Source organism: Malus sylvestris, chromosome 9 (genome assembly GCF_916048215.2).
Source record: "Malus sylvestris chromosome 9, drMalSylv7.2, whole genome shotgun sequence".
NCBI lineage: Eukaryota > Viridiplantae > Streptophyta > Magnoliopsida > Rosales > Rosaceae > Malus > Malus sylvestris.
This window is the reverse complement of record NC_062268.1, coordinates 16,842,288-16,903,332: the sequence shown is the minus strand read 5'-3', so window position 1 is coordinate 16,903,332 and position 61,045 is coordinate 16,842,288. Positions and strand designations below refer to the sequence as shown.

General features: G+C 34.9%; 4 protein-coding genes across 7 annotated transcripts; all 4 read right to left on the bottom strand.

The window, feature by feature from the left end:
* Window positions 1-16,068: 16,068 nt before the first annotated feature.
* LOC126583040 (protein indeterminate-domain 7) lies at window positions 16,069-19,424 on the bottom strand. Of its 2 annotated transcripts, XM_050247341.1 has the most exons (4): window positions 19,110-19,424; window positions 18,343-18,514; window positions 17,836-18,232; window positions 16,069-17,333 (listed from the first exon to the last, which is right to left on the bottom strand). In XM_050247341.1, exons 2-4 carry the CDS (start codon window positions 18,494-18,496, stop codon window positions 16,322-16,324), a joined length of 1,563 nt encoding a protein of 520 aa, XP_050103298.1. In that variant the 5' UTR covers window positions 18,497-18,514; window positions 19,110-19,424; the 3' UTR covers window positions 16,069-16,321. The 2 variants fall into 2 exon arrangements, with proteins under 2 accessions (XP_050103298.1, XP_050103297.1); XM_050247340.1 differs by having other exon boundaries at window positions 18,343-19,424.
* Window positions 19,425-35,953: 16,529 nt separating this feature from the next.
* LOC126583420 (putative hydrolase C777.06c) lies at window positions 35,954-40,191 on the bottom strand. The gene is made up of 12 exons (XM_050247767.1): window positions 39,929-40,191; window positions 39,255-39,376; window positions 39,012-39,124; window positions 38,218-38,259; window positions 37,620-37,675; window positions 37,376-37,452; window positions 37,120-37,239; window positions 36,843-36,919; window positions 36,658-36,721; window positions 36,483-36,533; window positions 36,362-36,410; window positions 35,954-36,242 (listed from the first exon to the last, which is right to left on the bottom strand). Exons 1-12 carry the CDS (start codon window positions 40,080-40,082, stop codon window positions 36,118-36,120), a joined length of 1,050 nt encoding a protein of 349 aa, XP_050103724.1. The 5' UTR covers window positions 40,083-40,191; the 3' UTR covers window positions 35,954-36,117.
* Window positions 40,192-41,449: 1,258 nt separating this feature from the next.
* On the bottom strand, window positions 41,450-43,772 carry LOC126634274 (uncharacterized). Its single transcript, XM_050304779.1, has 4 exons — window positions 43,155-43,772; window positions 42,938-43,068; window positions 42,795-42,870; window positions 41,450-42,711 (listed from the first exon to the last, which is right to left on the bottom strand). The coding sequence occupies exons 1-4, from the start codon at window positions 43,720-43,722 to the stop codon at window positions 41,552-41,554; spliced, it is 1,935 nt and encodes a 644-aa protein (XP_050160736.1). The 5' UTR covers window positions 43,723-43,772; the 3' UTR covers window positions 41,450-41,551.
* A 16-nt stretch (window positions 43,773-43,788) lies between these two features.
* Window positions 43,789-47,007, bottom strand: LOC126634275 (uncharacterized). 3 transcript variants are annotated; one of them, XM_050304781.1, is made up of 3 exons: window positions 46,891-47,007; window positions 46,314-46,363; window positions 43,789-44,798 (listed from the first exon to the last, which is right to left on the bottom strand). In XM_050304781.1, the coding sequence occupies exon 3, from the start codon at window positions 44,785-44,787 to the stop codon at window positions 43,789-43,791; it is 999 nt and encodes a 332-aa protein (XP_050160738.1). In that variant the 5' UTR covers window positions 44,788-44,798; window positions 46,314-46,363; window positions 46,891-47,007. The 3 variants fall into 3 exon arrangements, with proteins under 3 accessions (XP_050160738.1, XP_050160739.1, XP_050160737.1); XM_050304782.1 differs by having other exon boundaries at window positions 46,314-46,354; XM_050304780.1 differs by lacking the exon at window positions 46,314-46,363.
* Window positions 47,008-61,045: the final 14,038 nt, after the last annotated feature.

Genomic DNA, 61,045 nt, shown 5'->3' with positions numbered 1-61,045 from the left:
TGTGTGAAAAGTAAAATGGAGTGTGTGGATATCACATCTCTATTTTATATCATGAAATATGCCATTTAATTATATGGGTTCGATTTGTATTTCAAGTTGATCCATCCTACACCTTAGCCTTAAAATGACCACTATAAAATAGAGGTCATAAGGCAAAGGTTGGAGCATTTTATTCCGTCTCATTAGTTCAAAACCATCGCACTAATCTCTATCTACATGTGAAGAAACTCTTGGAGGAAACTCCACAAAAGCACTTAATTTGTGTCTTCTTATTCGTGGGATTTCTGAAGACACTTGTAATCTTGAGACAACAATCCAAATTCGAAGAATTCCACTAAATATAATCCTATCTTATCTTGAGTCATATTTATAGGCATGAATTTCCAACGTTGGAGAATAATGACATTTCAAGCTTTCCACTTTATATGTCTCTACATTTGGATGAAGGTGTTCAATCCTATATCCTTAAAAAGCTCCTAAGTTGTGGGTTTGATGATGATAATGTTTGCGATGTACTGATGGTGGACAATAGCAACTTTTCACTTTTTGTCTTCCAACAGCAACACATTTTAACTACAGACTAATGTAATTCAAAAATAAGTGGGAGGTCGAAATTTTGACTTTAGTGAATGATAAATTAGACATCAATTTATTATGTTGACTCATTAGGTGACTTACCCAAATTCTTCACCTTCTGATGGCTAGTTTAGGATTGATGTGTTTTTTCTAAGCTGCTCATATTGTCTTGTGAGATTAAACAGTTGTAAAAAAAAGTAGGTAAGTGTTTTGTAAACTATAATGCTAAAAGTGCTTTTAGTAAAATATTAAAAGATGGCATAAGGATTATCAATAAGAAAGTTTTATTAATTGGTACTGTTCACCCGCCTCCTATAAAAATAAAAATAATTAAAAATATTCACTTTTTTGATAAGCATGGGTAGAGCTGCTTCTGCTTTCTGCTGCTTTACATCTATGATTTTGAAAAAAAAATACATTTTTTTTTTCATTTACCAAACATAAGTTTAGCCCTAACTTTTTTTTAAATCCGGTTTTAAAAAAATTTAAGCAACCCCAAACCAGCCTTAAGTCTTGTCTTACTGAGACATATAGTTAGGGATGGCAATAGGGTTGGGAATGCCACCTCCATTGTCAAGCCCCGATCCCTAGATATGTTCAGAATCGACACGTGATGTCACCAAGTACCTGTACGTATCTCTTGTCTCGCCCTCTAAGACATGACCAAAACACAATCAATTCCACCAAGCAGTAACTTTTCTTTTATTTCATGGTTGCATCTAACCTTTCTATTAAACTGCTTACGTACCTAAGATGAGATCAAGTTATTCGTAGTTCACCCTTCATTCTCAAGGCATTAACGACAAGAACATAGAGTTTCAGAATCACACAAGGGAACCAATTGAACAGTCTCGCTAGAATTTAGTCTACATAACAAAATCATATGTGAAAATAGATTGTCATTCACCTATATCACAATATCTTCCTATACAATCTACAATCAACAATTAATCGATGCAATCAATCAAAGAGGCACAATATTAACTTTTAACTACGTTAATCAATCCAACAAAATCACATATCATTTCACGAAATTTAGTAAATGAATTCTCCATAATTCTCTAACTAGATTCCAAGCAATAACATGTAACAGTTTGACTCGGTTTTTTAAACAAATCTTCAAACCCGCCCCATACCCGTTTATTGTCCTCCATAACCGCTTTATTACGGTTGAGTATCCATGGATACCCAAACCTATGGGGATTTTTGTCATCCCTACTATAATTGACTCATTTGCTACAATACTACGGTTTAGTGGTATTCTTTATAAGTAAGAGACCTTATGTCCTCCTTTTGTGAATAAGAGTTTGATACTAAATTATTATGGCCTGGTTTAGCATAAATTCCCGCCATGGTTGACCCATCTATTTTAACCCAAATGAGTTGGGCCACGCTAAAAGCATGGGCCGAAAAGAATTAAAGATCATGGGCTAAGCCTGTTTCTTATGACTTGTAAATGATCACCTCTTTACACAGGTTTTGGGATCAGTCGGCATTTGTTCTTCCAATTTTGGGGCTCAGTTCACATCAAATATAAACCCTTGCATGTTGCTTCAGGCTTTATGCTGGAGCTAGAAAAACTGGAGAAACTATACGAGTAATGTGAGAGAAAATGCATAATTATATTATATTAGTGTGTCATCTGTTGTGAGAGTGATGTATACAATTAACATTCAATGAAATAAATTTATTAAGTGATGTGACATGTATACATCACTTATCGTATCAGATGGTACACGAATGTGCTACGGAAATGCGAGTCTCCTAGTATTTTCTAGAAATTATTGAGCTTCTAGTTAAAGGCCACTCCTTCTGGCTTCTGCCCCTCCAAAGGAAGCAAGACAACACCCCAACCCCAACCAAAGGCATTGGAATTCTACCAATGCTTGGGCTTGAATAGGCTTTGGCCCATCTTTTGTCCATCCATTTTTCTGCACCAACTGTAAGCATTCATATACTCAATTATTCGTTTGAATGATATTTCATTCGAGGACGTCCATAAGAAATCAAATTTCAGTACTTATGCTATTACTAAATTGCGTGGTCAGTTAGATTTTGCTCATATATGGATGCAATGTTTTCCAAATTTAGACCTACTCTTCACGTGATCTTTCTGAAGGAGGATCCCCCTCGCGATTTTGTGTTGTAATTTAGTTTGTTCTTATTTATTTATTTAATAACAAAAGCATTAGTCTGCAGATAGTGATGATATGGAAAGTATAGCAATCTAACAAAAACTTCGAATTAAAAAACCCTAGCCACTAGAGAGAAAAAAGCCAAAGAAAAAACTTACCGCCGCGGACTCTAGCTTTTGGTTTTGGGATCGGTTGTGATCCTTCTTGATCACTTCCTTCTCTTTCTTTTACTCGTTTTAGTAGTGGTCACTCTCTCACTTTGTCGATGAGAGCTTTTGTAACGGTTATGACTTATTGCTCAAGTCAAGATCTTGATTTTGTGGTTTATGCACTTGGCAAATGATTATGTGGAGGAAGCTTGACATTTGTTGGAGGTCCCTCATAGCAAGGGGGTTTTGTCAACGATTGCAAGATCATTAAAGGGTGGTGCGGTCTTTTCCTCTTGGGGTCATTGCAGTGGTTTGAGGGATTCACAATCATGGTTTTTTGTCGTTGTAAAGTCCTCATGTAATGGTATGGTGTTTACCTTGTGTATCTTGACAGTTTTAGGTCCAGCTCGTAGGGTTTAGGCCTTGTGAGCTTATCTTTCTTGTTGGTGGTGTGGGTCTCCCATGGTTGAGAAATCGTACCTCTGAAGAGTTTATTTTGTATTGTGACGGTTTTTTTTTTGTTTTTTGGTTGTGGTTTCGTTGTTTGTTTGCCTAGCAAAGGACTATGAAGGAATCTTCGTAATGTCTCATAACAGGGTTTATTTGCCGAAGCACGTTGTCTTTTGCAAGTTCATTAGAGAGTGATGCAATTAAGGTTTTTACCTCATGGTTATTATCTTTCCGTTTGGTTAGATGTATGTGGGCTAAGTTTTATTTATCTTTCTATTGCGTTTGTAATTATGAAATTGTATTCCTAATCAATGATGTTCCCCGTTTGATTTGATTATGAAATTTTTATTACCTTAAAAAAATTAATGATATGAGAAAAGTGGCTCCTTCGACTTCAGTATTATCACAGCTCAAAATACATAAACATAGGTAGCCAATTGATTATATCATTACAACTCTAGGAAGACAATGAAAAGAAATATGTGAGAAATTACCAGCTATGGTGACGTAGGTAATATGGCGGGATGAATTAAAGATCATTGAAAGACGCAAATCGAGCATCAAGAATAAAGCTTTGCATATTTGGGTTGTTCGGTTTGGGGCCATGACCCGTAGTTTTAAAGAGAACAGTGACGCGCATCAAACACAATGTACATGTGGTGTATATGTTTTTCAACCAACTCTTCATTTACAGTATTTTATTAAGGTTTTAAGTTTTAAGGATATTTTCAGAATTTTGTTAATTACAATTTGGTGAAGAGGCTTTATAAATAGAACTCCTAAAACTCATAGAACATATGTTTAGGTATTGAGTTTGTTATCTTATTAATTATCATTTAGTAAAACTTTGAGGAGCGATTCTCATACCGTTGAATATCCTTCTTTGTCAGCTTCGTCATATGGGATTTTCACATCAATAATATATGCTTCATTACCAAGATAGCTAACCATTTTTGCACTTCAATATAAGGGTGTGCTATCCACACACTCCATTTTACTTCTCGCACACCTTTGATAATTTTTGTCGGTTGATATTCTTTAATTCATCTAACCCGATGACCGAAAATTAAAAAGGTGTTTGAGAAGTAAAATGAGGTGTGTCATGTGTGGATATCACACCCCTTCAATATATCACCACTTGAGGGTTATTTTAAACCTCCACAAAAATAAAGAAATTAATAGATGTAGGTTAAATAACGAAAAGAAGATATGATGTTCTTTTCTCCTTGTAGATAGTTAGGGTTTAGATTTTTTCTTCAACCTACTGAGTTCTGAGTAAATTCTTCATGCACTAACATTTCTTTTAATATAAATTACGGTAGAATGTCGATTGTATTAAAAAAAAAAAGTTTAACTAAGCATTCATTGTATTGTCATTTATATTTTCAATAGACCTGTAGTTATTGCTAAATAAGTAAAAGAGAAATATCCATCATTACATGTGCAACAAATTCAGACCAATTTCCAACCATAATTCAACAAAATGATTGTTCATGAGAAGATTGAGTAGTAGCTGGCTAGCCTGCTCTTTACTTTTTCAAAAGAGAATATAAGAGAGATGAGTCTCTCTCTCTCTCTCTCTCTCTCTCTCTCTCTCTCTCTCTCTCTCTGTGCATGCATCCATGTGTGTACTGTGCATGTTAAAGAAAGCAAGCGACCTATAAAAGCTTAGAGAGAAAGATGATAAGTCAAATAAAAAGGTGAAATTATTAACACAGGGAGCAAAACATCTTTACAACGACAAGTCAACTGGTTTTTTGCCATGCCAACAATAAAAATACGTAAACAAAAAACAAAACAAGTTAACCCATTTGCCATTCCATACATATGGCCTCGTTTGACAGCTCAAACTGTATTGACTATTTCTGTCGGATATGATAAATACTATTTCTGTTGGATAAGATAAATAGTCATCGAATAGTACTGACTAAATTAATCGAACGTTTGATGCAACATCAGACTAATGACTGTATTATTTATACTATGTTTGGTACTCTGCTGCGGACTCGGATTGTCTGCCCTCCTATTTCGGTGCCCTCCTCGTGCCCTCCTGTTTGTGTGGTCACGGTTAAGCCACGTCAACATTTTATATTATTATTTCCTTTTGTTTTATTATTTTTATAAAAAAACAATATAAAATGTTGACGTGGCTTAACCGTGACCACACAAAATAGGAGGACACCGAAATGGGAAGGTAGACAATCCAGGTCCCTCTGCTGCAGCCAAATCACCGTATTATTTATACACCGCACCCAGCATGCTCATATTATTGAATTCATCATGCTTCATCACAGATGCCAAGGTTCTATAAAATAAATCAAATGCACTTTCAATTTCCCCATTTTGGATATAACCTGCAGTTATGGATGCCTAGGAGACTAGGAGTAGTTAAATTAACTGAAAATATGACTTTAGCCCTTGAAATTTAATTTTCTTCACATAAAACCCGTCATAAGTTTTTTACTCAAATAAAACCCATTAACTAGATTCCACATCAGCAAATTCATTAATTATATTTGACTTTACACATTTAAAAATTTTCAATGTCCAAAACACCCCTATTTGAATGTTTGATGTACACAATTAGCTCCATATAGATTGTAAGGGATAATTAATGATTTTACGAAAATAATAAATAATAAATTTATTGCCTAATATATAATAACAACAAAACATGCCTAATATATGTAATAATACATGCTTAGTTAAGTGAACAAATTATATTTTACATATAAATGTAGGTAAATTATTTCACACACATATATATAACAAAAATAAAAAAATAAAAAAAATGCCTGGTATACGTAAAAATTCATGCAAAATAATTTACCTACAAAAAATGTTATTTGATTCAGTGCACGTACTATTTGAATTTTAAAATGTTAGATTGCTTAAAAAAAGCAAAATAATTTCCCCACTGTATGTAAAATACATGCAAAATAATTTACCTACATAATAAAGCAAACCCAATGTATGCAAAATAATGTACCTACAAAAAAATGTAATTTGATTCAGTGCACCTACTATTCGAATTTTAAAATGTTAGATTGCTTAAAAAAGCAAAATAATTTCCCCACTGTATGTAAAATACATGCAAAATAATTTACCTACATAATGAAGCAAACCCAATGTATGTAAAATAATGTACCTACATAAAAAAATATTATTATTGTATTCAATACTATTTTACCTATTATTTTGTACATATAATAATAAAATGTGCCCAATATATATGATGATACATACAAAATAATATACCTACAAAATAAATGTTACTTGCTCATCATAAATTTACATATAGGTAGATTAATTAGTATAATATGTTTGATCATATATGTAGTAATGTGCATACATACGTACATACATATATAGATATATTGAGCTTGTGGTAGTACTATATACATTTGAATGTATATATGTGTGTGTGTGTGTGTGTGTGTGTGTGTGTGTGTGTTAGGAGTAATAATATGCAAAAAATTATTTGTTCATTGTAATTAAGGTGAGTAATAATATTTATTGATTTATTTTGAATGTTGTGGTACAAGTTGTAAATATTTTGTATTAATAGGTCAATTACTTTCCTACATGGCAATCCTTTTTAAATTTGGGTTTTATTTGAATGTTTATAATTGGGTGGATTTTTATATAGGAAATAAGAGTTACAATGGTCTATATCTAAAGAACCCTTAAATTAAAGCATCTCCAGGCATAATCTGATAAACCCAAAGAAGAGTAGAAATCAATAAGCCCACTTCAACTGAATTCATCTCCCTGCAGGTCGTACTCATACTAAAGAGTTTCAACTGAGATAATAACCAAATTCACCAAAAAGCTCAAAAGAAATAAGAGAGAGAAATTTAGAAGGTTATAACCCACACCAACCAAAATTAAACTCATTTAGCAGATTAACACAGAGATAATAAATACCCCAATTAACCAAAAAGCTCCAGAAGTTGGGAAAATTTGCCCAATCCATTTCTTCAACTGGGTACGAATTTTCAACATATGTAACTTAGGATCTTTGCAATTCTTTCCAAAAACCCAACCAAATTGATTTTTTTTCAACGATTCGACCCATACCAGGAAAACAAACCAAGTGGGTAGTGTTCTTCTGTCAGGGGAGATGGGCGCAGAATGAATAAAAAAAATATACAGGTCCATTTTTTTTCAGTGAAAACAGACAAACCCTAAAATTTTAATTAATAGAAAAAATTATAATCAATTGCAAAATTAGGGAGAACAATAACCAAATTCAATTAATTGAAAGGAAATTGCAAAGAAAGTAGATGGAGGAGGGCATAAACTGTCACATACCGACCCGAGCTCCACCAGATCCCGGGCTCGACTTCGCCGTAGCACGATATTGTCCGATTTGGGCCTCAACCACGTCATCACGGTTTTGTTTCTGGGAACTTACACGAGAATTCCCAGTGGGTCACCCATCCTAGGATTGCTCTTGCTGTGATCTCGCTTAACTTCGGAGTTCCTATGGAATCCGAAGCTAGTGAGCTCCCAAAAGGCCTTGTGCTAAAAGAGGTAGGCATGTATATATAAGGCATAGAGGATCCACTCCCCTGGACGATGTGGGATCTAACAATCCACCCCCTTTAGGGGCCCGACGTCATCGTCGGCACACTTCCGGGCAGGGATTGGCTCTGATACCAAATTGTCACATCCCGACCCAGGCTCCACCACATCCCGGACTTGACTCCGCTGTAGCACGATATTGTTGGCTTTGGGCCCAGACCACGCCATCACGATTTTGTTTCTGGGAACTCACATGAGAACTTCCCAGTCCTGGGATTGCTCTCGTTGCGATCTCACTTAACTTTGGAGTTCCTATGGAATTCGAAGTCAATGAGCTCCCAAAAAGCCTCGTGCTAAAGGAGGTAGGCATGTACATATAAGGCATAGATGATCCACTCCCCTGGACAATGTGGGATCTAACATAAACTGATAGAGAAGAAGAAGAAGAAAGATTGCAAGAAAAATAGATGAAGGAGGGCATAAACCGATAGAGAAGAAGAAGAAGAAGAAAAATTGCAAGAAAAAGAGGAAGAGGACGGCGGAACAAAGAGAAGAAGAAGAATAGGAGGAGAGGAGAGGGCGAGCGATGCAAGTGAGACAGAAAAAGCAAGAGAAGCGTGTTTTCTAACTATCCGACTAAATAATACCGTATTCTGGGAGAGTATAATTAAGTGGGCATGAAACGATAAAATGGATAGGCCCAGATAATTAATATGGTGACTATTTAATACGTACAGGCACTAAACATCAAACTCCGTATTATTAGTACTATTCGGTGTTTTATACGGCATACCAAACGAGGCCTATATGTATATGATTATGATCCTAGAAGAGACGCAAGAGACGCACACTTTTGAGATATAGGAAAAATTAGGTTCTCATTCCTATTTTTCCTACTCCATTGATTAAAACCTTATTTCTTTTTAATTTTTAATCAAGGTTCTTAGATTTTAATAAACGTCATTAATTATTCCAATAATAAAATATTTTTTATTTCTAAATATATTCATTTAGTGTTAGAAAGGTTACATTTGGTATATTTATATTTATGGTTAAATTCTTTATCATATATTTTTATTTTTAGTTTGTACCCATTTTTAATTTGCAGCCCTTTTTTTAAGTTGTAGCAATTTTCTCTTCAGTTATAATTTGTACCTATATATTAATTCCTTTTTGTGCCCATATTTTTTAAACTTTTATTTGTATTCGTACCCATATTTTTTTAATTTATTTGTACCCATTTTTAATTTGCTAAATGTACCCATGCTAACTATATGTATTTATTTTATGTTTTAAAATATATCAATAGTTATTTTAAAAAAATATGTTAATAATTGTGTGGGTACATTATTTTTTTGCTATAATTTTTGTGAAGTTACTCTAAAATTGATTTTTAAGTATTTATTATATTTTAAAAATATTATTTGAATTTGTTTAAATTTCATAATTGGTTGGACATTAAATGCATAAATGCATGAGTTATATCTCTTAAATGAGGCTAGGGACCTCGATCAAAATATTTAAACAAACAAGGTTTCAGTGTAACAATTAGGTTGATTAGGGACTGAAACCAAAATGACCATTTGTTATATATTTTAATATCATTTTGTAGGGTTCGTTTCAATGTATTTTAATGATCCAAAACCTTTACATTTTAGTACATCATTCATAGATCAGCTTTATAAAAATTGGACAAATCCAAAAGTATTATTAAGACTTCATTTGTAATGGAGAAAATAGACGAATAAGACTATAAAGAAACATTAATTTTAATTTATCTGTCATTTGATTTCGGATTTAATCGAATTTTTGTAGAAATAATCTTTAAGGAAAAACCTAAAAGATAGATTATTCGTATAAATCTATATATATATCCACATCGGATTTAGTCGATTTTTCAAAAAATGGGGACTAGTTGTGGGACCAATTCCACGTCGAACTTCAACGATCCGAACATTCTATTTTGTAAGTCTCGATTTATAGATCATCTATGTAATAATTCAATTCAATACGATACCATTTGCCCAATTAATTGTCACGATGAAATTTCAATGTTTCTTGATACAGTGTTCGTCAATTTCTTCGAATTCAATTAGATGCCTCAAATATTTCCGATTTGACTAATATTTTGCAAGGATGATCTATGAGGTGCAACTTGAAAAATAGGTGGTTCGAATTGTTGAAGTTCGATGTGGTATGGACCCCACAACTAATCCCCATTTAACAAAAAAAAAATCCCTTCCATTAAAACCATTTCTAACTCTTAGTTTAAAACCTCAAGTTTTGAACCCATAAATGGTTTTACTAATCCAACCCTTTTAGGTTAAATTTTTAGTCTGGGATTATTAAAAAATGAATTTAGGATAATTTTTTTCTTAAAGTAACTTTGAAAAAGGAAAATTATGTAGAATATTCTAATTTAATTTTGTATATGAACATTTTAACTAAAAATATTTAGATTTCGATAGATTATTGAAAACTCACTAAACCGATACCATGAAATTCGTAGAACACTATGAAAGAATATGAAACACATGAAAGAATTTTTAAAATTATTTTAGTCATTGGATTTAAATTTGGATCGTTAGATTTTTTATTTATTATTATTGAATTTGATCAAATTAAATCTTAGCAATTGGATTTAATGAATTTATAAATATAAACCTAAAAAAATACATATATATAGTGGACCAGGCCAATAACTTGGGGGAATTCTTGCTTAAATTTGTCTCAAAAATGAATTTTGAGTTAAAACTCATAATTAACTTAAGAATTGAATCAAGTTGGATAAGTTAAAATTCATAGTCCGCTGCAGCTTTTATTGTTGCCACCACGTCTTTTATATATATATATATATATATATATTTTCTAGCTAAGCTGAATCCACCAGACAAAAAGCACGCACCAAAGCATCCAAATTATATACACACTAGCTGCCTAGCTGGGGCGCCAGTGGGCAGCTTTCAACCAAAAAAACAAAAAAGCTAACTAATAGGCAACAGCCTTGGGCATGAGACCGAGGCCCACCTTCCCTACCTATTTAGCGGAATAACAAACATTCTCTACTGCATTTCTCATGCTCACAGCAAACATGAAAATGGAATTAATGTTGGTATATGCGTCCTCTCGCTCTCTCTCTTTCCCTCTCTCCCTCTCTCTCCCTACCAATTTTTATAAGAACAATACTTGGTTACTCATAGATGAGTGAGAACTCCTACTTAAAATTCTTAATGTTTTAATCACGGAGTTTTGTGTTTATGATCAGAACTGTTCATACTATAAATCACACTATGAAGATCATCTCTGCAAAAAATAAATTAAAACTAAGGTCGTTTAGTCAATCTATTGTAGCAAATACATAGACGGTTCATAATGTTTTTACAAATACTGTTCATTTGTTTCTAAATAGTTTGATGACTAAATAACCTTAGTTTTAATTGATTTTTTGCAGATGCGATCTTTATATGGTGAGTTATATTATAAACAGTTCTGATTATAAACATGAAATTCTATAAATTGACAACGAACAATTTTGAGAAATTTTGAACAGGAGTTCCTACTCATCTTTGAGTAGCCAAATATTGTTCTTTTTATAAAATATACATTTTGAAGTCCTGCGTGAGGAGGTTAAAGAGAAAGTTAGAGAATAAACGGATCACATAACAAATCTTTCTATAAGTTTTTTAAATACTAAAAATTTGATAGAAACTCTTTTTTTTTTAATAATAAGATGAATAAGATAAATAAATTACAACTTTAAAAGTTGTTTAAATAATCTTAAAAAAAATTAGTTTCGAAAAAAAAAGAAGCCAAAACGGAAAATTACGAAAATTTCAAAATCAACTTTAAACCTTAAAAGTGATTATTAACCTACTAAACATTATTTAAATGATAAAATTCATCTTATGCTATATAGTTGTGTGTTGGACTCGTCTAATCGTTTCTTTTCCAGAACGGTATCTTAAATGGAAACAGACACCAAAAACTTAAAAATGATCTATTCGTCGTAGAATCACTGCTCACACCAAAATTTCTTTTCTAATAAGCTCTCATATTCCTATGCTAGTCACTTTTCCGAAGTGTCAAATCTGAAATAAAAAATGACATATTTTATTGTATCCCTAAACCCGAAATCATGTTTACGAGAGGAGTCTAACTCTAGGTTCGCAGGGGAGGGCTTAAGATTTATGGTTCATGGACTTAAGAATGTTATAACCATAACCAGATATATATATATATATATATATATTATGAGTCTGAACTATAATTTTAGGTAAATGTATAACAGTCGTACTGACAAACTTGTCTCGTTGCACCTCATTGCCATGTTGATGCTAACCATGCCTAGATAAGTGGGAATTGGGAGGAATTTTTTGTTAATCTAAATATGTTTACTTTTTGAAAACCAGTGAATGGACAAGTACCAATTAGACCACTCTCAAAGTAGGCTCAGACACATCTATACATGCAAAACACTATCCACAACATTGACCTAAACAATTTGCAACGATCTTTAGGGATGAGAATCTCTTAGGTTTACACCTTTTGATTTTATAAAAATCTACTTTATCTGATGATAGGCTAATCATATCTTAATTGATTACTCAACTCAACACATAAAATATTAATTCTCTCTCTCTCTTCTCTGGGGGTCGCACGTGGACACAAAGGAACACCAGTAAGATTCATATGAGTTCTTCGCTGCATGAACCTTGAGTCTCTGGGGAAGTTGTATCAGGAGGCAATCAATCGTGGCTGGTTTGTTAACAAGCCACTTAAAAAGAAGCACTAACTTATCATGCACTTATAAATATATACCACAAACCAAAAAAGGGAAATATTTCTTTGAATTATTATCTTAATAATGGCCATACATAATCAAGGCTTGCATTGAAAATATTTTCCTTGATTGATATGTGCTTACGTACAAAGATTATTGAGGTTAATTAATATAAGCACTGATCATAAGTTTTAATTATTTACTGGCTGTTGCTATCTAACACAATACAATATCATCTGGCAATAAAAGATCATGAAGGTAAAGTCTGCAGGCTACACTTATATAGAATTATATTCCTTGCTTGCAGGTCACATCAATTTTTCAATTTCTTTCCACTTTTTGACGAAATATTCTCTCAAAAACCATATGAATTGATCCCACTAATGTAACTGCTGAACTTTAAATCATAACACTCAAAGTTTCTTGGCGAGTCCTGTCAATCGTTTACATTTCTTACTTGTCATGTTAAGGAAAAAATCAAATATCACTTTTCTTATATTTACGAAGAAGTAAATATAATGACATATTGATTTTCTACGTTAGGACATAAATATGATCATTTTTGTGTGAAATTTGCTAATTTTTTTTTTTTAAATTTATGCATATCCAAAAACCAATTCTCAACTTCTCTAATTTTCTCCAGAGATCATTCGGTGGTTTCCTCCTTCCTAAGATTTTTTAAATGAAACTTTGATGTATCTGTTCTAAATGAGTCGGCTGTTGCAAGTTTCATTATTCATTTTCAGATGGGTTCTCCCATAACTGCTAGAGCTAAACCTCTTGGTTCTACAAATTAATGTGTTTTTAACCAGCTGCATCGCTCAGTCTAGGCCTTCCTCAAGCAGTTAGGGCTGGTTACTAGAAAATTGTAGTGGAATGAGACTCAAAGATTTTGATTGATTGTGTGAATGGTGTTTACTCAATTCCTTGGAAAATTGTAGTGGAATGGGGACATCCATAAACTTTCCCATAATTTTGAGTGTATTAGTTTGTTTGGCTTACAAATTTGCTGTTATATAGGGCACTCTATTTTTTCCTCATTTTATTGTAACTAATGCCCTACACTTTGATAATTGTTGTACTGGTTGCCAAAGGGATTTTGATTTAATTTAACGTCGTACTTAAAAAAAAAAATATTTCTCCCACACTATAGGTACTATGTAAATATGTGTGTGTGTGTATAATAATTTGTATATTTAGTAAGAGAAATGCTAAAGAAACTCTCGTAAAGTGAAATTCTCTGACATCTTACATTTTAACGTCAATTTACATACTAATATTATAAAATATTACGTTAAAAACATGAGGGGGACGACGTATATGGAGAGCCTCACTTTATAGCATTTCTCATTTAGTAGAGAGTGATGTTCCCTCGGGATTGAATCCCACTTGCATTGCACCCACAACAGGTGTCAAACAGCATCTCTCTTTTGTGTGTTGATATGAGCAGCACAGCAGCAGCAATATCTAAACCAAACGAAAGCTAAGTTGCTCAGGTTTTACATGTTACATGTACAAACCCTTTCTGCCTCTCACATTTTACGAATCTTTCTGTATTGGAGAATCCAATGCTTTTTTGTACCCATAATCCGTATATCCCCCTCCCCTACCTTTTCCTAACATGCATTTATTCGCATATTCAAAGTCTCCTACTTTAATTAAAATAATTAGATGCATCGTTGTACTGATCTCACTTGTTGTGAGAGCTCACTCAAGCAGCCTTACAAAAGCTTTTTTTTTTTTTTTTTTTTTTTGTTCTCTCTTCCTGATTTCTCAGAAGTGCTCATGTGGGTTAACATGCATTGAGGAATAAGGATTAAGCTAATCAACATATAATTTGTACACCTTTGAATCATTAATTAATATAAACTTAAGTATATTATCCAATGATTAAGACAAATAATTCCTACTTTTTACAAATTTTGAAGTGGGTCCACAAATTGGACCACCATGATTTTGGGGTTAGTGGCTAGTATAGTTTATTATTTTGCCTTTAGTGGTGAGTACCAACAAAATATAGGAGAGTGAAATTTAACATAAAAGAAAAGTATACATACCTACTGAATCTCTGCATGGTACTCTTGTTTAGCAAAGTAAATAGCTAGTTTATTAACAAGAAAGTGACTAGATGCACAAATTTCAAGTCTAACTCACACTAATTTGTAGTCAAACCAACTTTTTATTCAACATCTTGTTTTTAATATTTGTGGAACCCATATCAGATTAACTGATTAAGACTAATTTAAGAAAGTTAATAACGAAAAATGGTTAGCTCCATTCCATCGCATGGATTAATTTTCCTAAACATTAACATAATCAACATTTGCATTTCATGAATTCTTGATAAGAGCAAGAATCATTTATAAGTAAGAGGTTTTAAGTTCAATTCTTGTCAAAGGCGAATTTGAACCACATTATTGCTAACTTCCATTGTGAGACTTAGCCCACTTCCCCACTTCCTAGTGTAGATAATATTATTTTGTTATTAAAAAAAAAAAAAACAAGACTGTACGTATTCATAAATATCGTAATATGACAGCAAAGGCTAACAATATATACATAATTCAACGTGTAAATTGGGGTTAATCATGCACGCTGATGGTTGATTCGTTATGGATAAAAAAAAAAACCTTGTCCTTTGAGAATTAAAACCCTAAACCCTAAGAAAAACAATAACATTTTCAGCAATAAATCCTTAAATTGTGCCTGACATGAATGGAATGGGGAGTAAAGGATGTTCTTATTTAGATCAAATATAAGACATCAGCTTTTTGGACTTTTCTTCAATACGGCTTCATCACATTTTATAATTGAAAATAGAAGATCTAAAAAGTTGTGAAAATCAAATCTAATAGCTAAAATACGCATAGCACTGAAAGATATATATATAAAAGCCACACCCTATGTTCATTTTAGGCTTATTTTTAGTTACGCCCCCTGAAACTCTATTTTTATCTCACTTTACCCTTTGTAACTCAAAAGTTATCATTTTGCTCTCTGAAACCTAAAATTCGTTCCATTTTAACGATTAGATGTGACGGATTGAACTTTTCTTCATAAGGTATAGACTAGTAGATCATCAATGTATCCATACATTGTTGTAGGGTAGAAACCCTAAGAAATGATAGACTTAAAAATCGAGGGCCGAGATTCGAAGTGATCATAAACCCCCTTTTTTTTTTATCTATGGAAAGTAAACTTACTATTGTACATGCTAGGGGTATATTATTAATTTGGCTTTAGACAAGTTGATTATATAGTAGGGCGGTGCTCCTTCTGCCTCGGAATTAAATCCTCACTCCCGCAGTTTAATTTAATTTAATGTGGATTATCACTTATATACAAAAAAAGATAGTTTAATATGAAACATTATATTATTGTTTTGACAAAACCTAAACCCTATCATGCAGAAGCACATAATATGATGAATTACAATTAAAAAAAAAAAAACTGAAGCAAAGGCAATAGTTACGTAGTTCGTAAAAAAAGCCACATGAGCCATCAAAATGTTGGCATTTCGTCAAGTTTGATCACGAGGCCTTTAATTCCCTTTGGGAAGAAGATCGAGTCTTGAGAGTAATTAACAAACGAGAAAATTGACTATATAATTAACAACCCAAAATTATATTTAAGTAAAAAAACAAAAATAGATGTCTGGTCATGATCCGTATGTAAGAGCTTAGCTCAACCAATAGCTAGCTAGCTTAACCTTGCCAAGGTTTTTGGTGGTCACGGGAAGCAGTATTAGCAACAGCAGCAGCAGCGTTAGCACTGCTGACACAGTTTCCAATACCAGCAATGTTCAGAATGTCACTGTGAGACAGTGCTCTCAGTCCCAAGAAATCTCGGGTCAAACCTTCACCGTTTGCACCGCCGTCGTCGCTACCACTTTTGTTGAAATGGGACGAATTGTTCGAGCCTTTTTTTGCATTGTTCAAAATATTAGGGAGGGAGCCGAAAGCCTCCAGCTCAAAAGCAGCCCCTTCGAACCCAGTTCCGGAAGACAGAGAGTTCATCATATCATGGAGCAGAGACGCTTGATGATGTTGGTTTTCATGGTGATGATGAACACCTGAGACTGCAGGACCAGTTGTGATATTAGTAGCATTGGCCCCTGCTGCTGCAAAAGCAGACACGTGACCACTGAACTCAGACATGTGACCCTGGCTGTGCTGGTGGACCCTCACCATGGGCTGTGGTGATGCAGAGGCTGCAGCAGCTGCTGCTGCTGCTGTAGTAGTACTATGCTTGCCGCTCATGGTTGCACCCATCTGAGCTGCCTTCTGTAGCAATGCAGTGGCTGACATGTGAGGGGAAGGTGCAGGGTGGAAGGGTGGGAGTGTGGGGCCCAAGCTGCTAGGGCAAGGGTTAGGGTTTTGTGATGTGCCATTGTGGGAATCATCGAGGGATAAATCCTGGTGGTGGGTTGGGGAGAAGAGTGAGGAGGATGAGGAGAGGTCAATGGTACAGTTTGGTGGGCCCAACCAAGGTGGTAAATCTGGCCTTAGGGTTGTAAAACTCTGCTGCTCTTTTTTCAGTGAAAATCCATGGATGTCTTGATTAAATTGGTGCCCTAATTGCACTTGGTTAAGATTCATCTGTTGTTGTTGCTGAGAGAAGAGAAGATGATGTGGGTTGTTTGCTGAGGTGATGGCTCTTGCACTCTCTTCTGCTAAAGCATCACAGAAGGCTCTGTGAGTGATGAAACTATCCCTCCTGTTGTGATGAAAATCCCCAAAAGCAGACAAAACACAAGCAAACAAAAGCAAAAAACCATGTTATAAAAGTGCTTTTGCATAAAAATACATTTTTTGCTGAGAGAAATATATTGACTTCCTTCCCACACACTCCCTCTTTTGCTCTCATTTCTTTCTGTTTTGATTCATTTTTTTCTATTTCAGATATCCAAACATAGGACAAGACTGTCCGCATCAGGCCAGGTGCATTAAAACGTTTCAATCTTGGTTCACTCAATGAACCAAATAAAGAATGTAACTTGATTAGTACCCAAGTAACTTATTTGAATTAAATTTACAATTTTGAAATCTGGGTTTCTGAGAAATCATCTTTTCTAATGACCCATTAATTCATAGATGAAGATATGTGTCTGATTAGTTATTGCTTGGATTAATTACTAATTAAGAGAGTGTTCTTGCAATTTCTCATGAATGTAAATGCTTGGAAAGATGAGGAATTTGAGGGTAATTAATCAGTTTACCTCGAGAATAGGGTTCCACAGTCACATCTGTACTCCCTAGTGCCACAGGTTTTGGAATGAGCTTTCCAATCCGATTGAACCGCATACCTCTTTGAGCACTTGTCACATTTCCACTTCTTCTCACCGTGCTTTCTGCAAAAGTGCTTCTTGATCCCAGTCAGGTCCCCAAGAGCCCTTGAAGGGTCATGGTGGACACAGCTGGCTTCTGGGCACACATAAACCTTCTTCCTCACCTCCTTGCTTGTTCTTTGCTTGAGCTTCCATGGTAGGTTGTGCCCTCTTCTGTGAAGCTGCAGATTCTGGTCTCTCTGAAACCCTTTGTTGCAGATCTCACAGATGAACCTGTTTGTTGCCATGAGTGTCTTGGGGGACAAGGCTATCACTTCTGCATCTGGGTCTGATCCAAAAAATCAACCAAAACATCCAGAAATTAAAGAAAAGATAGAGATTAAGAGGTGATTAATATTAGGCTTTGATAATAATTTGTGATTAATTAATTAATTATACCTGGATTGCCTGGTAAATTTCTCTTCTTTTTGAGAGCGGGTTGAGCTTGCGGTGGTGTGGTAAAAAACTGCTGAGAAAAGTTGGTGCCAATTTCATTTCTGTTGCCAGATGAGACGCTAGCAGCTTCACCTGATGCTGAAGTTAGATTGGACATGTTCTCATCCACCAGCTGCTGTGAGTGTTGTTGTTGGAAGAGCATCATTTTTTTGTTGGGTATCAAATTTCTTGGATTACTAGAAAGCTTGCATCTCTAGGTCCCCCATATACATGTGTGTGTGTGTGTAATTACATATGGATTTTGATTTCTCTGATTGATGGTGAGGAGAGTCCAGGATCTGATTAAAAGACAACAAAACCAGGAAAACTACTAGGGAGAGAGAGAGAGAGAGAGAGAGAGAGAGAGAGAGAGAGAGAGAGAAGGAAACCTAAGATGCAAAAATGATGTTTGAAGTTGTAGTCTTTGAAACAATTAACACACACTATGCACACACTCACACCTTGATTGTTTCTTACATATATTTGTTTGGCACCGACCCAAGAGACAATTTTTGTTTTTCTGAAGGTTGAGAGAGAGAGAGAGGAGCAGCTAAACCAGATCCTGTATGTATAGGTAGGTAGCTACTTTTCTCTCCTTCAATATAGTTGAGTAGCCATATTCTTGAAAACACCAAGAAAATCCAAACTATGGCCACACGATTATATATGAACACAAAAGATAAAAACTGAGAGAGAGAGAGAGAGAGAGATGTGGATGATAAGAGAGATACCTCTGTAATCCTGAAGCCACAGTCCAAAACAACAAACTCACCAAAACCACAACCGAAGGGGAAGCCAACCCTACGGCCAAACCTCTGACGTCTACACTTTCTGTCTTTTCCTCTGTTCTCTTTCACACAAACCCCAGAAAGAAAATAAAACTCTCTCCTCTCTCTCTCAGCTCACTCACTTCTTTATTATTTGTATGCACAACGAAAAGCTTTTTCAAAAGTTTATATTTTTTTAGAACTAAAAACTCTTTAAACTAATCAATTACTATGCTCTCCAACCTTTCCCTTCTATCTCTTATAAATAAAGTAAGCAGGAGAAAAAGAAAGCATAAAAAGCAACCTTGTAAAAAGGAGTATCATTTGTATATATATATATATATGAGAGAGAGAGAGAGAGAGACAGAGACAAAGACAGAGACAGAGAGAGAAATATTGATTTTGAAATGTATGTTTTACATCATGGGCAGTAGACCCTTTTATCCCAAACTTTCTACAATTACAGTGGTATGATTGAACCATTGATTAATTTGTATCAGGGAATGGCTTAAAAAGCTCATTCAGCTTTTTATTTATTTATTTACTCTAATTTTCTATTTATCACTTAAACTATTACTTACCAAGATAAAAGATGGTTGAATATATACATGTCTGTCATTTTTGCATGGTTCGAAGAATAAAAAATATATAGGATCGATGCAGATTTGATCAGATTATGAATCTCCCCTCCAAGCTAAAGCTAATACACAGCTGCTATTGGCCGCCTGTTTTGCTTTATCGTAAGACGCACTACGCATATTCTCACAAGTTTACGATGGCTAGGCTACTAAACTAAAAAAATTCTCATGAATTAATTAATTCTCCAGAGGAGAAAAGGTCAAAAACTAATTGGACTAATTCAAACAAAGAGCTTGGAAGAATGATCCTATAGCTATAGAAAGGTATAACTGTTGACTACAATGTCAAGAGAGAGCTAGAGAACAAGAGCATGCATGACCCTAATTAATGATAGTAATTGACTTTTAATCATGTGCTAAGATGTGTTTATGTTGACTTGAACCAAAGTGTAGAAGGGATAATTTTCTTCTTCCTTTGTAAGGGGAATGAATGATTTTATAAATATCAAGAAAAATATCACAAACATAAATAACACATTTTCTTTTAAATTTAGTAATGGGGGAAAGATGATCTAACACAAAAAGTATATATATGATCATTGGATAGTAATGCTAGAACATCAATGAACTACATCATCTTATGATCACATAACATGGTATGTGTAATTTTATGTCACTCTTCACATTTAGTCCTCCATTTAGTTTCTAATTGTCACTTCACATTGATCCTTTTCTCAGTTGGGGCCCGTGATAAGATGATGGATGAGATTGATATGGACAAGATGATGGATGAGATTGATATGGAGTGATGCAAAACTAAATAATGGGTTTTGCATATTTATGCTAATATGTAGGGAGTTTTTTTTTTTTTTTTTTTCATAAAACGCGTTTACGTATTTGTAATCAAAATTAATTTACAGAATTGAATTCTGATCACATGATACTTCTTTGTTTACTGAATTTTGTAAAATCAAAATATATGTGAAGTCTACATGAATTTAGGAATTCAACTCCTCTGAAGTCCACATGAATTGAGGAATTCAACTCCTCATTTTGGAGGAATTGAACTCCTAGATGAGGGAGGGATTGAATTCCAGGACATGTGGAGAATTGGAATGAATTTTTTTTACCATTTATGTCTTCACTTGGTTTTGATTATTCCAACATTGCCCTTCATTCCACAAAAACTCTCAGAGCTACCATTATTGAAAATTAATAAATGTTTTCTTTTAATTTGACTATAAAATAATTTATTAACAAAAAAAATCATAAAATAATTTATTAACAAAAAAATTATAAAATAATTTATTTACCAAAAGAATTATAAAATAATTTGCCAACCATAAAAAGTTACTATAAATAATTTATTGAAATATATGGATAAAAATGAATAAAACTATCCAAGATTTATTATATATGGTTAATAATTAATTGGTATAAAAAATAATTGAAAAACAATAAAAACAAAATAATTTATTTAGAATAAGGACATTTTAGTAATCATATTGGTTTTTATTCCGATTTATTTTTTTAAAAGGGGGACAACTGGTGATAAGCCATGATTATCCATCCCTTCCCAGAAAGGCTATGAAGAATTTCACCCTGCCCATGACCACAATCAAGCAGACTCACCAACTTAGAGCATTGATCAAACCGGGACCTCCCACATTTTTTTTTTGTTTATTTAGGAGCGTAGTCCGCGCCCTTACCACTGGGCCACTTGCTATGGTTTATTCGGATGCAGTTGAATTAGTTAGTAACAACTTATATAGAATTAGTACCATTCCTACTCCGAATCTAGAAAATTTTAGTAAATAGTTTCAACAAGAATTTGATTATGATTCCTCTCTATTCCAACTCCTCCTCAATTCAATTCCTCTCATTTTGATTAAGGATTAGCAAATGAGCTATTAGTACTGTTTAGTTTGTTTTCAGTATTAGTACACATAAGTATGGTTGAGGTTGATGTGTGTTTTATAGTCTCTCTGACATATAATGGAGATCAAAGAGAAACTACAGGTGAACATAAACAACTCACCACTATAGAAATTCACCAAAGAGATAAGAGTTTAGGGATAGGAAGAAGACCCTCTTTACTAAACAAGTTCATAAATAATTCTCAAATTTCTGGATGATACATTCCATACACGAGGAAGGCTTTAACTAGTGCGGGCACCCTCCATGAATTGGTAACCCTTATTAATGATCATACATGAACCATATGACTTAAAGTTATGTATGTACTTAATTAATACCAAACATGAACTTAAATGAAAACATGGAACTCAACTTTGAGTTAAATAAGATGAATGCACACTGTGATAATTAGATGGGACCAAATTCGGTGTAACTCTGTGTTTTTTTTGGTATCGATCTATTGGTTTATGATGTTATGCGGTCAAATTTGTATCGATGGCTTGAGCAGGTGTGCTTTGGTGGCTCAAGCAGGACTTTTTCTATATGTTGGTTTGCGATTGATTCTATGTTGATCATTTCGACTTTGCAATTCAGATTCATTATGAAGGTGATGTTGAGACTGGTCATTAGAGAAAAGGTTTTACACATATTTTTGCAATTACTCTTCATGTTGACGACTCTTGCAAGTAGAATGAAATACTACCCAGCTTTTTATGTTGTACAGCTTAAGCATTGTACGTAATCCTTATATAACTATTAAATATATTGCTTCTTTAAAAAAAGGGGTTTCTCCATTTTAATCCTTGATAAAGATTGAAATTCAATTAAAACCTTATGTTAGATTATATATTCATTATTGTCCTTTGACTAAATTTCCATGTGAGCATAAATATTAAAATTTATATTTTCTTGTTTTTAAATATTTAATGCGTTTTTTTGGTTCCTATAATGCCCCTATTAAATATTTGATTTTAATTTGCTCCATATTTTTTGGCATTGATTATTGTTTGACTTTCTAAAATGATAAACATAATTCAAAAAAATATTAGTGATACGTTACAAGAATTAACAAATACCTAATTCAAATTATTCATTATCACCATTCAAAGCATAGAGGAAATATAAATAGCCAAATCATATATTTTACATAATCGAATGCACTTAAACCATGTCCTAATGTGCTTAAATCATATAACCTAGTCGAATGCACATAAATCATAGTACCAAGTCAAATGCACCTAAACCATGGTACTTATATGAATGCACCTAAACCATGGTACCTATATGAATGCACCTAAATCATGGTACCTATATGAATGCACCTAAACCATAGTACCTATATGAATGCACCTTAATCATTTAGGTACTATCAATTAGGTCTTATCCATTTGGTATGGTCGGTTAGGTACTATATAGTGTATGTCTGATTAATTTGGTACGGTCAATTAAGTTGTGATTTCACATTCTATTTTCTCAATTTGTATTTTCTTTTCATTTATCTCTGGATTCACCGTCAATTTGGCATCTAAAAGACCATTTTTTCTTCTTTCTTCCGAATACAACGAGATTTTTGGTTTGTAAGTTTTATGGCTTTTTTTGTTTGATCATGGTTTCTAAGTTTTCTGGGTTCTTTGATTGGAATAACACATGGAGATTTATGTTATAACAAACATGTTAATTATGGATCTAGTTAATTAAGCATTCTTGAAAAATTAATTATATATCTGTTTCTCTAATTGGTTTTAAGAGAGTAATAAGGGTAAATAGGGAAACTAAAAATGCAATAAATTTATTAAAAAATGATTAAATGTGACATGGAATACTATAATCTGACATGGAGGACTATTTTTAGTTTTTAATCTTACATACGGTATTATTGAAAAAGCAATCTTATTTAGGGATTAAAATGAAGTTTTCTATTAAAAAAATAAAAATAAATTAAAGAGAGAACATTTTGAATAGTTTATTATTATTAAAATTCTCAATAGTGCTAAGTCAATTATTTAAGAGATTCATTTAGTCCAAAGAAAAAAGACAGACCTAAGCACAAGAGAGGGTATCTAACAACATCCACACTTGATATGGTGCCATTGACACCAACCAGTATTCCCATTGGAATAGGAGAACTTTGTTTCAATTATTGAAAGAAATGTCTTTATTAATTACATATATCTTTGTCTGCACTGTTCTGCTGAGGCTAAGATGGTGAAGCACACTAGTAGTGTTCACCAGATCAAACACAACTGAATTTTCCATCAAAATTTACAATCAGATATTACAGACAATTTTGAAAAAAAAGTTGTAACCAAAATCAAATGACTACCATAAAAAGATATTTTGTAACCAAAAACGAATAGTTGAATATATAGTAGTTGGTACTCGTGTATGCGTGTGTGTGTGTGTGTGTTCATGTCTGTCTGTGCGTCTGTGCAGAATTTAAATAATGCAGACACATTTGGAGCTACATCATCTCAATGTTTTAGTTCATGTTTTTCGATAAGCTTTGTGTAAAATAAGAGGTTTTAAAAAGGACTAGATATAAAAGAAATATTATCATTTTTGTCATTTTCTTGTTTTATTCCTCAATGATTTAGTTTTTGAAATGGGATCTGGCTCGACCAAAGTCTCAATATGCTCTCCCAGCTCATCTGTGTTATTATATTAATCCAAATGCATGTTTATATTAAAGAATGAAATTTAAAATTTATGAACGCCATAAAAAGTGTGAGAAAAGTTTCCATGCACACAAATGCATTTGGAACCATCTGGCTTTATGTATGATGTAAACGTATGATGAGATGATGATATACATTGTATTCTCAGAGTACATGTACAAAGGAAGTTGGCCTAGATAAAACACAGCCACATGCATGGTTTCTGCACGAGTGATGCTAGAAAAACACACAAAAACTAGTTACAATTATTTGAATTCGAAATATGTGGGTAGTGTCAAGTAAAATATTGTTAAGTCACATGTCGTAATCTTAACACGCCGTCTTCACGTGTGATGTTATTTTAGTTTAAAATGCGACAATATATATTGGATGACATGCAAGTACATGAACAATTGTGACACATGAGTTAACCTGCTTTAATACCATAAAAAATGGAGGAGCTTAAACTCCCAAGGAACTATAATATAAAAAGTACCAATGAACAACGCAAACGCTACAAAGTTACTCGACATCTAAAGCACTACAAAGACACTAAGCCAAAGGATTTCAAAATGACACCTTATTTAAAAGTTATTTAAAACGTATATATGGCACCAAAGTCATTTTCAAAGTCTCTCTACATATATATGTGTGTATATATATATATATATAGGAAATCTTTAAGGAAAGGGATCCCCATTTTTTTATAAAAATGGGGATTAGTTGTGGGGTCTACATTACATCGAACTTTAACGATCCGAACCGTCTATTTTTCAAGTTGCACCTCATAGATCATCCTTACAAAATATTAGCCAAATCAGAAATGTTTAAGACATCTAATTGGGTTCAAAGAAATGAACGAATATTTTGTTATATAAGAAACAATGAAATTTTATCTTGATAATTAAATAGGCAAATGGTTTTGGATTAAATTGAATTTTTGCAAGAATGATCTATGAATCGAGACTTACAAAATAGACGGTTCAGATCGTTGAATTTCGATGTGAAGTTAGCCCCACACCTAATCCCCATTTTTTGAAAAAAATGGGTATCCCTTTGAATAATGGGCCTGTATGTATATTTAATTTTTTTTTTTTTGGTAGTGCTTAGGAACTTCAAAACCCCTCAACCAAACACATTTTTAATTCTCAAATGTGGGATTTACACTCTCAACAAAAGAAAAGATTCGATTTTTTAATGTAATAAGAATGAAGTAATTTGTATATCAACTATATATATATGTCTATATATCTGAGTATGTATTTTGATGCTCGTATTTCATAGTATTTCGAGAAATTTTATGTGTACTCAAACACGTATTGCGTATTATGACATGGATTGATGACATAATTAATATGTCCAACTTCTAAAATTTCTTAAAATCAATACGGATGTAATAATTTTAGTTCAACAATAACACCTCAATTAAAAACTCATAATATTTAATCTTGAGATTGAATAAACGTGTGAGCTAAAATGTCAAACACAGCAAATAAGCACTAACTAGAACCATACAAAATATCACATTCCATATGAGTTGGACATAATTAAAATTTATTGCAAATATTTATAATATCAAATTAAGGTCGGCAAGCCTATATGGACTTATAAATTTACTTAGTGGTAGGTAGGCGGGAGATCCAAATTTTGCTTTCTTGCAAAGCCCTAGAATTGTACTCTGTTGTAAGTTGTTACCTTGAGCTAATTATAACTATTAACCTTTAATCGTAGTAAAAGTGCAACAAGAGGTAAAATGTTGGGACTAAAGAGGTGTTTCGTGTTGTTTCGAAAGTTGCTATGGTAACTTCCTCCTCACATGCATTTCTTTTCTTTTCTGCCTTTTTTTTTATTTTCTTTCTTCTACCATCCATCTAAACAATTGGCCTCGTTGCAAATTAACATTTAGCACAATTAAATTAATAATTTTTTCAGTGCTGAAAACATGTATTTTATGGGATATATATTGAGCAAGGCCAGTCTTATTCCATCAGTTTTGTGACACTGCTTTTGTAGTTGTTGAGCACTATAATAAGTAGTGTCTCTTTGCTATTAAATTTAGGCTAATTACACTTTAAAGTTTCAAGACTTGAGTGATTTAAATTATATTTTTGACATTGCACTATAAAGGTTTTTACATCATTCAGTTTTAGTTTTTATGCATGTTTGATTGTTTCATTAACACAAGCATGAGATTTATCTTTGAGTTGATATATAAGCCACACCTGCACTACATAAATCAAAACTAGTCATTATAGATTATAGAGAGATTCAGCTTCTCCATATTAATGCTTCATATTCCAAAACGATAACCTATAACACAGAGGGAAACTAATGTGTGGCTTCTAAGCATCCTAAGAACGAGTCCTACATTTGCCACAACAACGATTTAACGAAGGTGGTACGGTCAAATAGATGGAAGAAAATTAAAACGGTTTCAAAACCATAGCCCGTGACCTTTTTAAGAAATCACGCTTAAAACATAACTGAGTAGAGTGTCTTAGAAAGTGCGGTGACTTAGTCACTTGAGTGTCATTTTTGTTACCAACTATTTTAACATGCATAGTTCTAAGGTAAAATTTTTATGTTTAGCTCTTATTAATATATTACCTTCTCTAGCTAGTCATTAATTTCACTTCCCCGGCGAGCTTTGAAATTATAGTTCCTTAGAAAGTTCTGTAAATCGGCCACTTGAGTTGGGAGTTTTACCGACTCCCTTAACATGCATGGTTCTGAGGTAAATTTTTCTCTGTTACAAAAGGAATTTCATATTATATGTTCAAACAATCTATATATAACTGCTTTCCAACCTGTATATTCGAACGTTTTTACTCTCCTCCATGAACATGATGTGACTGCTTATGTTGTATCACTTATACTCATCGATCACATGTGCGTGTGAGTGTATACACCCGCATCTAGTACGAAATTGCACCATATGGCAAATCATGTAAAACATATCAAGCTATGGAGCAAGACAACTCTTTGACACTTTTGCCAAATGTTTTTAAGCTATGACTTGACAATTCATGTTTGTTTGCCATTTTTGTATACAGCAAAAACTTGCCCATGAGTTTCATATCCCCATATAATTCACAAGTAGAGGAGCTAATATTCGCTCAACCGGAGCCTAATAAAAAATCTTCAAATGCTTTTTAAGGGATTTTCACAAATTACTATCTCTTACACCCTCTTTTTCATTTTTTGTCATCAGATTAAATAATTCAAACAAAAACAACTAATATAACTAAGCAGAAGTGTGTAGAAAGAAAACAGGTGTTTATAATTTCACATAAATTATTTTGAGTGTCTATGCACATCACTATACACCTATTGGATAAACATTTACGTTTTCTTAGTGCACATGCATTAAATCCTTACAACATTTGATGCACGTCCTTAATTAATTACTTGCAGAAAGATGTAACACCAGTCTATATTTTTGTTTAGATTTGTTTTTGGGTCAAAATAAACAGAGGGGGAGGGGGGGGGGGATTTAACCTCATTGTGTTCATGCTCCCAAATCCTCCCCTTTTACGTAATTTGATCGCATGATCGACATGCATCGTACAAAATCTGAAAGCAGGTCATATATTCGTCGATATAGGCTCCAGGACAAATAGAAAAAGATAAAAGAGACTCATTGGAAATTATGGGTGCTAGGTAAGATGTCCTTAATTCCTACATATATAACGGCCGAGATTTTTTTCTTCAATAATTTCAATCCTTATATGTAATCAAGATTATTATTGTTATGGTTGTTGTTATTATTATTATAATATTCGTTGTTATGACCTTATTAAGTTCAGTCAGCAACAAAGTAGCCATTTGCAAGCCTCAACTCTAGGTAGCTAGATCAAACTTTCTTTATTTTCGAAGACAACCCTATTGATTCAACTTTTCGAAAGGCACCATATCAGTCTAATCTCTCTCTCTCTCTCTCTCTCTCTCTCTCTCTCTCTCTCTCTCTCTCTCTTCTTTTTTTTTTTGGTAAATGCCATTGGCTTCTCTCTTCATCCTTTATTGGAACATTTCAATCAATTTTTTTGTCTAAATTCATCCTCATCCGCAAATAAAAAGAACACTGGTAATGCTGTAGTCAACTGTAGTATGTATATATGCAAGATGTCAAGATACATACAAGATACCCACACACACACACACACACATGTATGTATGCAACCATATTTTTCTGTAGTGTGAAGCATGCGCAGCCTTAGTTGATGTGATTTGTACCCCCTATTCCCCAAACGCTCATTGGACTGTCTCTTGGGTTGTATGATATCGTGTTGCACTCATGCACTGGGAGTTCACGGGGTTGTGTACTTGAGGTCTCACACAAATGATTGAAAAGGGTAGGACCCAGCGTGTAGTAGATTATTGTCAAATTGTCAAGCATGAAAAAAGCAAGAGTAACCCGTCCCTCCATGCACCACTACTACTCTACTCCACAATTTTAAACCTTTGCACTCCTAATTGATGTGTTACCTATATAAAGTTGACACACACTAAAGCATTGATTATAACAAACATATTATTGATCTCCTCGTGTTTATTATATAAAATATCAAAAGAGGTCTCAAATTCAAGTTATTTTTACTAAAAAAAACAAATTAACTACAATATGCATGCTACGTTCTAACCACAAATATGCGATCGAGTTTAGTATCATACTACCATATCTCCTAAGAAGGTATATCCCGCAGTTTACGCACATCATGGGACTATATGTGATGAACTGTAGGAGAATCGTAGAAAAAATTCCTTTCATATTAGGCACCCTTCATTGTTTCGTGAGTCTTTCTTTCACCATGTGATTCAAACACCCCTGAAAAGGACCACCCAGAAGACCCATCTTGGTCCGAGAGTTACACGTGGCACGATGTGATTGGACCGTAATGGAGAGACTTGTGCAAATTGTGTGACTTGAGAAAGGAGATAGAGGAAGAGTTCTCTCCCTCTTGAGAGTTGAGAGAGTTGAGTTGTGAGCATTGAAAGAGGGTGTTTGCTGTTAGAAGAGGCGGCAAAAATTTCCTTTAACACCTTTCATGCCCTCCTTTATTTGCTTTTATACTCACAAGTTCTTACAATGTGGCTTACTGGACAATCACTCCCCAAGAGGTAATTTTTTTCCCATTAGGCTAATTTAAGATTGATTGAGTTGCAAGCATCGTCTACTTTGTGACAAGTCCAACAAGTCCGGTTCCTCTTAGTTTACACGGCCCTTGATAGAATTTCGGCTCTGCCAATTTGCCAAAAGGTAGACAAGTAAGAAAGGGGTGCAACCACAATGTGGGCAGCCACTTAAGGCAATCTCAAACCGAAGGATCCAGAGGGTTAGAGGGCTGAAAATAGCCCGAAAACGGTCTCCAACTGAGGGCTAGGCCAGAGGGCTCGTGGATCCCACTGGACAAAAAGGGCCATACCATAGGGCTAACCGGTCAGGCTCCAATTCAAATTTGTAATGGCTAGTTGCTGACGTCAACTAGCCGTTATTTTTAATTTTTAATTATTTATTTTTTTACAAAACCTCTAACACAATAGTTGCCTTTCTCGACCTTTTGTAGAAGCCTCATTGCCATCCGGTGGGACTATTCTTCTAATCCCAATGCATGCAGTCTAATGACCCTATCATGCCCGGAAACCTATGGTCTTCAACTTTGCGAAGAAGTTGATCTAGATCTTCTTAATTTGGCTCGTGGAGGTACTCGCCTTTGTAAACCTGAACAATTATGACACAATTGTTTAAGAGTATCAAGGCATGTAGACTCGGACATACTATGGGTTTCATCCATCGAATCAGCTAGGGAGCCATAGGCCATCATTCGGAATGTAACAGTAATCTTCTGATGAGGTGAGAAACCAAGGTGGCCTACTCTGTCCCGTTTCTATCGAAAGTATGGATTGACCAGCTGGACATCACGAAGTAAACGCTTGAAGACATGATGCCTCATCCAAAAGTGACATTTGAAATCCTTTTTTGTGTACATCGAGTTGGGGTTGAAGTAGTTGTTTATCAAATTGGCATGTGTCATCGCTCTGTTTCGTGGTTTGTAAGAGCGACCAGCAACAGAGCCACCCTATTAAGGTTGTTGCGTAATTGGCTGACACACCATGGCTGCTGTTTTGTTTTGTGCGTTGCGCCATGCTTCATCTTCTTCATCAGACTCCTCATCTTCTCGTCTCATATGTGCCCATTTTTCTTCCAATTTGGAGTTGGATGAGGACCCCCAGTTGGAATCCGAAGAGGATCCAAAGTTGGAATTCATTGCAAACTTGAATTGAAATAGATTGAATTCAAAGTTGTGTGAATTATAGCCCAATATTCACCCTATTTGTAGCCCCAAAAAAAAATCAAATCTAACAGCTAGCTGACGTCACTTAGCCGTTGGATTTGAATTTAAGTTGTAGTTTTTAAATAATAAATTATGTTTTGCCCTATGGCCTTTTGGCCCTCGGTTAGAGACGGTTTTTTGTGACAGAGCTAAAACGAGCCATATGGCTCTTGGGCCCTTAGTTGGAGATGGTAAGGCCATCTCCAACCGAAGGGTCCAGAAGGCTAAAAGGCTGAAAATAGCCCGAAAACCGTCTCCAACTAAGGGCTAGGCCAAATGGCTCATGGGCCCTACTGGACAGAAAAGGCCAAAGGGCCAATCGGCTAGCCAGCCCTGGGCTGGGCCAAAATTTTTCATTATTCCTATCGGTTATATCCAACAACATTGTACTTATTCCTGTTGGTTATATCTGACAGGAATGGTAGGCCAAAATTTCAAATACAATAGCTAGTTACCATTGGAGTCAATTTTTTTATTTGTTTTATTTTTTTGGGCCAATTATTATTATTATTATTATTTTTATGAATTTAAATTGTAGTTTTTAAATTTAATTTGTAGTTTTTAAATATAAGTTGTTGCTTTTTAAATTTAAGTTGTTGTAGTTTATAAATTAAAATAATAAATTATGTTTGGCCGTATGACCCTTTGGCCCTCGGTTGGAGATGGTTTTTTGTGACATGGCTAAAATGAGCCATATGGTCCTTTGGCACTTGGTTAGAGATGAAGGCAAATATGACAATGTACTGTTCATTAAAATATTAATATCTTGGAGGGCCAGAGCGCTAAAATGAGCCCTCTAGCCAGCCTTCAGTTGGAGATGACCTAAGAAATATGGCCTTGTACTTTCATTAAAATATTAATTTCTTGGAGACCCAGATGGCTAAGACAAGCCCTCTGGCCAGAGGGCTCGTTTTAGCCCTCTGGCACTCCAAGATATTAATATTTTAATGAACATTACATGACCATATATTTGCCTCCGTCTCCAACCGATGGCCAAAGGGCCAGATGACTCGTTTTAGCCATGTCACAAAAAACTGTCTCCAATCGAGGAACAAAGGGTCAAACATAATTTATTATTTAAATTTAAAAACTACAATAACTTAAATTCAAATTTTAGTTTAAGCATTCTTGTCGTTATAATCGACATGAATACATTTATATTAAATAATAACCAACATGATTGGTGTTTTTTTTGGCCAGCCCTTTGGCCCTTTTAGATTCCGTGGGGCCCTCTCAGATTCCATGAGTCATTTGGCTTAGCTCTCGATTGGAGACTATTTTCGGGCTATTTTCGGCCCTCTAGACCCTTCGGCCATCTCCAACCTAAGGGTCTAAAGGGCTAGAGGGCCAAAAATAGCCCGAAAATCGTCTCTAACCGAGGGCTAGGCTAGAGGGCTCGTGGGCCCCACGAAATCTGAAACGGCCAAAGGGCCAACCAGCTAGCTTAATCCAACCGGCCAACTCTGGGCTGGGCCAGAAATTCTAGTATTCCTGTCGAATATAATCGTCTGACAGGAATTTTAGGCCAAATTTCAAATGCAACGACTAGCTGACATCAACTAGCCGTTATTTTTTTTTAAAATTAATTTTTTTACACAATTTTTTTCCTATAACTTCTATTTTTTTTCTATAACTTCCTATAACTTCTAATTTACAAAATTTGTTTAATATTTTTTTTCCTATAACTTCTATTTTACAAAATTTGTTTCATATATTTTTTAAATTCTATTTTTTTCCTATAATTTCCTAAGCCATTATACAACATTAAATTCAATTAAGTAACATGAAACAACATTAAACAATATGAAACAACATTAAATAACATTAAGCAACATAAAAATTATACAACATAAAACTTAAATGCCTACTCCATGCTATTTTTGGCCCAAAGATGTGCAACAAGATCCTATTATAGGTACTTGTTTGTGGTACGGGAATGTATAATTCTATACCACCTAATGTACTCATTTATAGAGATACTACCAGTTCTTGGATTGAAAGGCAAATTAGGCCCACCATATATTTTTGCACGAGCCCTTCTTGACCTATTTGGATCTTCTTGGTCATCATCGGACTCTCCATCAATATACCCATCTTGCTCATCCTGCACTATCATATTGTGTAATATGATGCAAGACATCATGATGGAGTCCAAATTTTCTAGACTCCACCCTTTTGTCTGTTCGATAATGATCTTCCACAATGCTTGTAGAATATCGAAAGCTCTCTCAACATCTTTCCGGTATGCCTCTTGGTATAAGGTAAACAACTTTTCCGCATCATTACTAAGGTTTGGAATTGCTTGGACAAGTGTCGCCCATTTTGGGTAGATGTCATCTGCCAAGTAATACCTCATATTGTATTGACGACCGTTGATGTAGTAGTCAAGTTGAGGTGCTTTACCTTCCATCAAACGATTGAATAGGGGTGAATGCCCAATAAATGTAATGGCATTTTGGGGTCTAGGGACTCCAAAGAAAGCATGCCAGATCCATGTGTCATATGAGGCAACCGCCTCTAACACAACAGTTGGCTTTCTCGACCTTCCGCAAAAGCCTCATTGCTATCCGGTGGGACAATTCTTCCAATTCCAATGTATGCAGTCTAATGACCCTATCATGCCCGGAAACCTACGATCTTCAGCTTTGCGAATGAGCCGATTCAGATCTTCTTGATTTGGCTCGCGGAGGTACTCGTCTTTGTAAACCTGAACAATTGTGTCACAGAATTGTTCAAGAGTATCAAGGCATGTAGACTAAGACATACCATGAGTTTCATCCATTGAATCAGTAGGGGAGCCATAGGCCATCATTCGGAGTGCAATAGTAACCTCCTGATGAGGTGATAAACCAGAGCGGCCTACTCTGTCCCGCTTTTGTCAAAAGTATGGGTTAACTTGTTGGACATCACGAAGTAAACACTCGAAAACATGACGCCTCATCTGGAAGCGACGTTTGAAATCCTTTTCTATGTACACCGAGTTAGTGTTGAAGTAGTTGTTCATCAGATTGGCATGCATCATCGCTCTATTTCGTGGTTTGTAAGAGCGACCAGCAACAGAGCCACCCCATTGAGGTTATTCCTCAATTGGCTGACACACCATGGCCGCAACCATGGCTGCTACTCTATGTTGTTTGTTGCGCCTTACTTGAACTTCTTCATCAAACTCCTCATCTTCTTGTCTCATTTGCGCCCATTTTTCTTCCAATTTGGAATTAGATGAGGACCCCCAATTGGAATCCGAAGAGGATCCAAAGTTGGAATTCATTGCAAACTTGAATTGAAAGAGATGAATTCAAAGTTGTGAGTTATAGCCTAATATCCACCTTATTTATAGAAAATAAATTATGTTTGGTCCTATGGCCCTTTGGCCCTCGATTGGAGACGATTTTTTGTGACACGGCTAAAACGAGCCCTATGGCCCTTTGGCCCTCGGTTGGAGATGGAGGCAAATATGACCCTATACTGTTCATTAAAATATTAACTTCTTGGAGGGCCAAAGGGCTAAAATGAGCTCTCTGACCAGCTTTCGGTTGGAGATGGCCTAAGAATTAGGAAAGGCTTGAGCGTATCCTGAAGTTTCTTCTCTTTGTAGCTTCTGTTCATGTGTTTTTGGTTGGATATTTTGCATTATTTGATTTATGTGTTTTTCCTTTCAGCTAGTTGTATTATATTTCTCTAATTGACCCAAAAAATGTGTTTTATGAAACCAAAGCATTATATCAACTAGCCTTCCTTAGCTCACCATTTTGCATGATGGATTGTTGTTTTGTAATGAAACTACATATTATGGATAGAGGAATAATTTATCTTGAAAGACAATTTTCATAGTTGCAGTTTGAGCCATGATTATTAATTTTTGTTCAACTTCAATGTTGGAACTTATAAAGAAGTTTGGCGATTATGATATTATTATTTCAATCTTATTTTTGTTATCATGACTCCACTACTCTCTTTTGATTATATTATATTATTTATAATTTTTTTTTTCAAATTTCTTTCATACAGCTTAGAGGCCCCTCCTAGGAAGATTTCTAGCTCCGCCACTGAACGTGGGTGTATCATGTTTAGGGTTTACAGTTGAGAAGTTTGCTCTCCTGCGCATTAAAGGACGAAAAAGAATGGTTGAGATTTGAATAAAAGAGATTCAGTTAAATCTCAATGTTCGCTTGTGAAAAATGTACAGGCGAGAATTTCTATTAAGGTCTGTGCTTGATATTATCTTTTAGCCTCCATCTTTTTGGAATTTAAACAACTTGGAGCCAAATTAAATCTGTGATCAAAATCTGTGTGGAATTGACGTTCATTGGCATTGACTTTGAAGGTTTCAGTCTCCATACTCATGCTGTTCATTGAAATTTGAAATCATTCCCTTTTTTTAATCACACAATTTAATAAAGTGATGACCATTTTGATAACGAAAACTGCAATTTCCCACAAGCAAGCATCATCTTCCGAAACCACGCCAAGTCATATTGGGCAAGGGGTGATTTTTTTTGTCAAATTACTGTGCCAACCGAATTATCAACTGTACTACATTGATTTTGTGCCAATCGGTAACGTACTGAACCGAAGTTTTTTGGTACGATATTGGTATTCGATACCATTACCACGGTATTACCATACCGTACCGAAAAATATAAATATATATTTTAGTGTTTAGTACATGAAGTGTGTGTGTGTGTGTGTGTATATATATAATGAGTGTGAATTACATGAAATCTACTGGGATTTGTGTTGGTGTACTGCTGCCTGTGCTTTTTACTTTGTGCTTCTTGCATGCAGTTTTTTACTGTGCTTGCTACCTGCTAACTTCAATCAAGTATGATTAAATCATCTGAAAGGTATGAATTAGTTACATAGTTGATGAAAAAAATTGAAAAAGTGGGCCTTGAATTGGGTTGTGAATTTTTTTTTATTCAAATTTTGACCAAAAAAAGTGACCCAAAATAAAATGGTAATTACAATTACCATACTATACCAACCGAAGTATTTGGCACACCGAACTTCAGTAATACCTAAAATTTGGCATGGTAATAGTAATCGATTTTGTAATACCGAAAATTTGGTATGATAATTGGTATGGAAGTTTTACTGCGGTAACCGTACCAAAACCATCCCTAGTTGGGGCAATTTCCCATAGAGTTTGTGTTGACTCTTGTGTTGACCATTGACTGCCAAGAAATTAGAGAATGTCACTTCTGTAATTATCCATGCATTTCCAATAACTTATAGGAAATTCGAGGACTTTACATAATTTAAAGTGTCGGAATAATCAAAATCAAATATCGTAACATCAATAAAATATTAATGACAAGTCGAAAAGATTTTGAAAAATGACCATTAATCTTATTGGATATTTGGCATCAGGGAAAGCCAAGATGACTGCAAGATATAAACCACTGAAAAAGTTGAGTACATTGAGTGGCAATTGAAATTGGTATTGCAAAGCTCATGAGAGATCAAATGGCATTTCAAATGAAAAGAAAAGTTAACCGTGAAACGCTGCTGGTACACGAAGTCCGTCATAGCTCAGTTGTACGTCAAGACCCTCTGTCTCCTTCAATTTCAAAAGATAATCGTTCACCTTTTCATGATCCATCAGATGCATCATACCTTCATCAGTGCAGGCCACGAAAAGAAGCAGAATTGTTAAATTTCTACGCAGTCCTCGGTACTAATTATAACGGTAACACCTAACACCTGATCTTCAGCAAAAGGGGGCGAACACATACCAGTGAACAAAGTCTTTCTCGGTTGGATTTTCCGTACTTCCTCCAAAGCCTGAAAATGAAATAGATAAAACTTGAAGCTTACTGAAAATGAATTATTACAAGAAAGCACAAAATAGCTCACCCTTGGGAGTCCAAAATGCGTTGAAGAAGACCGATCTGGCCGTAAAGCATCCTGAACAAATTATTCGACATATCAACCCAGTCAGAAGAAAAGAGATGTCAGGCGTTTGTGAAAGAAATAGAACAGAAATAAACATATGTGTGGGTGCACGTTTGTTAGAGTGAGGGGAAGGCACCAGAATCAGGAGTTCACAATCTTTCAGAAGTGGATAAGTTTCTTCAGGAATGTCACTAACGTCACTGTGAATGTAAACAAATGATTAGCAATTTAGTCGTGATGAACACTACACAAGCGATCAAAGTAGAGGCTTAAAAATAGAAAGCAATGAGTGACCTGCATTTGAGGGAATAGAAGCATTACCTTATATAACAAACATTACCAAAACGAAATCCAAGGGAACGATAACCCTGACCATGCCACACAGGTAAAGGGGTAAACTGGGAACACAGCATTGAAAAGAAAATATGAGTGCCAAGTCATACAGCAGATTACTTTTCAGCCAAGTGACAATACCATCTACTAATATTTTACTGTTAAATTTCTACCAGTTTCTATATTAGACCTCACTCCTCTTACATGTCCCCGTTAAAAAGCATGGTCTAAATTTCAGTTTGATATGGTTGATATAAATTCTGACCTTCAAATCTTGTACTACAAATGGATCCTCACGTATGATATTAAATTGCAACTCAGAGACTGCAGCACCAGCAAGAACCGCACTTGTATCCACCAAATAATAATGAGTCTTTTTCATTACCTGCAAATAACTTTCTCAGTATCATACACGTGTAGTGAGAACGGTAAAAATTAAGTGACTATGAAGACATAATTAAAGAAAGCATCAGTATAAGACCCATTATTCAATGCAATACAAGAAAGGAAGATGCTTGGACCTCAAAATCACGCTGGGCAACATAGATCGGGATGCTGGGTTGGACATTGTTTGTCCAATCGCGAAGATCATCCAGACCTGGAGACATATAAATAGAGCCTATGATTAATGTCAATATGTATGTTAAAAGGAAAAAAGGGAATTTAAAAAAAAAAAAAGAGAGAGAGAAAGAAGATTAAAAAGATCCAAAGCTAAGTTTGTTAACTGTTTAAATAACAACGTTAGAAAGTGTTCATGACAGAGACCTCCAATTGCATCAGCATGCGAATGAGTAATAATAACCGCATCAATTGTTCTTATCCTGACAGAAATACAACTAGTTACTACAAGGAAAATACCAGAAAATACACATATTAATGGAAGCACCACCTTTAAGTATATATGAAAGTCCTTGAATACAAAGATCCTTTAGAGAAAAGAAACCGAAGAGAAAACATAGTTTTGCCACTTTAACAGTCCAAAAAGAATACCTTGAATTACGTCCAAATGATTCCAAGGAACGTAGAAAAATCAAAGCTACAACAATGATGGCTGGACCTACATAACATATTGTGCATATCTAGGGATACATGAGAGTTATTTTACAGTACAATAACACTAAACGTTTCATATGGCACTAGAAATAACCAAGTTTGAGGCGGATATTGAGTCCAAATCAGTCCTCAATATCAATGTCAGAAAGTTTCCTTATGTTGAAGTTTCCTTACAGAACACACAATGTTAGTATCTAGATCTTCTAGCAACTAGTCCAGATAATTTAGAAGTGTCACATGAGATACAATTTGAGATCATGAACTCTTATATATGATAGCTTAAAGAAAAAAAGTTGAAGCAATAACTAACCCATAGGCAGTAAACCATTGGAGAGCACTGTGGTAGAAAAACCTGTGAAACAAAAATAGAAATTCAACTTTCACCAACAAAGTGTCTAGAAGTTTATCATCGAGGGACAAAAAATCTCAGTCATGTGTAACCTTTCTTTTTCCACGTTTAAAGTTTAAAGTTATAAATACAAAGAATTCTATTTGTATCTTCATTGTTAACAAGACAAAAAGACAATGAAACCATTAAATCCATTTTTATCAACCGTCTCATATTATGTAATGTAAGAATAACCTTGACTAGAACTATAACTTTCATTTTAAAAGTATTATTGAGGTAAATTATCCCTTAGCTTTGCCAATATGGGAAGCTCCCATCAACCCGCCTCATAAGGCTGCAAACGGGGTCCTATTTGATTGGTTGATCTTTGCCTTGTGCAACAATACCTGTGCCCTGTTGTGCTAAACTTATCCAGAAAATATGGTTCTTGGATGACACACCCACTCATATTTTACCATCAACATACTGCATATGAGAAGCAGATAGTTACGTGGATTATCTTCCATGCCTATCAATGAGCTTAGAAACATATTTAGGTTGACAAAAGTCTTACTTTTTGCAAGTCTTAGATTTAAACTATGAGTATTTGATACATATTTCTTTCCAAGAAATCTTTGGTACACAACTGCAGAATTTAATATTTTTTATCCATAACCAACCACAACCATGAATTACAAATTTATGGGATAAAGAAGTAAAAGTACATTCTTAGGGTAACATGCGCACAATATGCATAAAATTGATATATCACTTACTTTCCAGCATCTATAAGAATGTTATAATTTCCAGAGGGTCTAGGATAACGAACAAGGATGCTTGTGTTGAGCCTCTTATTTTTATTCCCTGGTTCCACAGCTTTCAAGCAAACCTTAAAAAGTAAACAAGCAATCATTTCCTTACTAATCGGATGCACATTTGATTAAAAACAAAGTAGCCAACATAAATCTTTGGATAGGACATGCCAAAATTACTTAAGCACAGAGGTTTCATAACCATACCGCACATGTCTTTAAAGGATTTGTGAGGCAGCTGACTCGGGGAATTCCTTCACTAGTACCAGTACCTATAAATATGATTTCTGAATGCTCACAAGGTGAGCCAGCGGCCGTAGTTTCTGAATCTGTGGTTCATTACAAAGTTAGTACACAACAGAGTAGAGCTCATACAATCCACAAACGGAGAACATTCAAATTTGTCTATATAGTAACAAAGCCCACTAACTTTATATATTCATCACCGTGCCAAATGCCGAGCTACCTTCTTATAAATTAGAACTATTGTTTTGAGTACGCATATTTAAAACCAAAATATAACCCAATTAATCAAATTTGAACCATTTGTTTCCTTCATTCATTGATTCAGTCAAGGCACATCACTGCATATATCACAACTTCATTCAAAATTGCATACAAAAGTTTAGTTTCAAAGTTCAAACACAAGCTGCACAACTCAATCCCTTATCTGTTACCAAGCAATACAAGTAAAGTTTGGCGCCTAAAATCAATCCATAAAAATCATTCATACCTACAAAACATGAATACTGAACATCTACCGATTCAACGGATCAAAGGGCATTAGGATATCCACGGAATGCACAAAACCCAGAAAGAAAAAATGCAAAATATTGTAATCAGAGCAAGATAATTGACAAATCAGGGATGGCGGAGCTTACTAGATTGGAGGTAAGAGTTGAAAACTCGTCTGAAGGGAGAAAACCCATTTGCCGGAGCTTTGGTTGGAGGGCTGTAGAGTGAGAGATGGCGTTTGTATGTTGCAAAGTAGCTCAGAGAAGGAGATGGGCGAATGGTGCCCAAAAGTTGAACCATTTGCCAAAAGCCTCCTGGAAATCTGTAAACAATTGGGGAAAGTGTCCTTTTATGGTTACTCTCTTTCTACTTGGGGCTTCGCTAAAATTCTAGCCATGTTTGGTTGGTGGTGTGGTGAGAATTAATCGAATGGTTTTAACTTCATATGTTTCGGTAGTTTCCAAAAACAAAAAAAAACTTAGTATGTTTCGGTTGGAGTCGGAGAATCAGACCAACGTTTTACTACAACAATATATTTTACATTAAGGTTTTTTTTTTTTTTTTTAAGTTCAACAATTATTTTACACTCAAGAGAATGGGAGTTCGGCTAAGTCAAACATAATGGGAAACCTAATTTGGTATTGAATGCATTATCTACTAAATTCGAACCTCAGACCTCTCACTTACAAGTGAAGAGGAATATCACAATTAACTTTCTGTTTGATTAAGGAATTATAATCAATGAGAAATTAGGTTCTCATCCCTCTTTTATCAACTCTATTAATTAAAACTTTATTCCTTTTTAATTTTTTATCAAGGTCTTTTGGTTTTGATAAACATCATTAATTATTTCAATAATAAAATATTTTACATTTCAAGATAATTAAATTTTATTTCTAAATATATTCATTTAATGTTACAAACGTTACATTTGACATATATATATATATATATATATATATATATATATATATATTTAAGGCTAAATTTTATATCATATATTTTTATTTTTAGTTTGTACACATTTTAATTAGCAACCCTGTTTTTAAATTGTATTTTTTTTTTCAGTTTTAGTTTGTACCATATATTAATTTCTTTTTGTGTTCATATTTTCGAAACTTTTATTTGTACTCATTTTTTCAACCTTTTATTTGTACCAATAATTTATTAAAAATGTACCCATTTGTCTTTAAAAATGTACCACTTTGTTATATGTAAAAGGTACCAATTTTTTGTTTTTGTAAGTACCATTTTTTTTAATGTAAAATTTACCCGTTTTTAAATGTAAGACCTATTTTTTTTTAATCTAAACTGTACCCATTTTTTTATATAAAATATACCCATTATTTTTTTTAATATAAAATGTACCCATTTTTTCATATAAAACGTACTACATTCTTTGTATAAAACCAAGGAAGAAAATATCGGTGATATCGGAAATATCGGTAGTCCGAAAACACGGAAATATCGATGGAAATATCGGTAAAATATCGATATCGATAAAAATTACATGGAAACCACGGAAATTGTAAGAAAAACTTGGAAATTTTTATTGAAACTTTGTAGGATGTTTATTTAGTCAATTATCTATTAGTTTATCACAAAAAATTGGAAAGAAATGCATTGCATGATGGATTTAACATTATCAAGTTGATTATATAGCGATCTGACAAACATTATGAGTGTAGAAAATATGTAGTAATTAATGAAAGAAGTCTAAACACACCATAATCATTTATATATAATGAATTAGTACAATATTTTACACTTTAGTACCACATAGAGTTCCTATGAGGTTCAAATTTGTCACTATCTTCATCATCTCTATGTGTAGAATGAGTGTATTGTGAAGAGTAGTTATCAAATGATAAATCCCCAAAATAGTTTTGCATGTAATTGTTAATATGCCACCCATATGGATCCGAGATTGGTTGAGGTTGTCCATAAGAAAAATCATTTGAAGATTGAGGCTGGGATTGATTCCATGAGTCGCTCGATTCCATCCCAACAGGAATGGGATATGAAGGGTATGGAAATGGTTGGTTATGAGTATAACCATAGTTACTACTTCCCAATCCAACAGAGTCTGAAGTTCTAGATAACGAGTCATCTTCTTGACTTGACAAAATCCCTTTGCCTCTTTCTCTGCGAGTATAGTCCTTCCCTATGGCACCAATTCCTGGTCCTGCCCGCCTACTGCCATGGTCATCATCCTGTGTTGCATGCGTGAAGTTTGCCTCACCAGTGAAGGGGCTCATATATCCGGGAGGTGGTGGTCCATAATAGTTTCCATATCCACCACCACTACCTCCAGCTCCACTACCTCCAGCTCCACTTTGTCCTTCATCATTCCTACCTCCGGTGGTAGGTGAGTCTCCTGATCTTGTACTAGAGCTATCATTAGTATCAGCACGATGTTGTGGTTGTGTAGGATTGGAAAAATGTGGAATTCCAGTGTTGCTTGGTGTTGGGTGCAAAAGTTCTTCGAAAGAGTCAGCGCTGCTAGATCCCACCTCCTCCTCTAATACTCTTTCTACATTTATCCCTTCATTACATGCTTCTTCAGCAACTCTGGGAGCTGGGTTGCCTTCATCATCATCTAAATGAAGAGGTCTAATCCATTGAAAAAGTTGGTTACCCTCCGTATCATCATCTTCACCAACAATATCAAACACATCTAGTGGGTCACCACGGTCGACATGATCGATTTCTGCTTCCTTATCTCGAATTTGAAGCTTCATGTTGTAGTAGCAATAAACTAATTTTTCCAAGCTACTATGAGCCAACTTATTTCTTTGCTTTGTGTGTATGAGTGCAAATGTGCTCCAATTTCTTTCACAAGCAGATGAGGAAGCTGTTTGTGATAATACTTTTATTGCTAACTTTCTCACAGTTGGTGCATCGGTCCCATACATGATCCACCATTCAGCTACAATGAAAAATAATGTTGATAAGCCTAATAACTCCAACAAATTCTATTATAAACTTATAGTGAAATATGTTTATACTCACTAGGAGACATATTTGTTCGAGCAGCAACTGATGTTGGTTCTCCAAATGTTCTTCTTGCATCTTTAAACCATGTTAGCTGAATACAATAAATTGTGTTAGTTTAATCCAACAAAGTAATTGTTATAATTTAAGTAATTGTGTACCTCATTTCCAAATTGGCCAACTGCTGGTGATGCAGGGTCTAATTTAGAGTATACATTATGTACAGCACGTATAAGGTTACCATCATCTCCAACACCGGGTCTGTATTGGTATCGGGGATTCAAATAATATGCTGTTCAAAGAAACACATACTCTAATAAGATAAATAATACTTATGCAACTAAAGAAATGAATTGCAAATTATGACATAATTTATACCTGCTGCATGCAAATCGTGGTATAATGTTTTATACCATCGGTCTTCAATTATTTTTACGACCCACCTTGCACCATGTTTTCTTTCCAATTCATCCTTCACTACACGCATCAACTCATATACTGCCCCCATAGTAGGATACACTTCTGTGTCAACGATCCGTAAAACTTTGTAAAGAGGTTCAAACACTTGACACACATGTTCTGTTTGACTCCAAAAAGCATGATCAAGCACTATACTTTCCACCATACGACCTGTATTTGAGCGGCTGAAATTGTGGTTGGCCCAATCGTCACTAGTGAATAGTTGCTTCAACCCTGCTTTCTTCTTGAGTAGGCTGTTTAATGCAATATAGTTGGTGGCGAATCGAGTGGTAGCTGGACGAATAATTTCTCCTCTGCAAAATTCACGCATCTTTGCCAACAACCAACCGTGATTGTAAATATAATTTGTGATCGTTCTAGCTCTTTTGACCACAGTAGCAACATTCTCTCTCTTCCCCATTGCCTCAAACATAAGATCAATACAATGTGCTGCACATGATGTCCAAAACACATTATGATGCTTCATTAACTTTTTTCCAGCTTTGACAAATGCAAAACCGTTGTCGGTCACGACTTGGACAACATTATGCTCTCACACCTCCATGATTACATCCCTCAATAATTTGTAAATATACTTGTAATTCTTTATATGGTCTGAAGCATCAACAGACTTCAAAAAAATTGTCTTTCCCTTGGAGTATACCATGAAGTTGATGATAGATAATCTGGTCGGGCCGGTCCATCCGTCACACATGATTGTGCAACCATTAGTTTCCCACTTTGACCTCAACTTGTTAACATACTCGCCAATGTCTTTATACTCCATATCCAAATATTTGTTTCTTATCTCATAGGGAGTGGGAGGTTGTACTCCAACACCGGCCTGTTGACATCCCACTACCATATTTTTGAAATGATGTGATGATGCCTTCGCAGCAGGGACATTTTCATAGATAAAGAACTTGCTAATTAGACGCCCCATTCCCTCCTTCACATTACCTCCCTTGAAATAACTCCAAACACTCTTTTGATGTGCGTTGGATGACTTATATAAACTTGGGGCTATTGGTGGTGTTGGTTGTGATTCTCTAAGACTGTCACCCCGTCTCATTTGTGCACCACCACTTGTCCCGGAACCTTGTCCCCTATTAGGAATTTTATGAAGGTGTTCTCTTTCCCATGCTGACTGTTTGGAGGCACGTAATGCTTGTTTCAAACTGCGTCGTTCTTCAGGTCCCATGTCATCAGCACATTCGTCCTCATCGTCATCATCATCACTGTCAACCGCTTGGCCATAGACTTCTCCCCGTAGCCCAGCTCGAATATTTTCCATTCCTTGTGTCATCTTTTCCTTCTGCTGTTTTTTATTTTTTAATAATGTGCTGATGAATGCCTTCACTTCTGGGGGGACATTATCGCATCGTTGGACATTTTTTGCTGGATCTAATCCACTAAGATGGTACTTAAGTCGTGTCACTTCACCACTCTTCATTACCCGACCACAATATTTGCAAATTGTGCCATGTTTGTTTCCGTCTATTGGGTCGCCATGTTCCCAAGCTGGATCACGTTTACTAGCTCCACTAGACATCTTAAACGTACCTACATTTATTTTTCATGAAAATTAGACAAAAGAATTAAATAATAAAGTTATTCTACAGAACCTAAATAATAAAGTTATTCTACAGAAGAATACAATATGAAGTAAAGAAAATGATTGTAAAAATTTAAGTAATTAAAAAAAAATATGGAATAATAAAACCTAATATTAATGAATAATAATCCAATTTGATAAAAAAATAATCCTAATATAAATGATGAATAATATTCCTTTTTGATAATAATCCTAATATAAATAATCCTACTATAAATGATGATAATTATGTTTCATGAAAATAATCCTAATATAAAACATAGTGAAGAATAATATTCCTTTTTGATAATAATCCAATTTAATAATAATCCACTTTAATAATAATCCAATTTAATGAATAATCCAATTTGATAATAAAAAAAACCTAATATTAATGAATAATCCAATTTGATAATAAAAAAAACCTAATATTAATGAATAAAAATGAATAATTCGTTTTTTTTTTCCCTAAGTTTTGGACCTTTTGGTTCAACCCAACCCAACCCAAGTGTGGTTATATTGATTTGGGCCTAAGGTCAAGTTTGGAGACTACATTAAGTGGGCTTTAATGAATAGTTCAATTTGATAATAAGCCAATTTAATGAATAATCCAATTTAATGAATAATAATCCAATTTTATAATAATCTAATTTAATGAATAATAATCCAATTTGATAATAACAAAACCTAATATTAATGAATAATAATCCAATTTGATAAAAAAATAATCCTAATATAAATGATGAATAATATTCCTTTTTGATAATAATCCTAATATAAATAATCCTACTATAAATGATGATAATTATGTTTCATGAAAATAATCCTAATATAAAACATAGTGATGAATAATATTCCTTTTTGATAATAATCCAATTTAATAATAATCCACTTTAATAATAATTCAATTTAATGAATAATCCAATTTGATAATAAAAAAAACCTAATATTAATGAATAAAAATGAATAATTCGTTTTTTTTTCCCTAAGTTTTGGACCTTTTGGTTCAACCCAACCCAACCCAAGTGTGGTTATGTTTGAGATTTGGGCCTAAGGTCAAGTTTGGAGACTACATTGAGTGGGCTTTAATGAATAGTCCAATTTGATAATAAGCCAATTTAATGAATAATCCAATTTAATGAATAATAATCCAATTTTATAATAATCTAATTTAATGAATAATAATCCAATTTGATAATAAAAAAACCAAATATTAATGAATAATAATCCTATTTGATAATAAAACCTAATATTAATAAAATAATAAATAACATTAAACATATTAAAATTATCGTAGGGAATAATTATACAACATTACTTAATTACTTACAAAAAATTAACAAGTAATTGTTAACATTACTTAACTACTTACAAAAATTAACATGCAAGTATTAATTACTTAAAAAAATTAACATACGAGTCCACACAAATTTATTTGTTGTTGTATAAATTACAATAATATAAATATAAGTTTGTAAACTTACCTTAAATATGGAACCCTTTGTGTTCAAGCTTTGGAATGGATCTGGAATGGCTTTGAAAATGGTAAGGGAAATAAAATAATAAATAACATTAAACATATTAAAATTATCCTAGGGAATAATTATACAACATTACTTAATTACTTAAAAAAAAATTAACATGTAATTGTTAACAATACTTAATTACTTACAAAAACTAACATGCAAGTATTAACATTACTTAATTACTTAAAAAAATTAACATGCAATTGTTAACATTACTTAATTACTTACAAAAACTAACATGCAAGTATTAACATTACTTAATTACTTACAAAAACTAACATGCAAGTATTAATTACTTAAAAAAAATTAACATGTAATTGTTAACATTACTTAATTACTTACAAAAACTAACATGCAAGTATTAACATTACTTAATTACTTAAAAAAATTAACATGCAATTGTTAACATTACTTAATTACTTACAAAAACTAACATGCAAGTATTAATTACTTAAAAAATTAACATACGAGTTCACACAAATTTTTTTGTTGTTGTATAAATTATAAGAATATAAATATAAGTTTGTAAACTTACTTTAAATATGGAACCCTTTGTGTTTAAGCTCTGGATCTGGAATGACTTTGAAAGGGGTAAGGGAAATAAAATAATCGAAAAGGCTCCTCTGATACTGATACTCCACCTCTTGAAATTTTTTCATAATGACAACTTTGAAAGAATAACACAATAACTTTGAAACTCCACCTTTTAAAACAATATTGGCACACGGTTTTGAATGAAACCACCGTCCATGGTTTGAAAAGACTACAAATTATAATGGTAAAAGCTGCATGAAATTGTCCAAATAATTGTTCGTGTTGTCGAGAATATGGAGTGAGTCATGTGTCCTCCTGACAGGAGGAACCCACACACACACACACAAATGACCACCATTCATGGTCTGAAAAGAATACAAATTATAATTGTCTCATGTCCAAATAATTGTAAAACTTGTCAGGGATTATTGAGTGAGTTGTATCCTCCTGACAGGAGGAACCCACACACTCAAAAGACACATCGCACGCACACACAACGCACGCACGCAGACAACCTCAGTCTCTCTCTCTCTCGATCCTTCTCGTTCTCTCTTCTCCCTTCTCTTCTTCCACACACACACTCACACAGAGAGCTCCTCAGTCTCTCTCTTTCTCGATCATCCTTCTCGATCTCTCTTCTCCCTTCTCTTCTCCCACACACACACTCACACAGAGAGCTCCACAGGTTGACATCGGATCCAAGTCCAACACACGCACACACAGAGATCGGACTCACAGAGATCTCCGATCTCTCTTCTGCCAAACACACACACGCACACAGAGATCTCTCGATCTCTCTTCTCCATTCTCCGATCTCTCTTCTCCCTTCTCCGATCTCTCTTCTCCCAAACACCCACATACAAAGAGAGATCTCCGATCTCTCTTCTCCCAAACACACACACACACAGAGATCTCTCGATCTCTCTTCTCCCTTCGCCGTTGATCGTGGCTCAGGCGAAGTCAGAGGTGCGCCGCTGAGCAAGGATCGTTCGTCTTCGTCTTCGTCAGGTGAGATTCCATGAAACCCTAAACCCTAAACCGACTTCACCCTGCCTTGAATCGTTTATTCATGCGTGAAATCTGATGTATATATGTGAAATTGATGTTAAGATTCGTGTTTTTGCAAGGTTTTTGGGACGAAACCGGCCCGGGAATCGCCCCACCGTCTCCGGCGTTCTTCTCCGACGTCGCCTCGGATTCCGATTCCACCGTCCATGGATATTTCGCCGATATTTCCAAAATATCGCGATATTATCGATATTATCGATAATATCGCGATATTTGGCCGAAAAGCCTTCGGATACCACTTTTAATATCGCCATCCCGAAAAACCGATAATATCGGCGATATTTCGCCGATATTATCGGCATTTTCTTCCATGTATAAAACAAACCAACCTTTTTTGTATAATTTTATCATAATGACAAATCAAGTCACTAAGATAAATTATACTTTTTTTTATATAAGTATAATTTATTTTATTAATATTTTCAATCCCACAAATCATGAATTTTATTTAAAATCTCATTAATATAAGTAACTATAAATATCAAATTTTAATTTAAAATTATAAAAACCTACATAAAAATGCATTATTTTATTAATTTCAGGGACTTCAATAAAAAATTGAAAACTAATAAGGTTTTAATTAAAGAACTTTGATATATAAAGACTGCATCCAAAGTCACATTATAATCAATCTAAAGTTCATATTAATATTTTTTATACCTCATTTTTTATACTATATTTGTATTGTTTCTCTAATGAAAACGAGACTCACTTGTATTTGTGGACTTATCTTTATTAAAAATGTAGTACATATGTGATTAATGTAGCATTACTCTTGAGTAAATTAGCCTAAACCGTTCATCTCTTTAATGTAAAATATTTGTGCATATAGTAGTATTTTTGCTAGATACGATATACAAACATTGAAAATGTTATTTTTAAGAGGATTTACATCATAGTTGGACCCTGAAATTAGACCTTCCAATTAATAAGGTCTATGAAATAGAAAATCATCAATTTGGTTTCTGCATATGATTTCTTAATCAATTTGATCATTATGTTGTCTTTCTGTCAAACTATTTATGATTGTGCTGATATGACACATAAATAAATCCCTTTTACCTATCTAATCATATAACGTTACGTGGATTAAAATAAAAAAATTATTTCAAAAGGATTTAAATATTAAAACTGATAAAACAAATTAAAAAAAAAAAAAAATCATCCTCTTCAAGGAGCAGCTCTGACGATGGACCCATTAAGGCAGAAGTGCGGGAATTTGAGCATGGAGAAGGAAGAAACTGGAGCTAAACATTAAAAAATCTAATAGTGCAATAATACTTACAGGCAGCGAAATCCTCACTTCCTGTTCGCCTTCAAAATTTGCTATGGGCCTTGCGAGTAGGTCTAAGAATTCACATGAATATGAATTTGGAGATTCGAGCGTGTCATTACTAATTATCGCTAGTAGAAGGTATTTGAGTGATGAAGATTGAGCTTAATTGACTTTTAATCAAAAGATTGTGCTATTGAACGAGAGTAGTTCAACTTTAGGTTTGTTTGCCTTGCTTGTTAAGGACTTTACTTATGTAGAAAACTAAAACACAATATGTAAAATAGTGAACTAAAGCCCTGACATAAAATTTCAAGATTCAAAGAGAAAGAGAAGGAGAAATTGCTGAAGTGTTGTAGTGAAATGACAATAATATTTCAAAGAGATCGAGATCTTGTATTGAAATGCTAGTAGCTATTACAAGAGAATTTTAAAGAGGAATACTTGTAAAGACGACAAAGGTGTCATGAATTGAAAGAGGGCTTTGACTTTAAATGAAAGCTTGCAATGTTGAATAAAGCTTTTGAAATAAAAGGTTACTAAATAAGATTAAGCTTTGAAAATGAAAGGTTGCAGCCTTTGGTTTTTGAGAGATGATATTAAAAGAAGACAACTTGATGAAATTAGAAGAAAATGAAAGCAAATAAGAAACGTATTTTTGTGTTTTCTTATAATTTTTTTTTTGAACAAACGATATTTTTTACACTAAGGGGATGGGGGAGTAGGCTAAGCCTCAAGTGAAGAGGAATAAAATTATATATTAAAAGTAAAAGAAATACAAAAATGCATAAAGAAAGGAGAGAAATAAATAAAACTATATATTAAAAGTAAAAGAAATACAAAAATGCATAAAGAAAGGAGAGAAATAAAACTATGTTGTGGCTTATATTAATCTGACAAGGTTGAGAGGGAGGCACTGCAGAGAGAGAGTAGGGAGAGATATTTTTGTAGAGTTATGTAGATGATACGTTATTTCCCCTACGCAGTGCCTTTATTTATAGTAATAAGGGAGAGAAGATTTTTTCTCCTCCAAGGAATACAAGTCCTAATAAGGAAGAATACTAATATCAAATCTAATCTAGGATTTATACAATCACACTTAAATGCAATGTTTATAACACTCCCCCTTGAGTGTGTAAATACTCAAGTAGATTCGGCATTATGTAGAGTTGAGGAATTTGACTCGTTGATACTGATTCTGGGAACACGCTAGTCTTAAACAAAGTAGGACCTTGCATATGGAACTAAGTCTAACAAAAAAAAAAACCCAATAGCTATGGTAAAACCCGAGTAGGGACAAAACCCATAGTCTAAGGAAAAGTGCGTGAGTAATGCAAAGTCAAATCAAAAGTCTACAGGACGTCATCAGGGATATGATCATCTCAAGGTGGGTGCCTCGTCAAAACCTCGTTTGGTAGCAAAAACCTAAAGGGAAAATGCTCATAATCGTAGGGAAAAAGAGTACATTAAGATCAAGTAAGTATACTTCAGGATACTCCCCCTGAGTTCGACATAATTCCAAAGAGAACTAATAATGTTACAACTCATAAAGTTTATGCATACCTATTCCTTGAACAAGCTTCTGAAACATCACCTTCGGTAGTGATTTGGTGAAGAGGTCCGCCAAGTTGTCTTGTGAACGGATTTGTGTGACTTCAATCTTCTGATGCTCTTGCTATTGATCTGAAAAGAAGAACTTCGAGGCAATGTGCTTGGTGTTGTCTCCTTTGATGTAACTCTTATTGAGCTGTTCGATGCATGCTGCCTTATCTTCATAGATCGTCATTGGGACGTCAATGACGGGGTAAAGATTGCAGGAGCTTAGAAAATGGCCCACAACTGCTCTTAGCCAGAAGCATTCCCAAGTAGCTTCGAGTAAGGCTAGAATTTCAGCATGGTTAGACGAAGTGGCAACTAAGGTCTGTTTAGTTGACCTCCAAGATATTGCAGTGCCTCCAATGGTAAAGATGTAACCCTTTGAGAGTGTACCTTGTGCGGATTAGATAAGTATCATGCGTCGGCATAACCAACAAGGCAAGAATAGGTTCGAGATAGGGGGTGCAACATCACTCGAGGATTCGTAAGGATAGAACAAGCCCAGATCCGTAGTACCCTTAAGCTAACGAAAGATGTCATTAACACCAGTCCAGTGTCTGCATGTTTATGCATTACTATATCTTGCCAAAAGATTAACAGCAAATGAGATGTCGGGTATAGTGCATTGAGCCAAGTACAATAAAGAGCCTATCGTACTTAGATAAGGAACTTTGAGTTCCAAAATCTCCTCATCATCCTCATTCGGACGAAAGAGATCTCGTTTTGCATCTAGCAATCGAACGACCATATGAGTACTTGAAGGCTTCACTTTATCCTCGTTAAAGTAGCACAACACCTTCTAGGTGCAGTTCGATTGATGTACTAAGATTCCATACGAATGGTGCTCTATCTCGAGACCGAGACAGTATCAAGTTTTTCCTAGATCTTTCATCTCAAATTCTGGCTTCAAGTGCGCGATAGTTCTCTTGAGTTTTTCAAGAGTTCCGATGAGGCTCATCTCGTCGACATAAACTGCAACAGTCGCAAAACCAGAATGTGACTTCTCAATGAACACGCAAAGGCATAGTTCGATGTTCACATATCCCTGACTAGCCAAATACTCACTCAAATGGTTATTCCACATTCTTTCAGATTGATTCAAACTGCATAGTGAATGTATCAGCCAAATGGAGAGTGTGTTTCGAGGTCTGGAACTATTTGATCTAGTCAATGTAAGTCTTTTGTGAACTTTCATATAAATTTCCATATCAAGATCCCCATAGAGATGCGCAGTTACTACATCCATCAGTTTCATACTCATTTTTTTGGAAACTACCAATCTGATAAGGTAACGAAAAGTAGTCACATCCATAACGGGTGAATAAGTTTTGTCATAGTCAATCCCAGGGCGTTGTGAGAAGCCTTACGCAACAAGACAAGCTTTGTAAGCACAATTTTGTTTTTTCTCATTATGCTTTCGAACGAAAATCCACTTGTAGCCAACGGGCTTTACATGTGGAAGAGTAAGAGCTATAGGTCCAAACACCTTACATTTCGTAAGCAAATCGAGTTTGACTTGGATTACTTGTTTCCAGTTTGACCAATCAGTTATACGTCGACATTTATCAACGAAATGGGGTTCAATGTCATCTTTCAACATAATCTCAGTAGCTACTGCAAATGCTAATGCATCGTCAATGATCATCTCATTTCTAAACCAAACATCATCCAAGCTAGCATAATGGACCGAAATCTCACGATTCTCGAGGGGAGGGGGTGGATTCGTCTCTTCGAGGACGCTTCCGTAATCTAGAATTTTCTCATAAGTTAGATAGAATGAGTAGGCGATAGTCAGATTCACAGTAGGCTGGCTCAGTGGCCCGTGCTGTGGGTTTCCTTTTCTCAGGGCGTGAATCCTTTAAACCAAGAGGTTTGCCATGCTTTTGTGTAGGGGGATTGGCTAGTTGCTAATGTACGTAGATCTACCAAAATGGTGTCCCAGGCCTCCAGGAGGGAAGTTTTGTCATACGTTTGGTACATCCATCTTTGTAGGCACATTTGTAGTTGGAATATATAATCTTGTCACTCACGCTAGATCTGTGAAAGCATCTGGCATGCTTTGAGCTACGCTCTAAATATCTAATATATGTTGCATTTCAATTTAAGATTGAATGGTGCATGGATCTAAATAAGACAAAGTGGGAGTCGTCCACAATAATTCGTGTTGTTTTTCAGGAACAGTACGTTCTTATCAGTTACTACATAGAGATGCGCAGTTACTACATCTATCAGTTTCATACTCATTTTTTTGAAAACTACCAATCTGATAAGGTAACGAAAAGTAATCACATCCATAACGGGTGAATAAGTTTTGTCATAGTCAATCCCAGGGCGTTGTGAGAAGCCTTACGCAACAAGACAAGCTTTGTAAAGCACAATTTTGTTTTTCTCATTATGCTTTCGAATGAAAATCCACTTGTAGCCAACGGGCTTCACATGTGGAAGAGTAGGAGCTATAGGTCCAAACACCTTACATTTCGTAAGCAAATCGAGTTTGACTTGGATTACTTGTTTCCAGTTTGACCAATCAGTTATACGTCGACATTTATCAACGAAATGGGGTTCAATGTCATCTTTCAACATAATCTCAGTAGCTACTGCAAATGCTAATGCATCGTCAATGATCATCTCATTTCTAAACCAAACATCATCCAAGCTAGCATAATGGACCGAAATCTCACGATTCTCGGGGGGAGGGGGTGGATTCGTCTCTTCGAGGACGCTTCCGTAATCTAGAATTTTCTCATAAGTTAGATAGAATGAGTAGGCGACTGTCAAATTCACAGTAGGCTGGCTCAGTGGCCCGTGCTGTGGGTTTCCTTTTCTCAGGGCGTGAATCCTTTAAACCAAGAGGTTTGCCATGCTTTTGTGTAGGGGGATTGGCTAGTTGCTAATGTACGTAGATCTACCAAAATGGTGTCCCGGGCTTCTAGGAGGGAAATTTTGTCATACGTTTGGTACATCCATCTTTGTAGGCACATTTGCAGTTGGAATATATGATCTTGTCACTCACGCTAGATCTGTGAAAGCATCTGGCATGCTTTGAGCTACGCTCTAAAGATCTAATATACATTGCACTTCAATTTAAGATTGAATGGTGCATGGATCTAAATAAGACAAAGTTGGAGTCATCCACAATAATTCGCGTTGTTTTACAGGAACAATACGTTCTTATCTTCACCTAACGACGGAAAGACTGTCTCATAGAAGTGACAATCCGTGAAATGAGCAGTAAAGAGATCGCCTGTCAAAGGTTCTTAGTAACGAATAATTGAAGAATAATCATATTTGACATAGATATCCATCATTCGTTGAGACCTCATTTTTGTACATAAGGGTGGCGAAATCAGCACATAGACCACCGCGCAGATGCGATATGTCGGGTTTATATCTAGTAACCAACTGAAAGGCGCTATATGGTTGGGTTGCAAAAGGCCTTAGGCAGACCAACATGGCTACGTGCAATAATGCATGGCCTTAAGAAGCTATCAAGAGCTTGGTACGTATGACCAATGATTGAGCAATTATTTGTAAAGGCTATTATGGGTGTGAAAATGGGGTACTGGATGTTCAACTTTAACCTCAATCAACATACAATAGGGATCAAAAGTTTTAGATGTGTATTCTCGAGCATTGTCCAATCAAATAAATTTGATTAGATAATTAAGGTGGTGATCCTCGAGCTTGATAACCTAAGCCAACAGTTTGAAGAAGGTAGCGTTCCTTATGGATAACAAGTACACATGTAACCAACATGTGGAAGCGTAAACCAATACCATAAAATATCTAAATGATCCACATGGACGGTGAATCGATCCACAAATGTCCCCTTGAATCCTTTGTAGAAAAAATAGGAAGATTCAAATGAATATAAGAAGGCTTAATGATAAGTTTTCCTATAGAATAGGTTTGACGTGTGATTCCTTGAATCGAACTTAAGCTTCGGGTTAGTGGATGTCCGTGTGAAGATTTAAGGACACGTCACATTGTTGTTCATCCAGGGTGTCCCAAACGATTATGCCAAAGTGTAATTTTATGCACGGTCCCTGAGGTAGGGCCGGCCACATAGTGGCTCTCTATAGGGTGTATGGTTGTAGTATACAAACTACTCGGAATACGCTCCATTTTATCTATAATACACTTCAGGCCATATTCATAGGAATTGTTGCAAAAAAATTCAACTCCATTTTCTACATAAGTTTCAGCGTGGTAATTATGTCTTGAATATCCTTAAAACTCAACAACGTTCTTCTGGAACATAGAGAATAAAGTGCCTCATAAATGGTCAAGATTGTACCATTGGACAACATTATACGTGCCTTACCTTATCCTTCGATTAGGTTGGATAGGCCTGAAAGGGTTGTCAGAGGTCCATTCTTAGGTACCAAGTTAGTGAAATATATTTGTACACACAAAACGGTGTGCGTGGTTGCACTATCTGCCAACCAACTAACTTTCCCACTAATCATACCTATAAATAAAAATTAATTTGAATCGGTAACATGCATTAAAAAATTAATATCCAAAATAATTTGAGTATTCAAGGATGGTAATTAAAAACTTAATACCCAAAAACAAATCACCAAAAAATAATCCAAACATAAAGGAAAATTGTTCACAGTTAAACCAAAAACAAGGGGGAATGTTTGACCACTTAGTGGAATTCGGCCCCAGGGGTCTAAAATTCAACTAAAAAATGGTCCATGTCTAAGATTCTAATCTTCCATAGGGGTAATGGCCTCTTGAAAATCAGAAACCTCAATCTTGATACTTCTGGTTCATTCACTTGCACAAAGTTTGATTCAAACTTCTTACGACAAGAATGATATTCAGTTACAACCTTCGGGGATCACGGCAAACACGGGACCAATGTTCATTTGAACCACAACAGTAGCACATATTCGCATCCATAATATTAGGTGCTTTGCCTTTATTCTTGAAGTTCGTGGCCTTTAGAGCGAGGTTAGAACGCTTCTAAGCTAGGTTTCCTCCCTTTGATGGGCCTTGGCTTTGTTGACCTTGACGGGATGGCTTTGGCCACCCCTACCATGCCTATGTTGGTGTTTTGGGTGTTGGTTTATGCTATAGTGTGCTTCAGGCACATCAGTCACCCCAGTAGGTCGAGCTTGATGATTCTTCATCAACAACTGATTCTGCTTTTCAGTGAGAAGTAAAACAGAGATCAAATCCGAAAATTTAGTGAACTTTTAAGTCCTATATTGTTGTTGTAGGACAATATTGGTAGCAAAGAAGGTCGAATAGGTATTCTCTAGGAAATCATCTTTAGTCAAGTTCTCGTTACAAAATTTGAGAAGTGATCAAATTCAACAAACTTCAGAATTATATTCATTCACAGACTTAAAGTCTTGGAAGTGCAGATGCTGCCAATCATGTCTTGCGTCAGGCAAAGTAACCCAAAGTGCTCATGGATCTTCCTTAGCAAGGTACTCTGTTTGTAGTGCATCATGAATGTGTTTTCGGATAAAGATCATGGCAGTGGCTTTCTCAGCTTCACAAATTGGGTTATCCGTCTCATCTTCAATGGCAGAACACAAATTCTTTGTGGTGAGGTGGAGCTTTATATCTTGGACCCACTTGAGGTGGTTTTTTCTAGAGACCTCTACAGCGGTGAAGTCGAGTTTGTTCAAATTTGACATATCCTTATCACATAATAAATGGACAAGAATGTGGTTAATGTAATGGAGAAAAATCAATCCATTCACATAGGAGTAGAACATTCAGGTTCTAATATAAATTTATTGGTTTAAAGTTACATGAAAAAACTTTGGGTTTTCATGGGTGATGTTTTTAAGAAAAACTTCAGGTTTTCAAACAAGGCATGTTTCTAGAAACTTCGAGTTTCGAAAGAATTATAAATTTTAGGTTCACATGTTCCTGCAGACAAACACAAATATATATACATAAATATGCAACAAGAAAATATGGAAATAGATCTTTAAGGTCTATCATTATAAATGAATTAATTATTTGAACATCGAGCCAAAATTGTTGTGTGGGTGAAGAATTATAAAACCCAAAAGTGCCTAAAAATATAGGCGATTAAATTTGGAGCCCAAAAATATAGACCAAAGCTTATGGATGGGCTTAAAAAATTTATTATCGTGGGGTCTAGGCCCAAAAACTGGGCGTGGGTGGCAAGCCTGGGGCTGCAGGCCCTAGGACAGAGGCCCAAAGAGGGCTTTAATATGGTGCTACACGGTCACAGATACACTAGCACAAGTCGAGATCTGGTTTGACGTGGGGCAAGGAGACACCAAAGCCTACTTAGGTTGATGTTGTTGATATTGGTACCAGGCGGAATATCCTGTAGATAAAAATAATAATCTGTTGGACTGACTAGTCAAGCCCGCACTAAGACATATATGTTAGTCAATAAATCAAAGATTAAATGACCAATTTCAGTTACCAATAGTTATCCTAGCTAGCAAGCACTCAATTTGTTCCAAGTTATTAGCATGTCAAGTGAGCATGATTGTGAGCACATACTTATTGGATATTCAAGTGATATATGGAGCATGTATATGTTTATGAGATATGTGACACAATATAAGTAACTATGAACACAAGATGTTTTTGGCCAGAAAAACCCACATCTGGGTTAAAAAACCTTGGACTCTCCACTGAGTCCAATCTATTAGTATGAACAAGGTTCTTACAAAGTACCACGTAAAGCTCAATTCCTATAACTAGATTTACGTTTGTGCAACCTTGCCTCACACAAGATGGATTCTTTCGGTCTTCACGAAGTGGCAACTCCTTATGAGCTCTTCACCTTGTGGCACCGAGACCAGCTCATGAACTATGCATATGATGATGTGACAATGATATGCAGTTCTGGATCCAAATGTCTAGTCAGTTTCTCCAGTCAAACAGTTGAAGAAGGAAACTGACGAGAATCCAAAAGTGGGTCAGTTTTAAAGATTTGAAACTAGAAACACGTAACCACAGATTTAATGTAAAACCAAAGACAATGCAACCCTATTCTTCAATGATCGGGTGTTTAATGCATGAAAGAAGGTTTTGCAACTAGGGTTTTATAAATGAAGAACAAAGAGGAAGGTAAGGACTTGGTGTCTTTCTCTCTCTAACTTATCTCTAGCAAATATATTCTGAAACCCCCTTTAAAAAAAAAACCCTAGCTAGGGATCTTAACCACAAAAGCTTTGGTTTGTTTTTCACCTACCAAGGACACATGTTGTCCTACAATCTGATCAAAAGAGATTAAGGGCTGAGATCTGACTATCTGCAGAAAGCTGTTAGGAAACCTATGTTGGTAGGACTTAATTTGCGTGCCCAACTTACTGAAAATTTGCGTGCAAGCCTAACTAAACAACTAAGCTAGACAGAATGAAGCAGAAATGTAAAAGTGAAATGCATATGCATGAACAAACCTTTTGAAGTGAGTTGTGCCACATCTTTGAACATTTCTTCCCAGCAGACACAACCCATAAATAGAGAAAAGCCTAAAGCTAGATTGAGCATATGGTACACTTACAATGTTGACAAGGAAAGCCAACCTAAAAGTCTAAACTTCACAATCTCCCCCTTTGGCTATCCTTGACAAAATACCCCAAGCTTAAAGCTAATTTCACTCACCTATACTCAAGAAATGAACGAAGGAACAAATTTTGCAAAATAACAAATCTTGACAAGAACAAGTGAAATTTATCATGGGTAAATTAGATGAATCACCATTGATATTTGAGAGTATTGCATACATGACATACATAGGGGGATCTTGAGGCACTACTCATAACATTGCATGGAAGGCTAAAAGAAGAGATTTTCCCATTTGATAATATATACTTTCTTTTGAAGATACCCCTTTCATAGAGCACTCTCTCATTTGAAATTTTGTTTTGTTTTGGGGAGAGGACAAAAAGAAGAGAATTGACACATAGTCCAGATTATAGCGTAAGTAAAGTCACTACCACCTAATTAGGATCAAAACAACATTAAATTCAAAAACACCACTTGATTTGGATGATTGGAAACATGATTTTTCAAAGGCCATCTGTGAGAATTGGGAGAACATTTGACATCACAATGAAAAAAATTATCCAAGGCTAATCCACATATTACTATCAATGTATGATAGATAAGAGATGTATACAGAGAACAAAATGAGATTATCTGATGAGATAATTGTCTACACGAAAACATGCCTAGAAAGTAAACAAAATATTCAACTCTTGGAAGCAAGGCTATACAACTTATTCAATTCATATCATAAAAGCCAATAGATCATTGAAGATCTTCTAGCAGCAACATATTCAGTTAAGTGCAACAGCTTCCAACAACAACATATTCAGCCTCAGCTATGGACAAGGAGACACAATTTTGCTTTTTGCTGTGCCAAGCTACCTGATTGTTTCTGGCATTGAAAGTTCCCCCATAGGTGCTTATTCGATCATTAATGCACCCAGTTCAATCGACATCATTGTATCCAACCAAGTTGGTGTTGGTGTCATGTGCACATTGTAGGCCAGAATCAGTAGTTCCACCCACATATTTGATAATCCTCTTAACTGCCAATAGGTGAGACTCCTTAGGACAACCTTGAAACCAAGCACATACCCCAACTGTAAAAGCAATATCCGGTCTACTTGCAGTCAAATAGAGTTGGCTTCCAATCATGCTCCTACACAAAGTTTGGTCAACATCCTTGCCACTCGAGTCTTTGTGAACTTTGGCACATATACTCATTGGTGACTTAGCAACTTTTGAACCTTTAAGAACAAATTTCTTCACTAAATTCTTGGCATACTTCGCTTGAAAGATGACAATGCCATCATCTTCTTGTTTGACTTGAAGTCTAAGAAAGTAGTTTAGTTCACCAACAAGGCTCATTTCAAAATCACTGGTCATCATGTCAATGAACTGTTTCACAAGAGAATAAGAAGTGGAGCTAACAACAATATCATTAACATACACTTGAGTAATCACAACATGAGCCTTCACCTTCTATACCAACAATGTATTGTCAACAGAGCCACGTGTGTAACCATGAGTAAGAAGATGTGAAGATAATTTGTCATACCAAACATGATGAGCTTGTTTAAGACCGTAGAGAGCATTTCTTAGTTTGTATACTCCATTTGGCTTATAAGGATCCACAAAGCCCTTAGGCTATTCTATGTAGACTTCATCATTAAGATATCCATTAAGGAATACGGTTTTGACATCTATTTGAAAAAGCTTAAACTTTAAATGGCATGCATTATCACAAAGAAGACTGACAAATTCCAGACGAGCAACATAGGTGAAGGTTTCATCAAAATCAACACCTTCAAGTTGAGAGTATCCTTGAGCTACAAGCCTGGTCTTATTACTGATCATATTTCCCGATTCATCATATTTGTTCTTGTAAATTCATTTTGTGCCAATAACATTAGTGTTGGATGGACGCTCAACAAGGAACCAGACTTCATTCCTCTCAAACTAATTTAGTTCTTCCTGCATAGACAAAATCCATTCCTCATCAGTTAAGGCATCTTTAACATTTTTAGGCTAAATCTAAGACACATAAAAACATTGGCAACTTTATCAGTAATTTACCTACGAGTTCTAACTCTTTTATCAACAGGACCCACTATTTCCTCATCATGATGACTTCTAGCCCACTTCAGCTTATTCTTGAATAGAATACGAGGATCTTAGTCAATGCTTAACTTACTCTTTGTGTCACTTTATGACAACTCATTTAACTCAACAGAAGCTTCACCTTTATCCTTCAATGGAGGAGAGAATAAATTAGCATTTTCAACATCAAGAGCAGGAGGAATAATGGAGTCATCAATTTTAACATTTATGGCCTCCATGATGGTTTTTGTTCGTAGGTTGTAGACCCTATAGGCCCTGCTGTTGTTGGAATACCCCAAGAAGATTCCTTCATCACTTTTATTATCAAACTTGGCAAGGTGTTCTCGATCTCTTAGAATATAGCAAACACTTCCAAACACTCTGAAGTACCTAAGCATTGGCTTTTTACCTCTTTATAGTTCATAAAGAGTCATATCAATGCCCGACTTGAGAAAAATGAGATTAGAGATATAACATCCAGTATTCATAGCTTCAACCCAAAAGTGTTTTGCTAGGTTCTTGCTATTCAACATCACTCTAGTCATCTTAATCAGAAGACGATTTTTCCTTTCAACAACCCCATTTTGTTGAGGAGTGATAGGAGCAGAGTATTCAT

Excerpts from the sequence above, each read along its gene's own strand:
- LOC126634274 (XM_050304779.1), bottom strand. The coding sequence starts at position 43,722 with ATGAAGCATCATAATGTGTTTTGGACATCATGTGCAGCACATTGTATT. Across the intron at positions 42,871-42,937 it reads TTGGCCAATTTGGAAATGAG|CTAACATGGTTTAAAGATGC; the intron begins GTACACAATTAC and ends TATTGTATTCAG. Across the intron at positions 42,712-42,794 it reads TCGAACAAATATGTCTCCTA|CTGAATGGTGGATCATGTAT; the intron begins GTGAGTATAAAC and ends TTTTCATTGTAG.
- LOC126634275 (XM_050304781.1), bottom strand. The coding sequence starts at position 44,787 with ATGTCTAGTGGAGCTAGTAAACGTGATCCAGCTTGGGAACATGGCGAC.
- LOC126583420 (XM_050247767.1), bottom strand. The coding sequence starts at position 40,082 with ATGGTTCAACTTTTGGGCACCATTCGCCCATCTCCTTCTCTGAGCTAC. Across the intron at positions 39,125-39,254 it reads ATCCTTTAAAGACATGTGCG|GTTTGCTTGAAAGCTGTGGA; the intron begins GTATGGTTATGA and ends TTACTTTTTAAG. Across the intron at positions 37,453-37,619 it reads GCATGCTGATGCAATTGGAG|GTCTGGATGATCTTCGCGAT; the intron begins GTCTCTGTCATG and ends ATATGTCTCCAG.
- LOC126583040 (XM_050247340.1), bottom strand. The coding sequence starts at position 18,544 with ATGATGCTCTTCCAACAACAACACTCACAGCAGCTGGTGGATGAGAAC. Across the intron at positions 18,233-18,342 it reads AAATTTACCAGGCAATCCAG|ACCCAGATGCAGAAGTGATA; the intron begins GTATAATTAATT and ends TTTTTGGATCAG. Across the intron at positions 17,334-17,835 it reads TGTGGAACCCTATTCTCGAG|GAGGGATAGTTTCATCACTC; the intron begins GTAAACTGATTA and ends TCATCACAACAG.